The following is a 72,089-nucleotide window of genomic DNA, read 5'->3' on the forward strand; positions in this document are numbered from 1 at the left end:
TGAAAATCCTACTCGCGGATGACTAGATGTTAAATTCCATTCTATTGTCTGGTAATGCTAGGTTTTTATGTTTGTTCTTCAGGAGAAAGAATTAGGTTCAAAACTTCAGAAAGACTTGGAACAAAGCAACAAAAAATATCAGGTAAAACAGAATTTATACTTCACCTACTAATATGTTAGTCCTGAAATGACTTAGTTTGTTTTTAGTGGATATCAGACTCTCTCTCTCTCTCTGTGGTTCTGTCTGTAGCAATGCTGGCTCACTAACCAGGAGGTCCTGCGTTAAATATTGACAGAGAACCTGGCAAAGAACAGCATCTAGTCATTCGAATGAGAAAAAAAACAACTTAAAAGCATCCTTGGAAGTTAGAATTCGAAGAAGAATAACCAGAAACACTGATTTCGGGGCACTTGCCCTGGGTGCCAGATGAAGGATGCATAACTGATGGGTATTGGCAGTTAGACCATTGCCTCATGTAGTGCAATATATATTTGGTTAGTTAACAGTATAATAAAATTAACATTGTATTTTTGAGTTGATTTCATGGTGAAATTTGACTTGATTTTATGATGAAGTTTGAGCTGATTTCATGGTGAGGTTTGAGCTGATTTCATGGTGGGATTTCAGCTGATTTCATGGTGAAGTTTGAGCTGATTTCATGGTGAAGTTTGAGCTGATTTCATGATGAATTTTGAGCTGATTTCATGGTGAAGTTTGAGCTGATTTCATACTGAAATAGAACTGATTTCATGGTGAATTTTGAGCTGATTTCATGGTGAAGTTTGAGCAGATTTCATGGTGAAGTGTGAGCTGATTTCATGGTGAAGTTTGAGCTGATTTCATGGTGGGGTTTGAGCTGATTTCATGGTGAAGTTTAAGAAAATAGGTTGTCAATGTCATTGTCATCATTAGCCTGGTTGGTGCAGAAAAGTAGGACATATATTTCATTTCCATTAACTTTCTGCAATTGAGACTTTAAAGATTTTAAAACCTCTCATTTCTTCAAATGTTTATTTTTTTTACAGGAGTTATCAAAACTTTTACAAGAATCTCATGAACAAACGAGTAAACACCTAGCACATGCTAACAAACATCAAAATGAGGCTAAACAACTCAGGGACCAGTATGAAGAAGCCCAGGAAAATCTGACGAATCTGAGGTCAGAGTTCAAAAAGATGGAGAAAGAGCTGACTGAAGGAAAAAACAAACATGAAGTGGACTTAGCAGATTGGTCAGAAAAGGTAAGAAAACCTTCTAAAAGACATAGGATTAGGAGCCATGGTGGCTCAATGAGTAAAAGACATATAGGAATAGGATTACAGTTAGTTTTAATGGTTCAATTCCTTCATGTAATTTGCTTTTTTCTAATCCTCCAGGAGAAAGACTTTAACAAAGAAGTGTTGACATTGAGAGAAACACTTGCTGCTAAGGAATCAGCCATGTTGCAGTTGGAAGAAGTCAACAGTCAGTGGGCAAAGAAAAATATTGACTTAACTGTAGCACTGGAAACAGCTGAGGTAGGTGCATTTGTAGTTTTTAATAACAAGAGTTTTTGAAAGAAATGTCAAAATTCTAGAGTAGATGTTCAGATTTGAATGTTCATAATAACAAGTGTCCAGCTCACAAATTATTTTGTGAATCGTGAATCGGTTAATCTAGAGAATGGCTGTCATTTAACCAACCTGTGAAGTTATTGTTCAGGAAACAAGTACATAGTAATGGCAGTGGGACCACACCATACACAATTACACAATGCACATATCATGAGATCAAGTGTACATTATTATCCACAATTTCTTTTTTCTAGTGGATGGACCGATGGATGTTTCAGCCATGGATGTTTCGGTTACAGAGATTAAATATGTGCCAAATGTTGCTAATATAAGAGTTATCTGCTTATGGTTCTAAGACTATGTGGCTTAAGCACTGTCATTCTTTGGCAGAGGGGATAATGGCACCATGCCTCCAATTCACAGGGGCATCCAATCAAAGAGTCCAATTAAAATTGATTAATGTGGCTGATTATGGTTTCTATGGGGACATGCCATCCAGGAGTTCGCCACAGGTAATCACCAAATCTCTGCATGCCACTGAACTTTACTGGGACTTAAGAACATAATTTCTTAATAAATGTATAATTTCAGTCACGTTTGAATGTAGAAAAGTTTAACAAAGAGATCCAGATAGGTTCGTGTTACTCTAGTTTACAACCAGAGGGCACTCAGACTATAGTACCAGATAATCACATGGCTTCTCAAACATATTGTACACAAACCAGATCCACAACCACACAGTGTAGGCCTATCGTTCCAGCACTCGCAAACATCTGTACTCAAACACAGACTTTACAACCACCGACCAATCAAAATACACAGATGGATCCAATGGGTGAACAAAAACAACCAATCAGGGAATCTTTAACATCCACAACCAATATTGGCACACAGTTTGATTTAGTTAGAGTAATGTCCGTAAGCACACAAACCCAATCAACAAATGACGTCCAAGCAACACAGTTTGAATCTGGTTTAGCTTCAGGGCCGCAAAATGGAGCAGATGATGAACTATCCAATTGTTCGTTTCCAAGAAAACGAACCTCATTCCAATTAAATCCCATCCAAACTTCTGTTAGCACTAATGACAAAGAAAATTCGCAGAAGACATCAGAAAAAATGCAAGGGATGGAAAAGAAAAAAGTTTGGGGAGCTGAAGCAGCAGTTATTAATAGACAAGGTAACAGAGACTTAAATGCTTCAAGTGAAAAGACATTGAATTCCAAAGGACTTGATGATAATTCTTTTAGTGATATCCAGCATTCATCTCTACAAAAGTCTCCATCATCAATTTCTGATGATAATGTTCAAAATTCCTTCAATCAAGATTTGTCCAGATTACCCAGTCCCTCTAATACAAGTAAAAGAGGAATGACAAGATTAAGTTTGCCCTGTTCTTCCAGTCCTATAGACAACAAACCTGATATGAGCCTCCATCCCCTGCCAAAATATCCACGCTTAACGTACCTTGGACAAAGTACCCCAAAGACTGTGTCTTCACCTTATGGAAGAAAGAGTGGAACATCCAGTCCATTTCCTTCAATGGGTGTTAAAGCAGTTAATTCGAGAAAGGACAATTTATTCGGTAAGTCAGTTAATTAGGAATTTACAAAATCTCTTTTTTAACCTCAAACAAGGACACAAAAGATGTTCTGTTTGAAATTTTTGACATGGATTAAGCTTTCAGATATGTAAGAAATAAAAGAGCAAAAATAGCGAAAACAGTGGAACAAATTGTGAGAGATATAATTGTGCCGAACAAAGCCTGAATTGAGGTATGAAGTAGACATTGTCATTCGCACAAAACAACTCTTGTCTTTCAGAAATAAAAGAAGCTACTGCCCGGACAAAATTCTTCTACCTCACATGGCACACGTATTCCATAGAAATAGAAATTACCTTAAGTTTTTTCTCAAAATGACAGAAATATTGTGTTGATGAGGTGTTAAACCTTGTTCCATTCCATGTTTATTTTTTCTAATACTTCTGACAACACTTCTTACAAACATGTAGCTAACATGCTCTGTACTTTTTAAAAATACTTATCTCACCCAAGAATAGTAGGACATTAAACTCCCATTTCATTTAATTTGCTAATCTCATGCACTTCAATGATTTCTTTTCCACAGGAGGTCCTATTTTAGCAGATTTTTGTGGATCAGAGGATCTTGGTCAATCTCCAGAACTTAGTAATACCAGCGTTAGAAGAGGTAACTATATATAACCACCCAGATGAATAATTCAAACACAATTCAAACCTGTTTGGCAGGGAACAGTATCTAATCCTTAGGATGGGATGAAAAATCGAAGTCCCGTGCAGTACTCACTCGAAGTTCCATTTTTTTCTGCCAGATTTTCATTTAAGTTTTATACCATATAAATCGCCAGATTAACAATTGTATTTTTATTTTTATCAGAACTGGCGATCAGCAGCATGATCAAGCGTTGGTCCTGTGTACAACATTGAGTCTCAGGACCATTGATATTTGGAATTTGAAATAAGAGTAAGCTGTAACAACGCTGTTCTGACCTAACTTACCCTCTTAGCTCACTGCATTGCATATGCCCAAACTATGATGTTTAACCCCATTTCACTGCAAATCATTTTCTAAAACCAATTATATATTTTATACACCTGTTAAATAGAATTTGTTAAGAACAAATACAATTTTTTTGTAAAAGAACAAATAGAATACTGTTTTTAAATGATGCATAAATGATGCATTTTGACTGTGACATTGTTTTTCCCCCAAATCTTGAAATAACCCTTATATCTTTGATTTTGGAAAACAACTTAGGTCCAATTTGTCTGGAGTGAATTTCACTAAAAATTATGTCACCTAAATTCAAGGGAGATAAATCACTTATGAAACAGCTTTTAAACAAGAAGTATCCTTGTTGTTCTAGGGGCTAGACAAGTTACCTATACTTTATATCTTTTGGTGATTTGGGGTGATTAGAAAAACAAATTGTCCTGTGTACTTAGTGGTGTGCAAACTTTCCCACATTAATACTGCATGGCATCTGTTCCATCTTCATTAGCTCGGTTGGTGCAGAAAAGTAGGACGTTAAACATCATTTCATTTAATTTGGTTTCTCTAGAAAGAGAATAGGGGCAACTTTGTATGTGAATGAGGTAAATATTTAAACTAATACTAGTCAGAGTTAACCCTATATACTTTCCAGTGTATATAAATATAATTGGAGAGAGAGAGAGTGTTTAAAATGTTTAATGTTTGGAAGGACAAATGGTTAGCACGTGCGTGCGCTGGATCATAAGGTCTGTCATCGAGGCAACTGGGGTGGTTTCGATTTCCCGGTTGTACATAACAAGGAGTAGGGTCGCCTGTCCAACCTTGTGCGTTTTCTCTGGGTCCCCCGGTTTCCTCCCACTGCTAAAGACCCCTACGTGCAAGCAAATTATTGAAATAAAAATGAACTTTATGTTAGTACCGAAAAGACCTAGTTTGTGTCGAGAGGGCGTTAAACCCCATTTCTCTCTCTCTCTCTCTCTCTCTCTCTCTCTCTCAATTTCATTTCAATAGTTTGCTTCCACGTATGGGTCTTGAGCAGTGGGAGGAAACAGGAAGACCCAGATAAAACCCAAAAGGTTCACAGTCGACCCAACTCCTTGTCACGTCTTCGAGTGACTAAAATTATATACACATATGACACAATTCGATGGAATACAATTACTGTTTATTACAAATGCTAGCTTCCCACAATTTGCAGTACAATTGAAATTGTAACATGGACGGGGAATCGTTGAACAAGCAGATTGTTTTCTCTCTAGTAGACTGGCTAAAGCTTAACCGTGCAATAACTAGACATTTTCAATGTTATTGCCCACTTTTGCTGGTTTACACTTAGTTTTAGTAGAAATCATATAGATAAGTAGGGTGGTTTTTCTGTGCAATAACAACAAGCATGTTGAGCAGGGTGGTCAATGTTACAAGTCATTTATAGCACGCTTCATTCGTTAACAGGTTTAACAACTCCGCCTACGGCCTCTGTGGTTAAACCTGTTAACTCATGAAAGCCGTGCTATAAATATAACTTGTGGAGTAATTGTGGTGATTCTATCAGATCATATCATATATTGTGGTCAGTCCTAGCAATCGTGTTGATCATATCGAAACATATCCGAACATATCTGCACGTACCACATTGATGACTCAATAGGGACAATCCTATTGTAACGACAGTGGGAACCTAGTTTAAGCGATGTTTTGATAAGGCTTCTCTAGTCTTGATCATGCAATAATGAAATTTTGTGTTGACCAGAAGTTAAATCAAATTTCTTTCTTTTTAAAATTAAAAACAATTGGTGACATCTTTTTAATTATTCAGGAAGCCTTTTAAAACAACAAGCATCATCTAATTTACAATCTACTAAAGGTATATTAAAAGGTAAGTGAATATGTCACTGGGTCACAAACTAGAAGGCGTGGGGTTTGAATGTTGTGAGAACCAAGGTGGCTTAGAGAGCAAAACACTGGTCAACTAACCAAGAGGTTCGAGGTTCAATCCTTGGGATTTTTCAGCCTTGGTTCCCCTAGTTAGTACTGACGGAGGTCCTGGTGAGGAACAGATTCAAAGTCATTTGGACAGGATCAAAAAAATGAGGTGCCATGCACACATAGGTGGTGACTCATTATCCAGGAGGTCATGGGGTTCAATCCTGGTGCTGGCCGAGAAAGATCCTTTGGATTTTCCAGTGTGGTTTCTGACAAAGAACATTTAGTCGTTTGGATGGGACAGACCACCAAGGTCTCATACATGTCGTTGTGTACATAAAAGAACCCTTGACAGTTAAAATTTTATGAATAGTAAGTGTAAACGCTTCATTCCAGCCAAAAATTTCTCTCATAGCACAATATATGCATGTTTTCAGGTCCTTTGAATTTTAAAACCAAAAGTAATCGTAAGTCTGTTCAGTTCCTCGAGGGTCATGAAGAACAAGAATTTACAGTCATTTCACCAGAATTATCGTCAAGTAATGAAACCAGAGATGATTTTGAAACTTCAGCTGATTACGATTTCCATGTCTCTAGGACAGATTCTTCTCCAACCTCAACCCAAAACCAGAACCAGACCCAAAGCCCATCTTATTCTACTCCAGTATCAAGTAGTAAAACCGCATTGTCAGAAGATCAAGCTGAAGTGGAAGAGTTTAGGGATCACGTTAAGCGTGTCCACCAAGCTTTAAATTCCTTCAATGACAATTATGATTTTTAGTCTGTTGTTACTTCAGCATGGTCTGATTCTTCAGCCCTGCATAAAGTGAAAAGGTGTTCATCAAGCCATCAATTCCTTCAATGAAAATTATGATATTTAGCCATTTCTTGCTCCAACATGGACTGATTCTTCAGTCCTGCTGTGTTCATCAAGCCTCCAATTCATTCAATTAAAATTACAGTTATTGTCTTTTGTTGCTTCAGCATTGACTGATTCATGAGCCCTGCATGAGCTGCATTCAAGTAATGTGCTGACATTGGGTATTGGAAGATCTTGATAAAAAAATAATAATGGAAAAAGTCACATTTGTTTGTTATTATGAAAACTATTGTTATTACTTTATTTACATTATGTACAAATCAATGGAAACTAATTTCTTTTTTAAATGGCCATTATTTAATTTTGAAGTCATTAAGTTTAATCAATTTTAATGTATCTTTTTTAGTGATCATACTTTTAATTATGTTCATTTGATTTTTATCTTTGCTTCTTTCACCTTTAAGTGGAGGCACAGTGGGTTACTAATCAGCAGGTTCCGGGTAGGATCAAGGTTTTGTCGGAGAAAATTACTCAGAAGAATTTTCCAGTGTGGTTTCCCTTTGTCTGGTGCAGGATGAAGGGCCTGGCATGGAACACTGTCTAGTCATTTGGGGATACGAAAAACTGTTGGTATGCATGTTAAAAACTTTGGCAGTTTTGGAAATGTGGCTGTCTGGGCAAAATTCACCCATTGCACAATATTTGGGGTCTCCATTGGCCTGGTATGAGCAGAAAAATAAAACCCCATTTCATTTTAATCTGGAAGCTTTCAAAGAACAGAAGCATCATTTTGTATCCAACTGTTCATGGTCCCACTAATCTGAGGCTGTATTCGGGCTGCCTATTAAATCATTGTTCAAATTTGTTACTTTTAAATTGTTAGATTTTGTTAAAATATTGAATTATTGTTGTTTTTGTTATCAGAATTTATTATATTTAATGTTATGGTATTAGATAATATTTTTTTTAAATGAATATCTTGAAAATAAATTTTAAGAATTAAAATAAATTTTATTGTTATAGTTGCTGCAGTATTGTGCAGAAGTTGGTGCTGGGGGTGGGGGTGCAACTTCTTGATTATATGCTTCCAAGACTCGAGTTTATGGCCTATTGTACTCAGAAATATGGGGTTATATTGGTCAAACAGGACAATTTCAAATTTCAAAAAACGTTGATTGATTGGATAACCCCTAAAAGAAATGCACAGGGCCATCACCGCTTCTGCCTCTGTCTCTGTATGGCACTGCGTTTCTGTATTTTCGTTGTTTATAAATTATGCTTGTAATAATGTGGCCAAACCAACACAGCAGGTATTTAATTGACTAGAAGCTTAAGTCCGGAAATCATTAAATAGATAGTATTACTACACTGTTGGTAATTAAGCAAGCCCGCAGCCAGAGTCCGGACCTAGGGGGTAGGGGTTGGGGGGGGGGCAAAAACAAGGAAGTCGATGGGGGGGGGGGGGGCAACACCCTACACAATAGATAGCGGTATGGAAATAACACTGGAGAGAGGGAAGGGGCCTTGGGGTGCCCCTGCTTCAATATTTTGAAAAGTAGATAGCCTTCAATTTTTGGACTTTGAGAGAGACTAATCTAACATTACTACAAAATCTAACCACAGAATCATTTCTTCGAGTTGTGACGTGTACAAGTATGCCATCTGATTTCAAATGTATGGATTGTAGACAATATATGTGTAAAATGTGTAAACAAGTGCATGATAAGTTATCGGTGTGTAGGGACCATGTTGTAGTTGAAGCCGTTGATGCGAAGAGCAGATTGAAGGGAAATGGAAATGATTCAATAAAACAGAGATTTTCGCCGATTCCTAAAGACATGTCCAGACAATAAAGGAATATTGCAACGATTGGCTAATACCGATGTCCATGAGATTGTTCCTCTCCAATCATAACGGACATGCCTTTTTAGATTTACAAGATATCGGCGTGCATGTTGAAAGAAGATATTGGAAGGTATATGGAAAAACTTAAACATCATGCTGTTTCACTGAGGAAGAAATTATCAGAATTGACACAAATGACTAAATCTGCTTGAAATAACGTTGATCTGCAAGTTAGAAAGATTTGCCCCGAGGCACAGAAGCTTGGACGGATTATGAAAAACAAAATGTTGATTATCAATCAGGAAGAAAATCGGAAATTTTCAAAACTGATTGAAGACAACGAACAATTGATCGATGACCTTAAAGCAAGTGTGGAATTTTCAGCAAATGTTTTAGTTGATAGGTCCATTATTGTAACATTTTCACATGGCTATAACATTTTCATTTTTATTACATTTTCACATTGCTATAACATTTTCACGCTGTTATAAAATTTTACATTGTTATAATATTTTCACTCTGTTCTGGCATTTTAACATTGTTATAACATTTTCACACTGTTATAACACTGTTATAGCATTTTTACACTGTTATAACATTTTTACATTAGATTTTCACATTGTTATAACTTTTTTATTGATATAGCATTTTCACAATGTTATAACATTTTCACATTGTTATTGTATTTTAATATTTAATAATAACATTTTAACAATGTTATTACATTTTAACTGTTGTAACAATTTCATATTGCTGACTCATCAGTGTGTTAACAGTTTCGCATTGCTGTAATAGTTCCACTGTGCTATAATATTCAAAGGTGTTGGGACCCACAGTGGAGCATAGAGTAAGATACTGGCCGAAAACTTCCTCGTGATTTTTCATCATGGTTTCAGTGGTGCCGAACATAGAAGTGACAGGCAAGAGCATCTAATCGTCCGAATGAGACGACAGCCCATAGCCCTGTGTTGGCATGAAAGAACACTTAATATTTGGAATTCGATGAAGAGTAGACAGGAACCTCGCATAATTTCCCTCGTAGCACACTGCATGGCGTCTTCGTTACACTTTCACTCATAGCACACTGCATGGCGTCATCGGTACAATTTCACCCATAGCACACTGCATGACTTTATCGGTACAATTTCACTCATAGCACACTGCATGACGTTATCGGTACAATTTCACTCATAGCACACTGCATGGCGTTATCGGTACAATTTCACTCATAGCACACTGCATGACGTTATCGACACAATTTCACTCATAGCCTACAGCATGGCGTCATCGGTACAATTTCACTCGTAGTACATTGCATGATGTTTGGTACACGATAGGAAAATAATATCTAAATGATATCATATCATCTTTGACACGTGGCGGGATTAATTACACCCGTACCATGCCAGCTGTCACTTGTGACATGATAGTTGATTCATGTAATGTATGTTGTCTTATATAGCAATTTGTACAGAAAGCTAATCTAGCATTACGTAATACCCAGCGGTGTAGTCATATTGACATCTGACAAGGGTCAAGGGTATAAAGAAGAGATCGGGAAGTTAGTTAGTAAGTTAAGTTGGGACCATGCAGGTCCCAATTTAAGACCAGAACTCAATGTGAGTTAGTATGGAATAGCATAGTCCAGGCCAGAGCATCTAAGTTAGCACTCAAGGCCAGCTAGCAAAGAAGTCATTAAATAAGGAGTCTTTGTACATTATATGTTTAGATGAATAACAAAAGTATCATATGAAGTAAAACCAGTGTTGTCGTCATAAACCGGAAGAACCAAAACTGTATAACACGTTATCGGCACAATTTTATTCATAGCATTCCATGGCGTCATCGATACAATTTCACTCATAGCACGCTGCATGGCGTCATCGGTACAATTTCATTCATAGCACACTGCATGATGTCATCGGTACAATTTTACTCATAGTACACTGCATGGCGTCATCCGTACAATTTCACTCATTGCACACAGCATGGCGTTATCGACACAATTTCACTCATAGCACACAGCATGGCTTTCTCGGCGGATTACCCATGGCTCACGTGGGGTGCCCGAGGTTTAGGGGCTCCTTAGACAGTTAAAATACAGATTTACTGCAAAAATTATATAAATGTATTAGTTAAAAAGAGATTTAACTAAAATATATCCAACTATGTTTATTTTTCGTTTTATTTATATTATATTTTGATTTACATATTTCAATTATCGTATTTGCGCTTGTGTGGTATTATATCATTTTGAACCGAATGAGCCTAGTGAATCTACAATTTTGGCATTGTTGAACATTGAAGGGATTTTACTCAGGAATTGGATTTTCCGGACGGCACATACACAACTATACTTGAAGTTTACTCAAGAACAATTTGATATTTGACATTTTGCTAACCATGGAGCATTCGGTGATTAGAGATTGTACATTTTAGTTTAATCTGCATTATGCATTGACATCAACAAATACTGAATAATATGTATGTATTTATATAATTCAATTTTCATATAAACTTAACCGAATTTCTTTTTGGGGGCGGGGGGTGGCTAGGGTCCCCCTATTTACATGTTTGCGCCAGAGCTCCGTCCTAATCCGGCACTGCATGGTACAAGTTGGTGCAGAAAAATAGGATGATAAACCTCATTTCATTTTATTTCCATTTCCATAGAAAAAACATTTAACAGATGTGCATCTACATATAATTAACGACCGTATATTTATAGTTTTTGCATGATACAATAAACAAAGATTATATTAATATTTAAATTAGTTTGAGTATATGTGAATATAAGATTATATCGTTAGATACAGATGACCGTTTTCAATTTCAATGTCCGACAAAATGATGCATGAATATTATTCTTTCGTGGCTATCCTGCGCTTATTTCGGTACGGGTGGGGGCGGGGGAAGCTTCCGTCGTTTTTCTTCAAAGATCTGTGATTGGCGGGCTGTTGGGAAGAGTCTGGATTTCCTCATGGGTAATGGTCTGTTGCCATTCTGTCCTGTACTAGTTTCTGAGCGTTGACTTGGCCCTAGACGGAGATGAAAGGAAACTAAAGTTTGCATTAAGGTTTCTGTGTTTTCGATATCGTCGGCACTTGGTGTGGGTGGTGGTGGTGGGAGGCTTGCTCTCTTTATTGATAAATATCGCGATCTCCTCAAACTGGAAGCTCCCCCATCACCTGTTTTTTGAGTGGTCATCTGCTTTCTTAAACAAACCTGTTCCTTATGTGCACCGGACCCATCGTCAGTGTCCACTTCATTCCTTCGCTCTTCCGAAATCTGACAATTATCACCTGAGTTGGTCACATTAGTCTCTCTGAATTTTAAATCAGACCTCTGTGATGTTCTACGAGCGGATTTCCTGAGTACCACCTCAGGGTATTCATCAGCATCATCCATAATTGACGCAAAGAGATACTTCACTAGTTTGGTCTTAGGTTGTTAACAATAAATGTCTTATCTTGTAAACTGGAACAGCTGGATCAACTGGTGTTCATCTCATCTCAGCTTTTTTCTACTAAAATAGAAAAATAAAAACGATAGTAACATCCACAACTGAAGTCCTGCAGGTCGAAGTACCGTAAATAAGACATGATTTGCATATAATCAGGTTTAAACTCGTATTAAGGTAAATAAAGATCAATTGAGTACAATTCTCAGGTTTAAGCTGGCAATAACGTAATATACAAGTTTGCTGAGCAAAGTTTAAGCTCGTAATAACGTATATACATGATGAGTTGACTACGATACTTAAGTGTAACTCATAATAAAGTAAATACAAGATTGGCTGAGTGCTATACTCATGTTTAACCTCTTAATAACGTAAATACAAGATTATCTGAGTGCTTTACTCATGTTTAAGCGCTTGATAACGTAAATACAAGATTAGCTGTCATGAGTGCTATTACTCATGTTTGAGCTCTTAATAACGTAAATACAAGATGGTTTGAGTATTATACTCATGTTTAGGATCGCTAGAACGTAAATACAATATGAGTGAAGTTAAGGCTCGTAATAAGTACACGGGCCTAAAACATGTGTTGAGTTCGATACACACGATTACCGTGAATAAGGCACGATTCGAGTTGTATTTTGAAGTGAAGAGACCCTTTATTATCTCATTAAATAAGACATGACTCGAAGGCTGCGTAACCAACACCCATATTATATATAATGTAACACATGTAATATCAAAGGAAATGCCCTTACGCTTAGTGGAAATCCAAATAAATTTAAAAATCATAAAATATATCTCACCCTAAACAGTTCCAGCCATCTTCCTCTTTGCTAATGTCATTAGATTTGTCATTAGTAACAGTGAATATAGCTCAGTATTTTTGGCAATGTCTTCCTCCCTTTATATTATATTATCATAAATCGTGAATTTGGCAGTGGCCACCGGCTCATTTCATTGTTGTTCGCTAGAAAAGTTTGGAAACTAGTCATTACACAAGAATGTGTATTGTTGTGATATAAAGCATTGCATTTCTTTTTACGTTACTTTACTCGGAGAATATGTCTTGTCTAATATTGTGTCATGTTCCTACACCATTTGTTCTGTCTGTGTCATGATCTGCAGTTCTCCTGTCCAGGCAATATTTCACTCATAGAACACCCAATTTCATTTCACAATACGTCCGTCTTGTCTAATATACTGGTATTTTAAAACTATGATTTGACACAGGTGTGGTTTAAAACTCGTATCCAATGGGCTATAGAGTGTGTGTAGTTATGACTGTGTGATTGTGACTTTGCACGAAGGCCCTGCTCGGAGGGTGTCGTTGTTGTGTACTTGAAAGCGACATGCATCACTACCCGTCAGGCTGTGGGTGAGAGTTATAAATGGATGTGGGTTGGCTGGTCGGTACAGCCGGTCCAGCTAGAAAACGAATATACCTTCCACAGCATTGGAATTATATTGCGTTGAAACAAACTTAATTTTTTAACCCCCTTTTTTTATAATGTAAGGGAATGAGTTACGATTGCTGCTATTGAGACGCGTTCGTACATTTATATAAAGAGACTGTCCCCAAATAAAGTGTAAGTGATAAAGGGAAGTAATCATACTTTAACTGTATCTTTTAAACCAGGGTCAGGTCTAAATATTATGGCCACCTGCAGATTTCGTTATATGGTCACGAGATGTAAACAGGGTTAGGGCACGTGATTGTTGTCAAGGATTGTGGGTTTGGGCTACGGTTGGGGTTAGCGCTGACGAAATCTGCAAGTGGCTTTAATATTTAGAACTATTAACCTAAAAACCAGGGTATTCGTATTCTGAACACCTCGCCGCGGTTTGTTGAAATTGGTAATATCTATTTTCATCCCGGTTGGGGATATTAGATTGGTTCGGGAGTTCCGGCTGTTTTGGGATATTGGACCGACTGGGGAGTTCATTTCCATGGGGACCATTGATCGATCGGGAATGTCGGGTTTTGTTTCCACAAGCGGTCTTGTTCCTTATGCAAAATCAGTAATCACCACGCCCCTGACTCTAATGGCTTACCCTTACACGTGTTGTGTCAATTCGGCTTGTGGGAATTTCCGTCCTGTCAAAATAAACCCTTGGCGTATTAAAATGGATCCTTTTGTTATTCGTGTTTGTATTATGCAACGATATATTATAAATTCAATAGAAATACACAATACGTGGTATTTGAATCATTTCAAAATGTCTTTAGTTCAGCGGTAGAAGATATCATTGTTTACCGGACAGGTGGGGTTTCTGTGCACCAATTCAATTTTGAAATTAGTACACGTCGCCTAACACGCCACATGTGGTCCACCGTTTTTCTCTCAAATATTTGCTTATAATTGTCAAGCCATGTTTAAATTTTTCGTCACAGAACGCTGATTCAAAACACGGATCCTAGCTAGTTATTTCGTTTCGTTTTTTTTATAGTTCCAAATTTCGCTTTACTTGTCATTACTACACCAGATCGGTCTGTATTTGAATCAGATTGATTTGGACTGCAGCGAGTTGTATTTATTTTTCTTTTGAACTACCATAAATTTACAATTTTGGCGAAGGAAAAGTCGGACTTAAACTCTGTTTCATTTCATATTAATTTTTTATTAATCTCTTATTAATCAATACAAAATAAAAACGTATCAAAATATTCAATACAAAATCATTATCAAAAATATGTCTCTAAATAATTTGGACATTGTATAAGGCATTGATTCCCAAATTGGTGTGCACATCTCACAGGGCGCAATTTATATATAAAATGAGCAGTTTGAAAAAAGGGCGCTGTCACAAAATAATTACATCTGAATGAATTGGTGTTTGAAAAAAAAAATAAATGTCGCCTTGCATCAAGCTCAATCACCACGCGAACTGTAATATTACTATGTTGAGTTCTTTTTTTTATTTGTAGAATTTATATTTTATTTTTTATATTATAATTTTTAAAAGTATGATTGGTTGGATTGCCAAAGGTGGACATAAAACGTTTGTAGGTGTTGAAGGGGACATGACCCAGACAAAAGTTGGTAATCACTGTTCTTCCCCGATATAAATTCAATTTGTTTGTAAAATTATTATATAATTCTAAACAGGAAGATCTTTCTCCCCAGGATTAAAGCCTTGATCATTCGAGTATTGAGTCTAGTAACCTGCCATTACAACACAACAGGTTTACCCACAAATGAGAGTTTAGTTATCTCTTCGAATGCCTTTGTCATCCACACAAGAACAGAAGAACTATGGTCTATTGTTCAGTAACATGTCATTGCAACACGACAACTTTACTCAGAAATGAGATTTTAGTTATCTCTTTGAATGTCCGTGTCCTCTACATCGACGCAAGAGAGAGAGAGAGAAATGGGGTTTAACGTCCACTCGACACAAACTAGGTCATTTCGGGACTAACATATGGTTTAATTTTATTTCAATATTTCGCTTGCGCGTAGGGGTATTTAGCAGTGGGAGGAAACCGGAGGACCCGGAGAAAACCCACGAGGTTGGACAGGCGACCCTACTCCTTGCCACGTACAACCGGGGATTCGAAACCACGTCAGTCGACTCAATGACAGACTTTATGATACAGCGCGCGCGCTAACCATTCAGCCATCCAACCCCCCTCGACGCAAGAGACCGTAAGAACTATAGTTTAATGGTTGGGTAATCTGCAACACGACAGCTTTACCCACAAATGAGATTTTAGTTATCTCTTCGAATGCCTTTATCTCTTTCAACCTCACGAGAACCGAAGAACTATAGTCTGTTCAGTAACCTGTCATTGCAACACGACAGCTTTACTCACAAATGCCATTGATATTTATCTCATCGAACGCAACAAGAACAACTATAACCAGTTCATAGTCAAATTAGGATAAATCAAGAATGATTCTTGAATTAAGGCACACATAGCACAGTAAGAAATCCCTCTTCTGCCACCAAACCAAGATATGAATACCGAAGTTCAGCACTGTTATACTTATAATTAAACAGGGTTCGTTTTGGTTTATTCAATGTACAAGATGAGTAACGCCCCCCCCCCCCCACACACACACAAACAGGCACTAATTGTAATGGATCGACGCTCCTGCTTATAAATGATAGGATGAGGTTTATGAGTGATTGACTTTTCATATTAATAATTAAATAGTTTGTATATTGGCAGTTTCCACATCCATTAGGTTTTAATAGAACACTAAAAAATGGGCCTTCGTTTCTCAAGAACAAAACACAATTTTAATGTTACATCTCACTAGGCACAATCAATCAATATTATTGTCCACGTCCATTAATTTTAATCAATATTATTGTCCACGTCCATTAATTTTAATTAGAATACTAAAAATTTAGGCCTTCGTTTCATAAGATTGAATACTAAATTCTAATGTTACATCTCACTATGCATCTTAAGAATATAAAATTCTAAGGTAAAAGCTCACGAAATATGACTTTAAACAGGTTTTGGCTTAGGTGGTAGTTGAGGTTTTTCTTTCAGTGGCTTTTTGATATCTACTGAAGAGTATTTTGGGCGGACTGACGTGGGTGGTCCACGAGGCACCTGCTTGTCCTTGATAGCCGTCAAAGAGCTATCTACAGTCTTGCCGGGTTCAAACAGAGACAGTCGTTCTTTTACTGAAATGCCCCTCCTTGGATTCTTTTCGTCGTCGATTTTGTCATCTGTTGGTTCTTTATCACACAAATGGACATTGGCAGTATCATCCCCATTTTGATTTATAGGTTTAGGTAGTTTAGAATCTGAAGAGTTCTCCTGGTGATTCTGTCGCTGTTGTCGCTGTTTTCGCATCTTCGCAATAAACTCGGAGGTCAGTATTCGAGATCTCTGTTGTGTCTCGTTCACTTCTTGTCGAAGCTCTCCATCTGATAATTTAAGCGGGCTGGCGGAGGAATTGGCTGACGGCTCTTGGAGCTTGACTCTGTTTTGTTGAGCTTGAACCAAGTCGTCGATGAAGCCAGTGGGTAGTTTTGAGTTGATTTTCGGTGTCTGTGATGGTTCTATGTTATGTGAAGACTGTACTTCCAAAATTTCTTTTGGTACCGTGTTTTCTTGATCGTTAGTCACATCTTTATTTATTTGTAGCTCTTCCAATTGCCGGATAATATGGTACAATCGGCATGTCACGGGAGTAAAGTTGACGCCGCTGAACACATTCTTCACTGAGCGGCGGAAGGGAGAAAGCTCTGTAGTTTCAGAACCAGCAGTGTCGGGTAGATCACGAAATCCACAAGGACCGGCTTCTTGGCTTTCTGCAGTTCTTTCTGCATTATTTGTACTTTGTGTATTACCGATATTTGTTGCTTCTGGGGCTATGTTGCTTTGTGGGCTTGCTACATTCTGTGGATGGCTCTCTTCTAGGGATCCATGTTGAGTTGAATCAGTGTTGTCTACAGAACTATCTGTTGAGCTATCCGATGCTATATCCACAGCTTTTGTTCGACTCAAACGGCGCGATCTTGGAAACACTTCCGGAGGAGTAACAGATCGGATTTCATCGTTGCTTTGTACAAGTTTCTTCAATAATTCTCTGAGCACCCACGCTAAAATAGAAAAAAAAACAAATGAAGAGAAAGAGAAAGTATCAGTTTTAGATTTCTCCATTTTACATTTGAGTAATATATAGTTATATGTCAATTAATTAAATATGATTTTACGTCTTAGTAAATAGATCATGTTGATTAGTTCAAGAAAAGTGTTAATTAAAGAGGGATCACAGTGGCTAAGTGGATAAGACGCTGGCTCGCTAGCCGGGAGGTCGGGTGTTCTATCCCTGCATTGGCCGAGAAAGTTCATCCAGATTTTCCGGCGTGGTTCCCTCTTGTCAGTGATGCAGGATGGAGGGCTGGCAAGGGACAGCTGTTTAGTCGTTCGGATGGGACGAAAAACCCAGGTCCCATGTACACATTGACGTGCACGTAAACGATCCTTTGACAGTTGGAATTCGATATAAGAGTAGGCCGTAGTGCCGCTGTCCGGACAAAACTTCCCTCATAACACACTGTATGGCGTATGCCCGTCTTCATTAGCCCAGTTCGGAGCAGAACAGTAGGACATTTCAGTTAATTAAAGAAAAATTAACGTTTAAATCAGCAAATTGATAACATTGTAGTCATTTTTTATCATTGAGTTACTTTTCTATTTAACCAATTTAAAATTAGATTTCGATTTCGTTTTAAACATCCACTGTCGTATAACAGTGGCAACGGTGACTCTATGATTAAGGCGCTGGCTAACTAACCGGTGGTTTTCGGGTTCGATCCCGATGTTGACCGAGAAAGTCCCTTGAGATTTTCCAGCTTGGTTCCCCTTGTGACTGGTGCAGAGCGCATTGCACTACTTACCTATTGGTATATTGGGGAAATCAGATGCAACAATAGTTTCAACAGTCTGGACAATGGATGGCAAATCAGACTCCTCGCAATCTTCTATCAGAAAGTCTATTAGTTGATCAATGGTGTAGACTGGGTTCTCGGTAGGTGCTTCCGGAGAGTTGTGCTGAAAGTATAAACAAAATATCTCATGGATGAGGAACACAGCCGTTGGTATATATACTCTTCAAAAAAAAGTAGGGGATATTCAGAAACAATACAAAACTGCGGAAATGCACTGCTGTTTTTATTAGAAGTAACCAGTGTATGTTAATAACAGGCCAATTGCCTACACAAGAACATAAACAGTTCATATGGGTGGCTTATCTTACGGCCCCATTTCACTCGCAAAGAGATACAATGTCAAAAGTGAAAATGGGCGTTTTTGATTTTTGTCTTAATATGAGTAATTATTATTGCTCCACCAATCCTCAGAAATTCAGCAATTCGTCGTGGGATACTCCTAATCAACCGTCCAATCACGATTTGGAGCTATCTGACCAACTCCTCTTGCTGCCCCAGGGCCAATTCTTGTAGTGTTGTCGGTTGACATTGACGTCGACGAACACGTCTCCCGATCAAATTAAACGTAACGCACTAAAGCAAAGATACGCTAAACAGTAAATCTTATGCAAGAACCGATAGGAAAGCAAACATGGATAGGATAAACCAGTATGCAACAGTTTCCATCAACCCTTCCTTGAAGTGTCAAATTTGACAATGAACCGCTCCCACGTGTATGGCGTTATTGCGTGTCGCACATTCAGCTCAGTGGTTCCGTTTGGGCAATACGTTCTTCATCTGTGAACATACTCTCAAAGCATGACTATTTATCATATCACAACCTGCATAGGTATTTGCATTTCCTACTTTTTTTGAAGAGTATATAATTTGCATATTATCAATGTAGCAAAAACTGATGCAAGTAATCTAAAGGACTTGGCCTCAGATGGTGATATGTGGTCAAATGTAGACAGATTTTCATTTCTCAAAAAGAATCAATGCATCACATTATTGATATTGAATTTACTTTTTATTCATAACTATACCTATATCCAAGCTTGAAAGAAGCTAATATTTCCACTTTCTGGACGAAGCTAGGATGCCAAGATGCAATAATTTCTGGTCATTGTGTTCTTTATACAGTAGATAAATCAAATTTGAAAACTTACTGCCCCCCGCCCCCCCCCCCCCCCCAAACCTCAACACCTCCCCTATACTGGAAAATCCTGGCGTCATGAATTACCTGCAAATGGGTTTTGTATGCATCAACAATACTAGCAAGCTGAAAGTTCTTCTGTAAGCCATCCAAACCTTTGTCATCAAGCTCAATCCTTCGCCGACACTGGGGACATTCGAAAACATTCAGTGGTGGATTTGTTCCAATTATATCTTTAATACAGTCTCGACAGAACGAGTGTAAACATGATAGCTGTAGGGGATTTTCGTAAAACTCAAAACAAATTGGACAGGAGAGTTCCCTCTCCATCTTGGTCACCGAGTCTCTCTGCATCCTGGACATCCTGCCTGGCTATACGATTTACATTCCTCTCTGTTCAACTGTAAAAGAAGATAAGAGAAAGAGAATAACAAGCGTATACATGGCTCACTAATCGGTGGGACCCGGTTTCAATCCTATGTTGACTGAGAAATTTCCTTTTGATATTTCAGCGTTGTTTCCGGCGTCTAGTCGCTCGAATGGGACGTCATACCGAGGTCAAAGTTCGAATTAAAAATGAGATATTCATACGGATGTAATGTGAAGATCGAGATTGAAACCCAAAACAGGAAGGATCTTCTCGGTGCACATTGGGATTTAACCCCTAAACATTCTAGTCCCCTGTCGGCTCGACTACCTCTCTTCGGTGGTGAAACATAATTTTCAATCGACAAGAAAGCTTAAGGTGTGTAATCCTTTATTTGGACTATAATAAAATAACATACATATGAATGTCAAGTGGTGGACCTTCCTCACAGGATATGACAATTACCGTTCATAATTATGAGTTCCGGGTTGAGAAAGTTTAAAGGATGTATGGAGTTTAACGTTCTACTACTTTGGTCCGACTGGGCTAATGAACTAATGAAGACGGGAATACATCATACAGTGAGATATGAGGGACATCTTTCCAGGGCCGCGACGCTACGGCCTACTCTTATATCGAATTCCAACTGCCAAAGGGTATTTTACATGCACGCCAAAGTGTACACGGGAACTCAGTTTTTCGTTCAATCCGAAGGAATATACGTTGTCGCTTACCACGCCCTCTGACAAGTTGAAACCACGTCGTACAAATCCCGATGAACATTCTCGTCCAAAGTTGAGGAAGGAAACGATGTATTATTCGGCTAGTGCTTTCAATTCCATTGGGACATCATCTGCAGGACTTTATATTCTCCATTAAACAATAATAATTAGGAGATAAACACCGACTGTTTAGAATTTAGAGGACTGTTATTGTCTATTTGATACCGCTTAAATCATTAGAGGCCGAGATCGCGTTAAATGATTTTGAACTCCAGCAGTGACTAGGTTCGAAACAAATTGCATATCGTGTTTGATAAATGTCCATACACTCGTGTGACCGTGTAGATAGATGCTGTGTAGCGTACGCATGTGGTTGCTATGCTTGTTTACGTTGTCATTTCGACGCTGTGAATGTGATTGTTTTTCTTCAGAAAAAAAAAATGGCCTATGTATGAAAATTAGCCTCTGTCCTATTCATATCAGTATCAGCCCGACTTGTATATTTTTAAAAATATATTACGATCCATACGGAGTTCAATAAATTGTAGTATTTTTATTCACTTGTTGAAAATCTTCGATTTTGACCAGTCTGATTATGATAGAATGACCATTCCATAGCAACCGTTATTGTCAGACCAGCCTTGAAATTAAATTTACTTATTATGCTTCAAATACACTCACTTTGTTTTTTATGTGTTTCAGGTGAGTGTTTCAATAAGCCAATGGTTGAATTTCATTGTTGATGACATACAAGAAAAAATTCATGAAGATTTCCAAGAATAAAGTTTTGAGGTGTAGAATTTTTGGCCACTGCAAACAGAGTCTAGCACCCAGAAAATATTCATTCGCAGTGAGTTGCCCAGGAAATTTAGAGGACTGTTATACTCATTCGACGCCACTTTTCGACCAATCAGAATTCAAGAAATTTCCATTTTGGGCTACAACAACGTCATGATATTCTGTTTCTATTCTCAACATTTTAATTTTTAAACATATTAAGAACCAATCTGATTAAAATACAGATCTATATTTCGTTTCCTTTTTTATACTTTCGATGGCCTACACTATATGAAGATCTGACTGGTTGTAGTTAAAGGTTGTGTCAGAGGTCGTACGGACGGCTTTATTGACCCTATGACGCCAGACACTGATTGATCAATCAGCGTTGACTTTTCTAGTGGTTTACCCACAGTTCCGTGCATCGCACGGCAAGAAGTCGCCATAACAGATGGTTTCATGGCTAATCCCTCACAAATAAAACGAAATTTTGAACTATAAAAAACGAAACGAAATAGGATCTGTGTTTTAATCAGATTGTCAATTATATATATTTGTAGTCTGGCTGATCAAGCAGATATTCTAGAAGAATGTTGGGACCTAAATGCTCTTCGTGAGAATTTTCATGCAAACAATAACTGGTCCACTTCAAAAATTAAGTTTCTAATTATTCCTAGGATATATCTAAGCAAAAGGAAAGAAGTTCGACGGCTTAGCGAAAACAAATAAACCTCGATAACTCCCGCAACATCTAACGAGAGTTGATAATCGCAATTCAAAGTTGGGTTAAGATTATCCATCTTTGAAGCCCCCCACCCCCGTCTCTCTCTCTCTCTCTCTCTCTCTCTCTCTCTCTCATACGACATTTGACTGGCTACTACCAGCAACGATAGGAATATATCATCCATAATACGCCTGTAGCTGTGTGTATTGTGTACTGGTGTCCTGTGTACTGATGTACTGTACTTCCTAGTAGATGGGTTTTTAGTTGTTGTTTTTTTTTTTTTTATCAAAACAGCAATCAATGGCTATACGAATAAATGTGTGTAAAAACCCAATACAATGATTGAGAAACACATTTACAAAGCAGATTTATACTACGTATGTTTATTTATGTAGGTCATATGCTGATACACAAACCCTATTAGATTCAATCCTTTATGTGTTCTCTACAATTACACAATCTAACTCTTGTTTAAAGGGACAATAACACTCTTGCTGGCTTGAAAGCTCCAGAAACTAAACAATATCTCTATCTAAGTACTAGATGTTTAAGTGTCCTACCTGTTGTGTAAATTATCCATTACATCCTATTTTACTTGTCCAGAGGGTTCGAAGTTTCATTTGAAAAGGTTTACGTTAGACGTTTCAAACCATTATGTTGGATTTTTCAAATTTTTTAAATAAGGTGTGTTAAGATGAAATTTGTATCATCAATTAATTGAAATATTCTAAAATAGTACAATTTGTTGACCAGAATAAAGATTGGGACATATTATTCAGTTACAACAAGAGTGGTATTGAGCCTTTAACAGGTGCGCGTCTTTAGTAATTGTTCAAATACTGTTTTATGCATATTCAAGATTATAAGAAATGTATCTTAATTGTATTCCGCCTATCAACCATTACAAAACTATCATATAACACACACAGGCATACATACATAAATTCACACATATTATCAAAGGGGAGGGGGGGGGGATAACGTCCATTCGACGTAAACTATGTCATTTCGGGACTAACACAATATATGGTTCAATTTTATTTCAATAATTTGCTTGCGCTTAGGTATATTTAGCAGTGGAAGGAAACAGTGCGCTTTAGATAATTGGATCTGTCATTGGGTCAAGTTGTATGGTTTCGTTTCCCAGCTTGTGCGCGGCAAGAAATAGAGTCGCCTGACCCATTTTTATTTTTTATGGCGCCTATTCAGGGGCGGATCCAGAAGGGGGGGGGGTCGACCCCCCCCCCCCCCCAACCATGCTCAACACTTTTTATGAGAAAAGTTTCTCAGCCGTGTGCTTTATGCATTATCGTCAGATGTGGGACAGGATGGGCACTCAAAGCACGAGATAATGATATAGACATTATGTGATATCACAATTAATGATATGCATCCATGAAATTGAATCACAATGTCATTGTATAATAAATATTGACGTCAAACGAGGTGTTGAATTTCTCTGTTTAAAAAGCTCAATGTGTATGTACATACGCCAAAATGACGATAGAGACCCTGCGGGAGGGGGGGATACTGGCAAATCCCCTCCTGCAAAAATTCCTGGATCCACCCCTGCTATTTCTGTTAGCTTGTTAGGTTACTAGCCTTAATCCGGCACTGCATTCAGCGCCAATTTCTTTTAAACCCCCACTCTAAACCCACACACGTCTTTTTGGTAGCAGCTGACGATCAAAATGGCTTAAGAGAGTCAGACATTTCGTAATAATCAGATCGGATGAGATATTTAAAAACAGAGATCAGAATAGGTTCAATTATTTAACAAAATATAAAACTACTAGAGACTGAAAGATTTAGGACAGTTGATGTTCTACCCAATAAAAGCGCGACCACATTTCCTGCACAAAATTGAACGTACTACTGTGGGGACCACAGATCGTAGACCTTGTAAATCGTATTGGCAATTACTACTTGAGGTTTATATTGTAGGCCTATTAAAGTAAAGGTGTTTATTTGCACTAAACAAATAAATGCTGAATGGGGCTATACTGAATTTCTTGAAGAACCACGCCCATGAAGTTAAACCATACATATACTATAACGGTAATCTACAATTTTTTTTTAATCTCACATACCTTCATATTTATTAAATAAAGTGTTTGAAAACTCTAATTCTTAAATTAGTTGGTAACCAAAATAAAGTTTGTTTACAGTAAGCGACTTTATCGGCAGATAAATAATGGACAGTACGTACCGGGGCTTAAACCGTTATGCGAGGTTCCCACTGTACTGTCGTGCGATGCGTTACGATAGGATTGTCCACGATCTGGTACGTGCAGATACGTTCGGATACGTTTCAATACGATCACCACGACTGCTACGACTGACCTCAATATATGATAAATCCTGATAGAATCACCACGATTACTCACCGCTTAAAACCACGATTGATTTCAGTCGTAGCGCGAGTGTGATAGCGACCAGAAAATGCACAAGGTTAACGGCAAACGTGGACACAACGCGAGAAAATGTCCCCAAAAATTACAAACTTGAAAAAAATCGCGTTCTTACAGCTTTCCAGGTCAGATCGTAGAACCTTGGCGTTTGATTTGAACATGCTCAAAACAACTTATACTGTTCTACAATTACTTATACTCAATTATACAGCTTACCTTGCTACCAAATACTATAATATCACCATACTGCTCTACAATTACTTATACTCAATTATACAACTTACCTTGCTACTAAATACTATAATATCACCATACTGCTCTACAATTACTTATACTCAATTATACAACTTACCTTGCTACCATGCAATACTATAATATCACTATACTGCTCTACAATTACTTATACTCAATTATACAACTTACCTTGCTACTAAATACTATATAACCATACTGTTAACAGTTGGCTTTGATCTTTAGTTCTACAATTACTTATATTTAGTCATGGGTCTATTTATGGATAGCTTTACTATGATTTATTAATAGCACTTGATATACTGTCATTCACAACTTGATAGGCTACTTTATAACTTATATCTATGAATGCCTTTAGGTCATATTCAAGTACTTACACAATCCATGTGTTTATTTCGATGTGATAAAGCAGTAAACATTTACATAGTACGTAAATAGTAAATAGGCAGAACTATACTGTTCCCACATATCAAATAGTCCATGACGTCTAAATTCTTGTTATGATCGGCTTGTTTCTGGCTTAATAGTTGCATATCACCTATTTGTCTTTTGCCCCCCCCCCCCCCCCCAACACACACACACCGTGACAAGACGTCTTCTAAATACAGATACGCAGTAGTGTATTAATATGTTATCTAAATCTTAAGTGAACAGAAATTTAGAACAGTTACCCCATAGATCTAAATTTATGTTAAATGTTATGCTGAGCATCTCCTTAGCCCTGTTACATACGTCTTAATTTATGTATACATGTATTTATATATCAATAAATATATTTGAATATTCTAATATATTCTATTGGTATATATTCTAGTCATGTTTATTTTCTTTCTTTTTGTTGTGAGCGTACTTTATAAATTACATTATAAGATCGGATTCTATTGCATTAGGTATTTTCGATTTAGGCCTCTTTACGCATCGCCTTTGAATCAGTAGTGAACAGTGCAGCGTTTATTTATGTTTATGTATGTTTGTTCTAATGTGATTTTTTTTCTTTCATTTTATAATTGTATGCTGCTCCCCGTGAGCGCTTTTATGCAATACACTTACTAACTTACTTAATTAGTGTATTATATAATATGCTATCTATAATGCAGTACAGTAACCCTAGACTATTCTTCTTGTTATGATCAGTTTGTCCCTATTTTACTTTGTACACCGCGAAAAGATGTTTTATATATAGAGATACTTATAATCTATAATTTAGTAATATGTTATTCTATATTAAAAAAAAAATCAAAGACGTCTGTGCGTGGGTGGGTGTCCGCCAATCACGCTTCTCCGCCGCGATCCACCCCCACGTCCATGGGGGAAACAATTCAAAATATGAAATTAATTACGACGATCAACGATCACTTTCCTTACGGATGTATGGTTGTTATTTGTTATTGATTATTGTTTGATAAAGATACCTGTAAGAGTATTGAAACGTTGCATGTAATAAACTAAGAAGTAGTATATCCATAAAGTTGTGTTATTATGAATATTATACAATCTGATTAAAATACAGATCGATATTTCGTTTCGTTTTTTTTATACTTTCGATGGCCTACACAACATAAAGATATGACTGGAAGGTCGTGTCAGGGGGCGTACGGGCGGCTTTTGACCCTATGACTCAGACGTTGACGTTTCTAGTGGTTTACCTACAGTTCCGTGCATGGCACGCCAAGAAGTCACCGTTTCATTGGCTAATCCCTCACCTCAACCAAAACGCCGGTAATATAACAACTCTTCCAGTGTAGTAAAGACAAGTAAAACGAAATTTTGAACTACAAAAAACGAAACGAAATAGGATTTTAATCAGATTGAATAATATATCTCTACTTTTAAATGTCATTCAAGGATATTAGTAATATGTTGTCTAAATAGTAATTGAATAGAAATCTAGTACCTATCCTTAAAACGGTCAATCCATGAAGTGTTGATTTCTCGATATGTTCAGTTTGTATCTAGCTCAGGGGCCATGAGCTATGGGGGGGGGGGGGCGGTTTGGACACTTGTCCAGGGTCCCAGAGCATAGAGTGGCCCGTAGGTATGTCGAGTAATATATTTTTTTTTAATTGTTCGTATAAATTGATAAACAAATACACTGGTGGTGTTGGTAGAATTAGAACTGGATTTTTTTTAAGAAATTGGTGAATTAAAAGAATTAAATACTATTAGTCCCCTGTCAGGGTCTTCGCGCCACGGGACCCCGACCAGTCCTCGTTCCGCTTGAAACTCTCATCACTGTCAGGGTATCAGACCCCGCTTCCGTTTGAACCCAGTATTAAATGAATTTGGATATTGAAAAAAATTGGTTCATGAAAAAAAAATATATATTTTTGATATTTTTGGCGTCTAAAAAAATATATATATATATTTTTGATATTTTTGGCGTCTAATAGTCACGGTTTTTGTTTTTCCAATTGTTTGCTTGTTTAAAATTTCCTGCCAAAATCATGAACATCTGATTATTATATTACACCAGTAAAACTAAAACGTAGTACAAGTATTCGGTCAATCTGTTTCAGAGAGAGAGAGAGAGAGAGAGAGAGAGAGAGATGGGGTTTAACGTCCACTCGACACAAACTAGGTCATTTCGGGACTAACATACGGTTTTTTTTATTTATTTTTTTTATTTCTATATTTCGCTTGCGCGTAGGGGTCTTTAGTAGTGGGAGGAAACCGGAGGACCCGGAGAAAACCCACGAGGTTGGACAGGCGACCCTACTCATTGTCACGTACAACCGGGGATTCGAAACCACGCCAGTTGACTCAATGACAGGCTTTATGATACAGCACGCACGTGCTAACCATTCGGCCACCCCCACCCCCACCCCCCTGTTTCATAGAGGATTACGAAAGTCTTCTAATATCTCTGTAACAGATGCCTATTTCAACACGTGACGTCACATCACGCGGCGTCAATCATTGGCTCAATATATAGCGCGTGCATTGTTTACATATACGACGTTACTGATTCGGGCTGAAAAGTGAATTTTACTTATTTTAATACACTAAACAGGAAATGATTTTTACCTACAAACAATTCAAACGTCTTTATTTATTTTTCTAATACATGAAAAAATGTTTTAGAATTTAATTTGACGGGGAAAAAAAGTTAATATTTGGGACTCATTAAGTCGCATCGATGTCATCCTTATCAGCGATTGTAGCGGCCTAGCGAATATTCACTGCTGATCAGTGTGGTATTCGGTATGTCGTGTTAAAGTAGCTTACACGTTGAAAATACGAATTATTTGTCAATTCAAATCAACATTGATCTTGTGATCTTACCAGGAAAAAGTAGGCTTCTGCTATCCAATTTTGAAGACAAAATAAACATTTTACCATTGGTACACGAATCGTGTACCATAGTGCGTTTCAGCGTCATTTGTAACAAGTGACCAGAAAGAACGAGGCGCTAGACATATTCCACAACTCCTGTCAAACGGTGACGTCAAATCTTATCTGGAGAGCATGGGCAATAGACTGGAATAACCAGACGCTAGAAATTGCTATTCGGTTGAGACTCATGTCGTATTTCGCTGACTGATTTGAAATTAGAGTCGTAACGGAAACAATTGAATGTAAATCAGTTTATATACAATCAGATTACATTATTATATGCGTTGCGACCCATTTTGTTCAATTTCTAGGTCTCAAATATTAGCAATTTAGTTCCTTTAAATCTCAGTTTCTGTGTTTAGCAAAGTAACCTCCAGTTACCCCAGATAAACAATGACGCTAGAGACGATAGTCTATGTTTATACGTTTCTTTTAACAGATCTCGAGCCCGGGCGGACAGATTCCCTCCCCACCCCACCCCCACCACCCGACACGACCCATCCCTTTCGTCAAGTTGCTCAAGCCCTGTAGCGGGTCCTAGCCTACTTGTAACCGCGTGCAAAGACGTCTTGTACACAGACACGTCGTAGTGTATTTTAATATAATATGGTATCTAAATATTATGTGAACAGAAATCTAGTACCTTCCATTGAAACAACCAACCCATGAAGTCTAAATTTCCTGTTCTGTTCAGTTTAAACCTTAACTACACATGTAGATACGTCTTAGTGTATTTTAATATGCTATCTAAATATTATTGTTAACATAAATCTTTTACCCACCTTTGAAATAGTCAACCCATGAAGTCTAAATTTCTTATGTTCAGTACGTCTTAGTATATTTTAATATGCTATGTAAATATTACAGAAATTTAGAACCTACCTTTGAAACAGTCAACCCATGAAGTGTAAATTTCTTGTTATGTTCGGCTTTTCCGTAGTCTAATTGTTACATTTCACGAAGACGTCTTCTATTGGTGATGTTAAACTCGAGAATGTGTTTGTGTAAATAAATCCTTGAATTGAACGACGATGTCTAGTCATGCTTTACATCCGGGTGAATCTATATAATATATGTATATATAGGGATGAATTAAATGTGTAGTGACAAGTAGGTCGAGTCTATAGATATATCTATGCTTATCTTGCGTTTATTTATATATCTTTAGTTGTGGTGACGATTAACATTTGAGAGTGATGAAATACAGTGGTGTTTAACGATCTACTACACCATTGTGGCTAATGGAGACGGACATAAAGAGCATATTTCAACGTACCTCTGGATAAAAAAATCCGTCCTTTGAAATCTGAAATCCATGCTTTGTGAACATGCTATATGTAGTCTTGCGAAACTGGCAAGATTGTATGGGGATATTTAGCTATCATTATGATCATCGACCACTTTTTGATTTGATTTGTATTGTATTGTTTTGTATTGTTAACGTATTCCCACCGCCACCTACAGTGCGACAATTGCCTAGCAGAACATCATTAGGTGCAGGTGACAGTAAAGATTCGTTTACTGTTGGATCGACTTCGGATGTTTCGTTGGACTGTTAATGATACTGACACACGCTTATAAATATACATACGTTAATTCTCTTATATTTTGGTTATAAAAGTGTAAGCGTGATATCGTGTTATATGAAGTAAAATTCTGGAAATTTTCACGGAACCCCAAAACATCAAGATACAGAGGTGATATACATCTGTAATGTTTAGTGACGTAACATGCAAGATATGATCTAAACACACCTTCTAAGCAAATATGTAATCTGAAACAAAAATAGACCAACAAATAGTTTCTTTCCGTTTCTAAAAGAAGATATTATATTATAGTATATTTGCTAAGAGAATAAAGAACAAAAAACAGACAAACGTAACCGAATTTCCCCTATGTGCAATCCAGCCCTCGAAATTAACCACGACAAAAACTATTAACCACGACAAATCCGTGGATCGGACACACTAAAATACGACGAAAACATGTCAATATTTAACCAGGTGCAATATTATTATTGAAAAAACCGAAAGATTTAATTAGCTTGAAATATGTAGTTTGTTTTCTTTTCAAACATCTTATTTATTTATATATCACCTGAGAGCTGTTTCCAGAACTATTTATATATCACCTGAGAGCTGTTTCCAGAACTTTTTGTATATATATATATATCCAAAATTATTAGCACAACCGTAAAGCTGCACTACTTTGTTTCACTGTAAACGATGAAAAGATAAAAGGTATGCCGAGACAAACTGATTTCAACACTGGTTTAATAACATTTTAACATTTTCCAGTACTTTTCATCCGTCTTGGCACTATTCATAAATAATGTCATTGTATAAAGATGGACAGTATAGTATATTTATACATATTTACATATTAACACCGTGGTTTTAATTGGCTATAGTTACCATTGTCTATGGTTACATAGTATATCATTAACTAATAGAAAACATGTACACACGTGTGTTAATCTGTAGTATATGGGATCAATTTAGGAACAATGAGTGGAAGATAATCATGGGATAGATTTAATAAAATTAATGAAGCTAATGGCCAATTGTTACTTATTGACTATTAAGTCGAGGAACGTATTTTTAAATAAAATTGGTTTCCATTAATTTCCTTTTCGTTGTGTCATCGACTTTCATTTTATAAAAAAGGAAAATTTGGAATTTTACTTGTAGGTGTTGTGCACATTTAAAGATATGTCTATTTACAAATAAGGGCCCATTTTCAATATTACAATCCCGTCGATGGTTGCGTACTCTATCCCGTAGATGCGTAGAAATTTAGACAAACATTGCAAGTCAAGACATATATGAGATTGTTTGTGTCACAATTCATATTTTCGTTGACACTAAACGTAAACTTATGAAAATTATATTTGTTATTTGGCGTAATATGGTCAAACTATACCAGGAAGACTATGTAGATTTATGTCATGTTATGTATTATATACTTTTAAACATTTTGTTGTACGTTATCTAATATTATTTATAATCCATTGTCATGGAAATCTATTATTCTAAGAATGTATATATGTATCGTATTTGTAATATTTTGTATACATTATTAATATCTGAAGACGCCCATAGAAGGCAGACAGCTAGCTTATATGAATTAATGTATGTCAGAATGAAGTAAAGTGGAGAATTTTTATCTGGACAGATTTTTTTATTTATTTATGTATATATATGTATATATAATTTCCTTTTTGTCTATTCCTTTTTTCTTCTTTGTTTTTCAGTATATTGTAATATTATGTAATTTATTTGTAACCGGGAGAGGGTTTATATAGGCTTTGCCTGTTCCCCAATCCCCCCAGTTTCTGAATAAATATTGTTTATAAAAAAAAAACAGCGGCTGCCAGACAGGATACGCCCACATTTTCGAGAGATGGATAGAGAACAAGCTATAAAGAAAGTGATTTTTCCTACAATCAAGGGCCATAATTCAGAAAATTACAATTCGGTATGCACAAGTATCGAAAGGAACCGAGATCTTTGGGTTATAAACTTACATTTCAGGTTTCAACAAAATCAGATAAAAAATTATGACCTCTATAGGGTCCACAACCTTGATATACCATATTTTTACGCTATTTGAGAACGAAGGGTGGCCATTTTGTCTGTCAGTTTTGGGCCGATTTTCACGAAATTCGAACTCGGTCATCCTTAGGGTGTAACGGTGATACAATAATACGTTTTTTTAAATCGGATAAAAATTATGACCTCTATAGGGTCCACAAGCTAAAAACGCGATTTTTCGTACAATCAGGGGCCATAATTCAGGAAGTTACGTTCCGACATGCGCGAATATCGAAAGGAAAAGAGATCTTTGGGTTATAAACTTACATTTCAAGTTTCATCAAAATAGGATTAAAATTGTGACCTCTATAGGGTCCACAACCTTGATATATCATATTTTTACGCTATTTGAGAACGAAGGGCGGCCATTTCTTCTGTCAGTTTTGGGCAGATTTTCATGAAACAGTGATATGATAAAATGTTTTTTTAAATCGGATAAAAAAAATTATGACCTCTATAGGGTCCACAAGCTAAAAATGTGATTTTTCGTACACTCAGCTACCATAATTCAGGAAGTTACAGTCCGATATGCGCGAATATCGACAGGAACCAAGATCTTTGGGTTATAAACTTACATTTCAAGTTTCAACAAAATCGGATAAAAATTGTGACCTCTATAGGGTCCACAACCTTGATATACCATATTTTTACGCTATTTGAGAACAAAGGGCGGCCATTTTGTCTGTCAGTTTTGGGTCGATTTTCACGGAATCCGAACTCAACCATCCTTAGGGTGTAACGGTGATATAATAATACGTTTTTTTTAAAAATCGGATAACAATTATGACCTCTATAGGGTCCACAAGCTAAAAACGCGATTTTTCGTACAATCAGGGGCCATAATTCTGGAAGTTATGTTCCGATATGCGCGAATATCGAAAGGAACCGAGATCTGTGGGTTATAAACTTACATTTTCAGTTTCAACAAAATCGGATAAAAATTGTGACCTCTATAGGGTCCACTACCTTGATATACCATATTTTTACGCTATTTGAGAACGAAGAGCGGCCATTTTGTTTGTCAGTTTTGGGCCGATTTTCACGAAATTCGAACTCAGCCGTCGTTAGGGCGTAACGGTGATAAAATAATACGGCTGTGTTAATCGGATAAAAATTATGACCTCTATAGGGTCCACAAGCCAAAGAACGCAATTTTTAGTACAATCAGGGGTCATAATTCAGGAAGTTACGTTCCGATATGCACGAATATCGAAAGGAACCGAGATCTATGGGTTATAAGCATACATTTCAAGTTTCAACAAAATCGGATAAGAATTGTGACCTCTCAGTGTTCACAAGCTAAAAAGGTGTTCACAAACAATTGTGGACGGACGGTCGGACGGACAGGGGCGACGACAATATACGTCCACATGAAAATGTAGGCGTATAAAAACCGTGGTGAGGTTACGTCAAACAAAGCAATATTGGCGGCTACTGCAAAATTAAATTTTATTTTCAGTAGCAGGTCACAAAGATTGATCACAAGGAAATCGCTCCGGTGGTCCAGCCTACATAATGCCATTATACAGATCTTGTTCAGAATTATACTAGAACATTGAGATCTTTTCGTCTTTCAGAATCACACTACGGCATTCAGATCTTAACATCGTTATGAATTGCACTAGAACATTCAGATCTGAGTGTTCTAGTGCAATTCTATCTTTCCATCGTTAAGAAGTATCCTTCACGTCGTTCAGAACTACACTAGGACATTCAGATATTTACAGCGTACACAATCACTCTAGAACGGGTGGGGCGAAAAACCGAGGTCCCGTGTACACATTGGCGTGCACGTAAAAGATCCCTTAAGATGGAATTCGATGAAAAAAAAAAAGAGTAGGCGATAGTGCCGCTGTCTGGGCAAAATTTCCCTCATAGCACACTATATGGCGTATGCTCTCTTCATTAGCCCAGTCGGAGCAGAACAGTGGGACGTTAAACCATATACAGAATTACTCTGAAACAGCTTAAACGTACCCCTTTCGTGTTATTTCCGGGCTGTTCAAGTTGGTTTTCGGTAAGTGATAGCGCTTCAAGTTTGATTTGTAATTAATAGCGCTGTGAAATGACCAATTTAATTACATCGGAAGCTGAATAATGATCAAATAATGTCTCGTTGGCAATAAAAACGACGGGAAGTGTTAGAACTAGTGAGTATTGTGAGGTGATAGCAGAAGAAATGTCTTGAAGACGTGTAAACAAAGATGGCGTCTGAAATACCTTTTATATACTATAATATATAGTCAAGCAGTAGTAAGAAATTTTATTTTAATCCATTCAAGTGCCTGTGGTAAGGCTAAAGGGTAAATGTCGTACAGAATGGTCATAGATCACTCTCACCTGTGCCTAATGAAATAACATACCTCGTTAGTAGAATATGTATTCACACTCTTCATCAAATTAAAATTCAAATAAAAATAGTTTGCTCTGTAATATATGTAATGGAAAAACATAAATAGTATGAATATGATGGCTGATTGGTATCACATCGTGATGTCGTGGTGTTGCCCTTCATACGATATTTTTACGCGACATAACGACATTTTTAATGTTGTGGTGTCGGGTGAAAAGGTCATGTTGTCGGGTTAAAATGTCGTGATGTCGGATTGTCGTGGCGTCGGGTGAAAATGTCGTGTTGTCGAGTTCCTTATGAAGAGCGACACCACGACATCACATGGTACCAATCAGCCACCATAGTAAAGTGAACTATTATTATTTGAAGATACATCCCCACGAAAGCATTTATAGGGTAGTTTTTTTTCCGACAAGACTTATTACCCAGTACTACCAAATACTAAATAAATACTACCAAATATCATATCACATACTACATAATTGTGTTGAAAACGAACACAGTGGTTGAATTATACAAAAACAATGCGATAACTGAATTTATTAAAGATGCTTTCCCACAAAAGTATTTATCGGGTAGTTGTTTCCAATAAAAGTATGGCATATTTGTACAAACTAGGAAAATACTGGATTCCCTGCAAGCACATATAAGGATGACTCCAATCTACTCGAGTGACGTAAAGGGTGAGGGGTTCTTCTTATGTTGATCTAATGTGTGGAAACATCGAGAGACTTAAACGTCCTGTAGACTAGGAAAATATCGGATTCTCGGCAAGCACATGTAGGGTTGTCTCCGATCGACAGTTCGTCTACTCGAGTGACGTAATGGGTTCTTCTTATATGGTGAGCTAATGGCTAACTCTGCGATTAAACGACGGAAAAAGATGCTGGTAAAGGATAATCCAAGAATGTACTTAGACTTCGATATTTATGGTAATCCAGGAGGCTTAAATAGATTCTAGCCGCACCAGGTAGTTTTCTTCAGAATGGGGGGGGGGGCTGTATCATAAAGTCTGTCATTGAGTCGACTGGCGTGGTTTTGAATCCCCGGTTGTACGTGACAAGGAGTAGGGTCGCCTGTCCAACCTCGTGGGTTTTCTCCGGGTCCTCCTGTTTCCTCCCACTGCTAAAGACCCATACGCGCAAGCGAATTATGTAAATAAAATTGAACCATATGTTAGTCCCGAAATTACCTAGTTTGTGTCGAGTGGACGTTAAACCCCATTTCTCTCTCTCTCTTCTTCAGAATAAATGTTTTGAGAGAGATTTGAAAAATACTTTTGATAGACAAATTAGTTTGAATATGCTTTTAGTCCAAATCCTCTATCTCTATAAATAAAATCAAAGATGTCTATATGTGTGTGTTCACCCATCATGAATCGTCGCCGAGATCCATATATGTGGTATCAAATTAACCAGCATGTTTTAGGCCATCCAATTTGGGCCCCGGGCGAATTGGGCCTAGACCTGGGGCGAATTGGGCACGGGCTCCCGGTGAATCACACCGCTTCGCCGCCTTCTGTCATATCAAATTAACCAGCATGACCTCGTGAATGTTTTAGGCCATCGAATTTGGGTCCCTGGCAAATTGGTCTCCTAACGAATTTGTACTCCGGGCGATGCCGGTTATCCTCCTAGTATATCAGATGCGAAGACATCTGTAATATGATTAAGAGAGAGAGAAATGGGGTTTAACGTGCACTCGACACAAACTATGTCATTTCGGGACTAACAAAATGGTTCAATTTTATTTAAATACTTCGTTTGCGCGTAGGGAAAACCCACGAGGTTGGACAGGCTATCTACCCCTTGTCACGTGTTAGTCCGAAAGTGGCCTAGTTTGTGTCGAGTGGACGTTAAACCCAATTTCTCTCTCTCTCTCAGCACTGCATGGCGTATGATATCAGTAGAAAAGTAGGACATTATACCCCACTTCATTTTAATTTTCCTGTTTCGTGCGGTTAGCCCATATCAAATCGCTACGCAACAGCAGATATTCAAAGGTCAAGGTCAAGACAGTTGGTGTTTATTATCCATAATGCAATTTCCATGACTGCATTGACGTCACAGTTTTAAAAATAAGATATGTTTGAGGAATAAATAATAATACTTGGTTCCGCTTCATTGTAAAATACAAAAGATAAAATTGGGGATAGACGCTCCTTTTACGTTAGCTCACAAAGGGTTCTGTTTGACGGTCGACCAGGATGTGAAATGGGATACAGATTAATATGGAAATGACACACAAAGCCCCTGACGTCAGCGTCATAAAAAATCGAAGTCCAAAACTTACTGTTAAATGTGATGCAACCCCACCTCCACCCAATCACTCGCTGATAATTCCTTCGAATACCAAAAGTTGTCACTAGATAAGAGAAAACCCCCCCCAAAAAAAACAAAAATAGAAAAAGTCAGTGCATTACTATGTTTTTTTTAAGAGTATAAAATAAATTAAAACAAGGGAATGTACTGGCTATTTCTATTCGTCTCGTTTCCTCTTATCTATTCAATACTTTTTATAAGTTGTCAGATATCCTCTCACGGTCTCTATGTTAAATTATATGTGGAATGGGTTTAACCAGTTCTATCACATATTGGATAATGGCTGACATCAATAATGTCCTTTAAATGGAATACAAATGGGGGTGGACGATTTACCGAAAGTCCATCGGGGTTTTCCAGCGGGGATTCCCCTTGTCAGTGGTGCAGAACGGGGGCCTCACAAGGACATCTGTCAAGTCGTTCGGATGGGACAAAAAATGAGGTCCCGTGTACATATTGGAGTGTACGTAAAAGATCCCTTGGTAGTTGAAATTCGATATAAGAGTAGGCCATAGTACCTCTGCCCGGGCAATATTTTCCCTATAGCACACTGCACGGCGTATGCCCAGTTTACTAGCCCAGATATAAGAGTAGGTCATAGTACCTCTGCCCGGGCAAATTTTCCCTATAGCACACTACACGGCGTATGCCCAGTTTACTAGCCCAGATGGAACAGGCAAGTGGCACGTTAAAAAAACCAACAACTCTATCAATGATTCTTTTATGCCCCCGGCAGACCGGGGTGGGGTCCTTACTGCGCTGTCCCCAAAAATTACAAACTTGAAAAAAGTCGAGTTCTCAGTTTTCCAGGCCAGATCGCAGAACCTTGGCGTTTGCTTTGAACATGCCCAAAACAAACATCGTGATTCGGTGATCATTGACGATCATGGAAACCACAGCACGATATTTGGCGTTTCCACCACGCTGTTATGACGCATGGCGATGTTGAAGAGCTCTGAGACCATTTTCCGTCGCCTTAGCAGCGTAGTAAGGACACCACGCAGGTCTGACGGGGTATTACGTGCAATCCAATGTCTACATGGGACCTCGGTTTTTCATATACGTATGTAATGGCTGACTAATATCATATAAAATAATAGGTGCTTTAAAAAATACAAATGGTTTATTAAAACTTCTATCAAAAATAATTAACAAAATTCAACAATTAAAAATTACAAGGTATTTATCATAATAATGCTTAACTGGGAACCACCCTGGTGACAGTTCTGGCGCTCTGGATTGTTCCAGAGTCTTTACGTCGACACATCTTATCAATCTTACTCACATTGGTTCAATATTAATTTAAATCCGAATACAATTATTTAATAAATAAGACAACAAAACAACTGCGTAAAAAATAATCTTCAGTTTTGTACGACCGAATTGTCTCGTTGGGAATCGAACCCGCGACCCCAGTAAATAACACAACAATATAATACATACAAACGTATATCAGACCCAGAGTTCACAAAGCATTCTCAGACTTAAGTTGAGAATTTACTCTAACTTGTTCACCTTATTTTAACTAAAGTATAGCCCTTTATATTAATTTTGTTGTTTGAATGTATCAAATACTAGTACATCAATAAGAAACTATGTGCAACGTTTTGTGTTTCTGCATCAAGGAAATTTCTCATAAACAGTGATTGAAAGTTGAGCCAATTCTCAACTTAAGTCTGAGAATGCTTTGTGAACTCGGGCCCAGACGTTTTTCAGCCACATGGTTTCAGGAATTATAGAAATACGAAATCGGAGGCCTCAGATTAAATAGGAGACATGAAAGAGGGTCTCCCCACCCCCCACCCCCCTCCAATACGCCAATCTGGTCAGCTAGCAAAATAAGTCGATAGAGTTCATTTATGAACATATGACTTTTATAATTAGTTACACACCAGGGGCCTGCTTCACGAAATTTTAACTAAGATAAAATCCAAATTTTAGTAATTTGATTGGATAATATTAGATTGATTTTAGTGCTTAGCCAATCAAAATTGAAGTATCTACTAAAATTGGATTTTATCTTTAGTTAAAATTTCGAGAAACAGGGTCCTGTTGATTAATGGCGAGTGTATTATTTGTAACCACTTTCTATGCATACTAAACACTAGTTTACATTAATGATCACTAATTAAATGATTAAATGAGAAAATGACCTCGCTTCATAATGCGAGCGGTATCTGTTTCACAGGGCCATTTATACGTAATACTAGAAAAGTCACGTGGAATGACTCATGAAAAAAAAAATTATATACATGTATATATCTTTTAAAAACCAGCAGCTCGTTTTGCTGAATAATACTTTACAATATTTACAGTACATTAAACATAAAAAAAATAATATGCGTCATTCTATATGACTTTCATAGTTTAAAGAGCCATCATGCAAGAGTTAAATATGCCTATTGCAGGTCTCTCTTTACGCCTTAAATGTTATATAAATCATTAATTAGACATTTATTAACATGACAAGACTATAATTAACTCTCGATGCCATCGGTTGGCTCCGATTTTAAGTAGATTAGAACGGTTTGGCTATTTAAATATTTAATTCAAAAATGGAGATGCGATGCCAAGTCTCGAATAACCAGCATCGTTGTTACGATAATAACAATCAATGCACTCATCTTGCCAAAACAACAAACATTAATAACTTAGCTCAGAATAAAGTAATCTGAATAAAATTTTCAATATATTCATTTTGCATTATCTATTTTTGAACTATTATAGCAATAACGGCCAGCCCTTTATTTAAATCTTACATAAAGCCTCTTTAAGGACCACGGGTTATATTGTGACGACACACCAGCTTTTCATTTATCATGTAACATGAACATATTCTAAACAGTAAATTTGTGATCTTTTCCTTTGAAATGTTATTTATTTTTTCTTTGTATTATGGGTCGATCTAGGTAATTTAAGACCCCTTTAAATATGCATAATTTGAGGTTTGCAGTTTTTGTAAAATAAATTATATACGGTCTACTGCACGTGGTCCTTTTGCAAAATACACAATAATAATCATGTCAACATTAAAGGTACATTATGTAAGAGCTAAATCTGTCAATTGCAGGTCAAATGTTATAATTACAAATTATTATTAGACATTTATTCACATGACAAGCCCAATATTCAACTCTCTCGATCATCGTATGTTGAATGGATTAGAACATAGGTACGTGCCATTTAATAATTTAACGTTAAACTGGATATTCGAGACTTTATTATCTTAGCAATATTACTTGCTAATCGAGACTATCTCGTCATAACCTCTAGCTAATATAATATACAATTGACTAAAGTAGAACACATGCCTAAATCCTCTTACAGAAAGCACTCGACAATACCAACGAATTGATAGCATCGTCGCTTTCGCCCAGAGACTCAACTTTGAACACATCATTGAAAGGGGTGCGTATTGCGTTCCATTAATGGCCTTTATGAAAGCAAACTAACCGATAGGAGTGTTACTCTCATCGATTACAGGAAAATTGTTTGCAGCTTAGAACTAAGGGCACTTTTATCTGTAACTGTCTGTTATCACTCTTACTCAGCCAGTAACAATACCTGCTTTCCTTTATTTGCGTCACTTCCCAATTCTTCACATCTATGTTACGGATCCGGTAACAAAGATCTCTGTGTTAAAATTGTAATTAGAATGAGTTTAACTAGTTCTATTACCTATGTAGTATTGGTGGACACCAATATTATCCTTTAGATATATATTTAATTCCTTTTAAAGGAAAGCAAACTAATTAATTTCACCGATCACACCATACTTTGACAGAGCGCGTCTTGCGTTATCTTAAACTCCTTTATGAAAGGAGCAAACACAAGTACTGCTGTCCGAGTTTCTAATCATTCACATTCGGCTATCACTCAGCATGCCACAAAACATGATGGTGGTTTAATTTAGTTCTACCACGAATCATAACACCAGATCACCCATGTCTTATTTTATAAAAATTGTTCCTCCGCACTATGACATCTGATTACAAAATTACAAAAATTGTTCCGTTATTTTCAAATCGTTGATAAATTTACTAACTTTCTAATGTGTATCCCTCGGCATCAGTTTTGGTTTAGGTGCAACTCTAGGTGCAACTTTAGGTAGGAGATGGGTAAGTTCAGGCCCTGGATCAGACGGGCGTACTTGTGGTTTAGGTCGTGGTGGGGGAGGGGCTGGTCGTACTGGTTTGGTAGGTGTGATTATACTCAAGGTATTCTCAACTGGATTAGAAAGAGGACATTCAGGAAGGGAAACTTGGCGTTTTGGTGGCAAATTCCATACCTCTTTATTCCGCAGATTTGCTCCTGATAGAGTCTGGTTTGTGTTGCTATCTGCACCTGGCTGGTCTGTAGATATTTGTTGTCCACTGATCATATTGTTTGTTGGTATTTGTTTTAAACATTGGGTGTGCACTAATTTTGGATGATTGTCTTCTCTGTCACCATTAAAATGGCGATAGCTTTCATACTGAGCAACGATTCGATGTTGAAGTTCTATTATTCGTTGGTTTATGTTCTGGGCTTTCGTTACAGACGGCTGTATTTGGTCTCCACTTTGAAATTCCTTAGTTGAATTGGATAAAGCCATCAGAGTGGCCCCGGTGTCACTGCAAGCTACTGTTGACGATGCGTTTGTGGATTCTGGTTCCTCCAATGCTGTTACCGGGGTCATTGGTGATTCCGAGGTTACAGCCTGTTCACCCGATGCATCAGTAGACGTTTCGTCGTTTGTTGGCATATTTTCATATCCACTCGTTACGGAATCGTCGGATGAAAACTGGGGGAGGTTTCCTGAAAGGGGATCAGCCTCAGCAAAAAATGTACCCGAAGACGCACTTGTCGAACTCTCTTCCGAGACCGCTGAAAGATTTCCGAGTCTAACATGTAGAGGTAGTCGACCTTTAATCGATGGTAATGGTGGAGGTTTTTGTTCATTAACTTGTGATGGTTCTGGACATGCATCGGCTGGAAAATAAACAGTTTCAAAGATTAACTTAGGAGTTCGTTTACAGAGTATATGTGTGTGAGAGTAAACATCTATAAATATATTAGTTTCTCACTATATATTATGGCCAAAACTAAATACTACTTAATGGAGGTGGCAATTGTAATATAGGACTGCTGCCCGCATACAATATCCCCCATAGCACACCTTATGGCGTTAGTCCGTCTTCATTAGTCCAATCAGTGTAGAAAAGTTGGACTTGAAACCCCATTTAATTTCCTTGTATTTCATTATGAAAATCAAAATTAAAATCTCTACTCTTCATCTTTAAAGTGTATCCCTCTCTCATTGGCTTTTACTGTTTCATCATTCGATTCACGCTCTTGTTGATCGAGTTTTTATTTATATATATCGGTCATTATGCCAGTGACGTATATATCTACGTCATAGGCTATGCGTGGCTAAGATTGGTCCCTGACGACCAAATCACCTACTTGGAACTAACCGGGAGCAGTTTTAAAGTATGCTCAACTTCTTTATACTGGTCGCAGATTGTAGTTGGGAGGACCAAGTCACGTTAGAAATTCTCGCAGTCGTCGACGCTTAATTCCAGTCCCAAGCGAGGTGTCCACAAGAAACGATGAACAGACAAGAGAGTGTCGAACTAAAAATGGTAATACCTTGTGTTTCAGTTGTGTTGGTACCTCGTACGACTTCATCATTATGCATCCCGGATAAACCCGTAACACCAGAATTCTCTGAAATGTTTTCTGATTCGTTAGTTTCTGCGTAATATGTTGGAACTATCTCTTCCACAGACGTACCTGGTACGGGTTGTGCTGGTCGGTCAGCTCTTGGTGGTAAGCCTGGTGGATTGTCTGTCATATCCCTCGGTTCCTGCACTGCAGTTGCGTTTACTGCAATTAAAAAAAAACGATTTGTATTTCACAGTTAATAATGAGCTCGCTGAATCGTTGTTGTTGTTAATCTGGACGTGTAGCGATACGGGTTTTCCAGTGGCCGACCGACATCTCGTATATAAAAATACATTGAAATTAAAACTAAAAGCTAAATACAGAATGCTGTCCGAATGCGGTCCTAAATCGATCATCATCTAATTTACAATCGACTAACGGTATGTAAAAAGGTAAGTGTCCTGTTGATAGGAAAGTTGTGGGCGATATTACTTCGGTGGAAGCGGACGTTATATAAAGATATTTCACACACTCTGAAATGTTTTCTGATTCGTTAGTTTCTGCGTAATATGTTGGAACTATCTCTTCCACAGACGTACCTGGTACGGGTTGTGCTGGTCGGTCAGCTCTTGGTGGTAAGCCTGGTGGATTGTCTGTCATATCCCTCGGTTCCTGCACTGCAGTTGCGTTTACTACAATTAAAAGAAAACGATTTGTATTTCACAGTTAATAATGAGCTCGCTGAATCGTTGTTGTTGTTAATCTGGACGTGTAGCGATACGGGTTTTCCAGTGGCCGACCGACATCTCGTATATAAAAATACATTGAAATTAAAACTAAAAGCTAAATACAGAATGCTGTCCGAATGCGGTCCTAAATCGATCATCATCTAATTTACAATCGACTAACGGTATATAAAAAAGTAAGTGTCCTGTTGATAGGAAAGTTGTGGGCGATATTACTTCGGTGGAAGCGGACGTTATATAAAGATATTTCACACACTTGACAGAAAATCACGGCGACTCAGTACGTAAGATGCTGACTACTAACCAGGAGGTTCAAAGTGTGATCGGTGTTGGCTAATAAAATTCATCGGGATTTTCCAGTCTGGTTTTATCTCCCCTTGTCAGTGGAAAGAGATAGAGAAATGGGGTTTAACGTCCACTCGACACAAACTAGGTCATTTCCAAACTAACATATAGTTCATTTTTCTTTCAATAATTCACTTGCGCGTAGGGTTCTTTAGCAGTGGGAGGAAACCGAAGGATCCCGAGAAAACCCACGAGGTTGGACAGGCGACCCTACTCCTTGTCACGTACAACCGGAGAATCGAAACCACACCATTTGACTCAATGACACACCTTATGATACAATGCGCACGCGCTACCCACTCCCCGCCGCGTCAGTGGAGTATAACAGAGTTCCTTGCAAGAAACCGCGTCTAGTCGTTCGGATGCCAAAAACCTAGGTCCCGTGAACACGTTGGCGTTCTCGTCAAAGAAATCTTGCCGGTGTGAATTCAAAAAAGTAGACGGAAGCGCTTTTGTCCGGGTACAATGTCCCACAAATCCCGACTGGTGGGGAATAGTAGGACGTTAAACCCCATTGCATTACATTACATAAACACTATATTAATACAAACCTGCGGCTTGGTTTAAAGTATTGGATACCATAATTTCCTCTACCAAGTTAAACAGACGCTCAATGTCTGAATCATCACAACCCTCGCTTAGGATATTCCATAACTCCTGGAACGACGGCATTGGTGTTTGATTTACAGGTCGTGGCACAGGCAGTGGGGGAGCAGTGGCACCCTGTACGGGATCTGGATCAGGAATTAATTCTGTATACGTAGCGTCTGTTGAAGGTTCTGCTATTGGTGTTGTTGGTGTATAATTAGTTGCTGGATTTTCCTGTAATGTTTGTGAGAAAATTTTTATTAATGACATCTAATTAAGATGATATTTAATATTTATATGTAAAACCAATACATGTAAGTAATACCCGTAATGCATACAGTTGGCTGAGAGAGGGAACGAGAAATGTTGCTATGGAGGTGGGCTTTGTGATAAAGGGAGAGAGAGATGGTGTGGCAGATGCCTGTCGAGTGTGCCTTATGGTTTAGCCGGGTAGTTATGCTCCGTACAGGTATTATATGATTATATATTTACGTGTAGAAATGTTATTGTTCCTGATGTAAATAAAGTCGATATGGAAATGAAATGAAATGGGGTTTAACGTCCTACTGTTCTGCTTCGATTTGGCTAATAAAGACGGACATACGCCATACAGTGTGCTATTAGGGAAATTTTACCCGGACAGCGGCGCTACGTCCTACTGTTGGCAAGGTAACGTCGCACTCACTGAGCTACCGTGACTCCCAAGTCAATATGGTCGTCTGTTTAAATAGTAAGTGTAGGAGGGCCACACCGCACGCAAAACAAAACCGACAAGACAAACCTGCGGACAAAACAAAACATAGACGTTGCAAGAAAAATCAAATCAAGTGAATGGATATAGTGTTATATTAATAGTATGTGAGCTTTATTACTGGAACGTATCATGTCGACGGATAATAGCGAACTCATGTCAGCTGTTTCAGAATGCACATATCCTGCTTCGTACACGGCATCCGTCATAATGATCAAAACAGGACACATGTACTAGTCTAGTATAATTTATAAGTGATCACCGTCCATGAGCCTTGGATCATAAGGTTCGTCACTGAGTCAAGTGACAGGATTTCGACCCCAAGTCTCAAAGTAATCAAGTAGTAGGGTTGCCAGCCCAATATCGTTGCCTTTCTCCTGGTCCTCCAGTTTCCATCCTCTGTCAAAAACTCTGCGGAAACAAATTATTGAGTTTGTTTTGAGGGGGCCTTAAACCCCAAAAGTGGAATATTAATAGCTAAATCTTACCCGTATCTGTCTCGCTCGATTTTTCTTGTAAATTTCCACAATCTGGGCAAGTTGTATGTTCTTCTTTAAACCACTGAGACCACGAACACCAAGAACAATTCTTCCTCGACATAAGGGGCAGTTGAAAACACTACTTCCTGTTTTAGGGGCAATGTTCTGCAGGCAGCCTCGACAGAACGAGTGGGGACAAGGTAGTTGAAGGGGATGTTTGTATAGTTCTAAACACACCGCACACGTTAGAGCCTCCTCCATGTTCATTGCTTCCAGAATAGTGAAGTCCTTTGAAGGACTTGAAGTATTGTTACCCATTCTGGCAGAGCTGGAAAATAAAAAAAAAATAACATTTATAGTTGATAGGCCAACGAAAGTATAAAAAACGAAACGAAATATAGATCTGTATTTTGATCGGACTGGACACCAACGGCATTAGATTGTCCCAGGTGTGTTTATGCTGGAAACCACCGCCATTTTGAATAATTTTATAGTTTAATCAAAACGAGGCATACTAAGTTAAAGGTAAGCCCAGTCGTTTTTAACAGTTTCTCCAAATACAAGCCTAGTGAACGATAACATTTCAGGCCTTAAGATGGACCTGCAATAGGCAGATTTAGCTCTTGCATAATATACATGTATGTTTAAGTGAGTAAGACGCTGGTGCGCTAGCCTGGGGTTCGCTGGTTCGCTCCCGGTGTTGGCCGCGAAAGTTAATCGAGATTTTCCGGCGTGGTTTCCCCTTGCCGTTGAGTGGTACAGGACGGACGGCCTGACAAGGACAGCTGTCTAGTTGATATCATATAAAATTTAACGCATCGATGCATCGGGAGCAAACATCGATGCTCGCGTCAATGTATCGCTAAATTAGACCGTCACCGAAACTCACTATTCGAACGAAAATTCTTTAATTTAAAGGGCGAATAGCCGTATCATTTGGAACCTTAAAAAAGACGAAAATGGTTTCACATTAATGTAATAATGAGTGTATGTCCATTTTAAAAAAAAAACAAATTGTAATTTCTTATCAATTATGTTCGGTGAAATACACGAACAGTTATTTGCGCCTGCTTAATCTATTCTACATTAGACATATTCGTAAATCAGCCATTTTTAATTACCTCGACATTGTCTTGTATGTTTTTCTTTGGTCATTACAAATGGTGCTCGAATACACGAGTCGTATAGTAACTTAAAAATGTTCATTGTGTCTTAAATATTGGATATAAGTATCCGGTAATATCACAGTAAGATAACAGCATCAATATTCATTGAAATGGGAGAGAGAGAGAGAGAAATGGGGTTTAACGTCCACTCGACACAAACAAGGTCATTTCGGGACTAACACATGGTTCAACCTTATTTCAATAATTCGCTTGCGCGTAGGGGTCTTTAGCAGTGGGAGGAAACCGGAGGACCCGGAGAAAACCCACGAGGTTGGACAGGCGACCCTACTCCTTGTCACGTACAACCGGGGAATCGAAACCACGCCAGTTGACTCAATGACAGACCGTATGATACAGCGCGCGCGTGCTAACCATTTGGCCATCCAACCCCCCTCATTGAAATGGACCAATATTGAATTCATTCTAATTCGTGTTTTTAATTTCCAATATTATTGATAATATTGAGTTTGAGGTTTAGTTTTTTAAAACCAATGATATAAATTTTGTCAACGTGTCTTTTAGTACCAACTATAATACATACTACTGCCTACCTTTGTTATGGAATTCGATAATATATATATATATATATATATATATATATATCCCTTTTTGTGAAGACAACACATTTTTATTTGATCAAAAAAGCACAAGAATGCGATAATTCATCTATGGTGCGCCTAAAAATGAAATTCAAGATCAACAAATATAACCAATCCATTTATACCAACATAATCTGATATATTTATACCTAACGTCATGTATTATAAATATTCACATATAACCATTCATAAGGTTAACCGTTGTGGGCACAGTGAGGGGTTTAAACGTACAACAGACTCTGCGATTAAACAGCGGAATGAAGAGATTGACAGAAGATAATGCAAGAATTCACTAAGGCTTCGATATGTATGGTAAATGGACAACAAGTAACGAAAAATACAATCTGTGAATGGGTCCTCCCCCAATCAAGTTACATGACAAACAAGTCTGTACGGTGAAGACTAGGAGGTTCTGGGTGACCGAGACTACGGCATGAGGTAGTTTTTTCCGATTTAAAAGTTTTTAGAGTAATATGAACTAAACATTTGATAGATAAAAGTAGTTTGAATATTTTTTAGTTTCGATTCCCAGCCTGTAAGAGCCAAGGAGTGGAGTTGCCTGAGATTTTCTCCGGGTCCTCCGGTTTCCTTCCACTGGAGTTAACAGGGCATAATAAATCTAATAAAGATTTGGGGAAATCACCTTTTGAGATATCACGTCCAATGATATTTGACAGATATTTAAAGGCTCAATACCACTCTTGTTGTAACTGAATAATATGTCCTAATCTTTATTCTGGTCAACAAATTGTACTATTTTAGAATATTTCAATTAATTGATGATACAAATTTCATCTTAACACACCTTATTTAAATTTTTTGAAATATTCAACATAACGGTTTGAAACGTCTAACGTAAACCTTTTCAAATGAAACTTCGATTTAAAAATATTTTCGAACCCTCTGGACAAGTAAAATAGGATGTAATGGATAATTTACACAACAGATAGGACACTTAAACATCTAGTACTTAGATAGAGATATTATTTATTTTCTGGAGCTTTCAAGCCAGCAAGAGTGTTATTGTCCCTTTAAATGAAGCACAGGGTCTCTAACTAAACACGACGTTATTCTCTTTCAGAACTAAGGGGGTAAAGTGGTCTAATGCAGCTGCTTTAGATTATAGGGCCTGCCATTGAGTCAGGTGGCATGGATCGATCCCAAGCTTGTACGTAACAATGAGTAGGGTCATATGTGTGTAGTCGTGTGTCGTGATGACCCACGTTACTTCCTAGTAGAAGGGTGTGTCAAAATATAAACCAATGGCTAAAGTTCTATACGAATGAATGCGTGTAAAAAACTGTGTCTTGGCTTGTGTACAATTACTATGGGTCCGTTAATAAACCCAAAACCCCACAAATTAGGGAACCGCGGTCGCTCAGAGAGTAAGATGCTGTCTCTCTACCCGGTATGAATCGTTCGGGTTCACTTCAGGTGTTGGCCCAGGAAGTTCCTCGTGATTTTCAGGCGTGCTTTACCTTTGTCAGTGGTGAAAGATGGAATGTCTTGTCGTTTATTATATAGGACGGAAACCCGAGAACCGTTTCAAATATTGGCGTGCAAGTAAGAGAAACCTTGACACGTAAGAGTAGAACGTAGCACCGCTGCCCGGGAAAAATGTCCCTCATGGCACACTTTATGCCGTATGCCCAATCGGGGCAGAACAGTAGGACGTTAAATCCCATTTCATTTCATTTCAGTATTTATAAAGATAAGATGAATTGAAAATTTGTCAACATTCGGCATCTACTGTAGTCATCTATGTTTGCCCAAAACCTTTTGAAGGGCTTCTTTTTTAAATCCAAGCCGGGAAATTATCTACCCTGGATATTTTGCTTCTGTTTTCGTAATAAAATACCAAACAATGAATTTAAGTAAATCTTAGGGTGGATTAAGCGTGGAAAATTTTATATTTTCAGAAAAAATGCTAATGACGTCTATATTGATCATTCTATTGCATTAGGGCTTTCAATCTAGAATACTATTTTTGTTATCGATGTGTTAAGGGTGTGACGCGGTTCATTTGACCTTTGTACTCACCATTATGCAGTTAATCCGCGGACAAAAGACGTCGCCATTATAAAATAATGACATTATGTATTGTTTAATGGTCGAGAGCGAGACATTAAGTAATATATTGTAACAACAATATATTACAATATATTACAATATATTACGCAATGTCTCAGCTCGAGACCATTAAACATCTTAAAATACAGACACTCCGCACGTGCGTTTACAGTGAAATACGTCACCCGAGTCTAATATTTGACAAGGTACGATTGGCAAGTTGCCCGTACGATTATTTGAAATAATGGTGCGCCAACATCAAAGGGTGACGTCACATCTGTATTTTAAGGTTTGTTAACAAGCCAAGGTTGTAGATGGCTAGCTAATATCGAACAGTTTATACTTTTAGAGTTAAAAATTTTAGAGCTATGTTGAGTTCAATGTAAAATTTAAGGAGCAATAGTAATTCCTTATTTTCTGTCGAACTGAGACTTTTAATCTATAACGTTATTTTCAACCAAGGTTGGGTTCAATAAACTGAAATGAAATGAAATGGGGTTTAACCTCCTACTGTTCTGCTCCTACTGGGCTAATGCTAATGAAGACAGGCATACGCCATACAGTGTGCTATGAGGGAAATTTTGCCCGGACAGCGGCATAACGGCCTACTCTTATATCGAATTCAAACTACCAGGGGATCTTTAACTTGCACTCCAATGTGTACTTCGGACCTTGGTTGTTAGTCTCATCCTAACGACTACACATACGTAGGTCCTTGCCAGGCGGGAACCACGCCGGAAAACCGGAAAACTTTCTCGGCCAACGCAGAGATCGGTTCCATAAACTAGATAATCTGCCCAAAAAGCTTAAGGCTCCAGAATTTCGGGTGCGATTGACATGAAACTTAGTGTGCTAGTTCTTTGTTCAATAGCCTATCGATTGACGGACTTCGTTTTCCAAGATGACCATAATGGTCGGTTCACAACACAGTTGTACTTATTTTATCGGTGTTATAGGAGTGGTGTGATTCCACTGTACTGAATAATACAATAACATACATTTAATAAATCATGGATAAAAAACATCGTCATTATAACAAAATGACATGGCTTGTCAACAAGTCAAGGTTGTAAATGACTAATATCGAACAGTTGATTGAACACAATATAAACAAACTTTCACAGCGTTTGGAGGCCACGGTGAATCAGTGAGTAAATCCGTGGTCACATCTTACGGTCACGCACGTAGTAGTTGACCGTAGTTCATTTAAACATCGGCCACCGTCGTGCCATTTTGGTCAACTAGGTCGATGTAGGTTCAAAATTACCAAAAAAAACCCTACAGTGTTCGTAGTTTAAAGTTACAATTTCATATTTTCTAAGAAAGTCAAAACATAATTATTTGTATGTCTTTTGCTCAATAGGTTGTCAACTCACTATTATACGATCTTTCTCGCACTTAAAAATCTTCACACCGGAAATAATAACACAATTACCTCCTTTGTTTTCCTATTCCCCACCATGGAATAGCTAACTTAAAACGTTTAAATTTGAAGTTGAAAATGATATTTTTGCCAATTTCTTAACTGGCAATAGTGTATTATAGGATTAATAGGATTATTCTTTAACAAGGTAGGACTGTTTATAGATACCATCTATTTTAGGGCTTTATTTTAATACATTTTAAAAATATAACTTAAAAATATGAAATTGTAACTTTAAACGTAGTTGACCGTTAATGGTACCTAACAATCCTGCAGTCCTGTGAACGTACTTCAGACTTAGTCCAACCCCAGAGAGAGAGAGAGAGAGAGAGAGAGAGAGAGAGAGTTATTTCGGGACTAACAACTGGTTCAATTTATTTTATTTCAGTAATTCGCTTGCACGTAGGGTCTTGAGTTGTGGGAGGATCCGGAGAAAAACCCACGAGGTTGGACAGGGGACCCTGTCCTGTCACGTACAAGTTGGGATTCGAAACCACGCCACCGGACTCGATTTAGATCTAAAGCGCAGGCACGCCTTAGACCATTTAGCAACCAACAACACCCCCACCTGTCCAATACGACAAAATCAACCCCACAACACCCTCTGGGCTAATGAAGAAGGGCACACGCCATACACTGTGCTGTGAACGAGTCAACTTGCCCGTTTCCCGAGATAAACAAGAAATATTATGTAACGGGACATAATTTGACATAATTTGTTAATATGTATTAATTAGTATGACAAAAGGTTTGTTGTGTCGTTATAATAGTACCCTGTCACAGATGGACGAGTTGTAATAGTTTACACCTGTCCATCCTCGTGGGTTTTCTCCACGTCCTCCGTTTTCCTCCCACAGTTACGTGTAAAGATCCTTACACGCAAGCCAATTTTTGAAATAAAATGGAACCATATGTTAGTCCCAAAATGACCTAGTTTGTGTCGTGTGGACGTTAAAGGCCACTTTTTCTCTCTGGGGTTGTTCGAGTGTGACGGAAAACTAAGGTCACGTGAAGCTTACATTTCGAGAACTGTTAGGGAGATTAAATTACACACATATACGTCAGAAAACAGAAATTGAAATATTCATTGTTCAATCCTTAACCAATCAGATTCCAAGAAAATTTCTATTTTAGGCTACTTATGTTCAGATTTTTCTTTTCTTAATGTTTTTCAGTGTTTATAAAAAGTAAATAATATTTCACGGGCGATTGCAATAAACTGCGACATTGTCTAGACATTTATGTTATTAAATGAAGTGAAACGGGGTTTAACGTGCTTTATCACTCAATAACACATTCTACAGTAGATGGCTTGTGCAATCTGATTAAACACAATTCCTATTTCGTTTTAGTTTTTTATTGTTCAAAATTTTGTTTTTACTTGTCTTCACTACAGTAGTGTAGGTCATCGAAGGTATTAAAAAAACGAAACGAAATATAGATCTGTATTTTAATCAGTTTGTTCCTTGTGTGATAACTTTCATAATCTACTGAAATAAAATCTATACTAAAGAATTAGATTTATTTATTTGTGCGTGTGAGAAAGGGTTGCGAGATAAATAAAATCTCCTACTCGTCTTTTTTGATATCAAAAAATATCAACACTCGTCGATAAATTTAAAAAAAAAAACAAAAAAAAAACAAAAAAAAACTCGGCACATCGACCTGTGTAGATATTTTTAATATCAATAAAGACGAGTAGGAGATTCTCCATACATGAATAATGTGACAATGAAGATGGAAATTTTATACTTAATTCGAAATACAATTGTCAAGAGCCTATTTACCTGCACGCCAACGTGTACACGGGAAATGGGTTTTCGTCGACATCCCGTACAGCACTGACCAAAATCCCGCGGAACCTTTTCGGCATTTCGGCCCGCAACAGGAGCGAACCAGAGAGAGAGAGAGAGAGAGAGAGAGAGGGGGGGGAGGTGTTCGCTCCGGGTAATAACGGAAAAGTTCCTCGGGATTTTGTTCAGTGCCTTTCCCCCTTCTCAGTGGTGCATGCCACAGGACCAGAGACCAGAGAGTGGTTGTGGTTTAACGTCCACTTGACACAGACTAGGTCATATGGTTCAATTTTATTTCAATAATGCGCTTGCGCGTAGGGGTCTTTAGCTGTGGTAGGAATCCGGAGGCAGGACAGAAGACCTTAGTCCTTGAATAATCGAAACCACCTCACTTAACTCGATGGCAAACCCTATGCCCCAAATTAATATGCCACCTATACGCCAATAGGGTATTGGATGGACGAATGGTTAGCGCGTGCGCGTTGTATTATAAGGTCTGTCATTGAGTCAACTGCACCGTAGTTTCGATTCTCCAGTTGAACGTGACAAGCAGTAGGGTCGCCTGTCCAACCTCGTGGGCTTTCTCCAGACCCACCGGTTTCCTCCCACGGCTAAAGACCCCTACGCGCAAGCGAATTATTAAAATAAAAATGAAACATATGTTAGTCCCGAAATGATCTAGTATATGTCGAGTGGACGTTAAACTCTCGTAAATTGAAATCTGAGTGATTTTAATAAGGTTCAGTTTGTGCGTACTGGGTCTTCCTTATGCATTTATTATATTACTCATTTTAAACTGAAATGAAATGAAATGAAATGGGGTTTAACGTCCTACTGTTCTGCTCCTAACCTGGGCTAATGAAGACGGGCATACGCCATACAGTGTGCTATGAGGGAAATTTTGCCCGGACAGCGGCACTACGGCCTACTCTTATATCGAATTCCAACTGCCAAGGGATCTTTTACGTGCACGCCAATGTGTACACGGGACCTCGGTTTTTCGTCCCATCCGAACGACTAGACAGCTTTCCTTGTCAGCCCCTCCGTCCTGCATCACTGACAAGGGAGAACCACGCCGGAAAATCTGGATGAACTTTCTCGGCCAATGCAGGGATCGAACACCCGACCTCCAGGCTAGCGAGCTAGCGTCTTACCCACTTAGCCACGTGATCCCCTCATTTTAAACTGAACTTTGAGATAAGATTGTATCATCCGTGTTCAACTGGGTTATCTATCACTCTTTTTGAACATGTAGTTTACACAATCAAACTTAAAAAAAATGTATCTTATGATTTTCATACTTACAAAATGAAATAAAAAGTGCACAATCCGGGATAACTAAGAGGGGCATACACTATATAGTGGGCTATGTTGGAGATTTTGCTCTGGCAGTGGCACTAGTGCTACGGCCTAATGTTATTTCGAAGTGTCAATGGACCTCGTGGGTTTTTTTTCAACCCATCCGTCCTGCACCACTGACAAGGGTGAACCAGTGCGGAATAGCCCGTCCAACACCGGGCCCCAAGTTCACAAAGCATTCTCAGACTCAAGTTAAGAATTTACTCATCTTTCAATCACTGTTTATGAGAAATATCTTTGATCCAGAAACTCAAAACTTTGCACATAGTTTCTTATTGATGTATTTGATACATTAAAACAACAAAAGTTTTCTAGAGGGCTATATTTTAGTTAAAATAGAACGAATAATTTTGAGTAAATTCTTATCTTAAGTCCGAGTTAGTGAGCCAGCGCCTTACTCACTGCGCTACCGCGACTAGCTATTTTACTTACAAAAATCTAATTCAGAAAATCTTGTTTTGAGAAATACTGTGTAACGATCATATATAAAATTATCCATATGATTGCATTTTATGTGTTGAATTTTTTTAGATTTGGTCCGTAGATACAGTCAATGGTGGCATGTTTACTATTATATCCGATTGACAGTGCAACTAAAATTCGTAAGCTTCCCCTCAATCTTCCGAAACGGAAATTTAACTGAAAAAAGCTTGCAACATCACTAACTTAAATCATCGGATCAAACACTACTATTTCAAACAAAATATCATATCAAACCACTTCATAACTTTATTCTGTCTTAAATATAAGAGATTCTGCTCTTCGAAGGATTGACGTGTCAGACAACTATTGCATGCTTCAAATGGCTATAAATTATGCAAGAACAAAATCACCTGAATATAGTTGTGAACCAATATTGTTTGTGGTTATACTGGTTATTTGTGGACTGTATTATTTTAATTTATACTGATAAACTTGCTAAATGTATTTACATCGTGGGGACCACGCTTAATCAATGAGAAAGGGGGCTGAATCCCTAACCTGGATGCCTTTTGGTTCGCTTCCGTAGTTTCTCGAGTTTTCCGGTGTGGTTTCCCCTTGTCATTTGTTCAGGGCACAGAGGCTGGCCAGGAACGTCGTCTAGTCGTTTAGGTAGGTGTGTACCCTTGGCAGTTGCAATTCGAAATAACAGTAGACACCCTGTTTGAAGTATGCCCGTCTTTATTAGCCCGTTCTGTGCAGCAGAGTAGGGCGTTAAATCATATTTCAATGGGGTTTAGCGTTATACATCACAACGAATCACAAACGAATTCCAGTCCGAATTTCAAAAAGGTCATCTATTACTCCAGTACCTTGACTAACGATTATCAACACCATGGCTTGTGGGGTGGGGGCGAATGGTTAGCGCGTGCGCGCTGTATGATAAGGTCTGTGATTGAGTCAACTGGCGTGGACGTTAAACCTCGTTTTCTCGAGAAAACCCACGAGGTTGGACAGGCGACCCTACTCCTTGTCACGTACAATCGGGGATTCGAAACCACGCCAGTTGACTCAATGACAGGCCTTGTGATGCAGCACGCACGTGCTAACTAGGCGACCCTAATCCTTGTCACGTACAACGGGCAATCGAAACCACGCCTCTTGACTTAATGACAGACCTTATGATACAACGCGTACATGCTAACCATTCGACCATTCAACCCCCTTCATTTCATTACAAAATCCCTTTAATGTCATCCACTTTAAAATTGACGTCATCACGAAATGATAAGACAGATAATTTGTAATTTATTCAAGTTCACGTAAAATGCTAGACGATGGTCGTCACAACATTATAAATAAACAATGACAGTCTCTGTTCAACCTGTTTAAACATACAGATCTATACATGTATTTCGTTTCGTTTTTCTATACTTCCTATTTCCTCCGCTACATTCAGGTCTGACCGGTTGTAGTCGGGGTCATACGAGCGGTTTTTGACCCTGTGCCGTTAATTAACCAATCAGCGTTGATGTTTTAAGTGGGTATTTGGAGATACAACTTTTGCTTTGTCTTTGCTACGAATGTCTACCCACAGTTCCGCGCACCAAGAACTGGCCCCAACAGACCATTTGATTGGCTAATCCCTGACATCACCCAGGACGCGGATTCTATAACAACCCTTCCAGATCCTAATGTAGTGAAGACAAGTCAAACGAAATTTTGTAATATAAAAAAACCGAAACGAAATAGGATCCGATTTTTAATCAGATTGGTCTCTGTTAGTCTGTACGTCACTTGTCAGGATTTCCAGGCCTTAATCCACACTCAAATTAATTATTTAACATTTAATTAAGAAATCAAAATCAAAATATCAAGTAGACAATCTCTTGACTTGGATTCAAGCGGATTAAATAGGGGTCAACATTTGAATGTACTTTTTAAAAAAAAAAAAATCCTTTAGTGGCATGTAGCTATTGGAAACATAACAGAACTAACACAAGCATTGTGCTTAATAACGATAAGGGGATAGTTATCGAAACGTCGTCCTTGTGTATAATAAACAAATGATTGTTGTCCTTTATAAATTGTTAGTTCTGTACTTTTTTTAATCTTTGGTAGGTGCACGTAGTCCAAATTATCCAGTATAATTTTGATTATGCAAATGACTCACAAGTTTGTTTGACATTATAAAAGATTGCATTGGTTTATGGTTTCAAATATAACTGAGTGTGGACCTTTAAATAAGATCGGAGATAATTTATGCACAAGTCGTACAGAATAGACGCCCGAAAAAGTATATAATTTATGGTTATAATTTTAAACAATGTATTCATATTCCTGTAGACAATTTCTTACGGGAGATTAATTTATACAAGCTCCGACTTGGTTTTTTCCGGCTTGTAATTTATAATATGTAAATATTCATTGAATAAATAGTGTTTGGAATTTTTAAAAAAAAATGGGACGATTGTGGAGAGAGATGTACCAGTACATAGTAAATCTAATGAAGATTTGGGGAAATGTAAACTTGCCAGAAATCAAACTGACTAAACCCGACTTTTTTCTCCTACTGAACTAATGGTTGTTGGGTCGAGTTCGAGTGGTCTAACACTCGTGGGTTTCCTCTCCGCGTCCTCTGGTTTCACCCTAGTACCCCCCCCCCCCTCTCTCGCGCTCTATCGGGGGGGGGGGGGGCGAATGGTTAGCACGTGTGCGCTGTATCATATGGCCTGTCATTGAGTCAACTGGCATGGTTTCGAATCCCCGGTTGTACGTGACAATGAGTAGGGTCGTCTGTCCAACCTTGTGGGTTTTCTTCGGGTCCTCCGGTTTCCTCCAACTGCTAAAAACCCCTACGCGCAAGCGAATTATTGAAATAAAATTAAACCATAAGTTAGCTCCGAAATGAACTAGTTTGTTTCTAATGGACGTTAAACCCCCCTCTCTCTCTCTCTCTCTGTCTCTCTCTCTTTCTATCTACCCCCCCCCCCCCCTACCCTTCAGGCATTGTTTAATTTTAATATATATTATGATATATGATTTATGCACAAAAATACAACCAGTAGGGCCTACATTATGTTATTTCTTTCAAAAATAGTTGGACTTTGTCACGGTTGGTTTCAAATTTCCTAAATCGTGATCGTGAAATATTACTCAGCGTTCTTTATTACGTTAAAGCGGAAATATATTGTACGATTTCAGTTTAGATTTACAACTGAACAATTCGTAAATTTGGTGTTGTATTTCTTCTTAACACTATGTATTCAATAAATGTTTACGTATTAAGCACAACATATAATAATGGGATTTGAAAATCTGAGGTCCCGTGTACACATTGGCGTGCACGTAAAAAATCCCTTGGCAGTTGGAATTCGATATAAGAGTTCCGGGAAAAAATTCCCTCATAGCACACTGTATGGCGAATGCCTTTCTTCATTAGCCCAACCGCAGCAGAACAATGGGACGTTAAACCCCATTTCATTTCATTATCCAAAAAATCAATATATAAGTTATTTCTTCACATTTTGTCCTTGAGAGACCCTCCGTTCTGCACCACTGACAAGGGGAAACCACGTCGGAAAAACCCGATGAACTTTCTCAGCCAAGAAGGGGTCGGTACATTTGCACACTTCAAAGAAAGTTGCTGATCAGAGAGAGAGGGAGAGAGAGGGGGGTTAACGTCCACTAGGTCATTTAGGGACTAACACGTGGGTCAATTTTTTTCAATAATTCGCTTGCGCGTAGGGGCCTGTAGCAGTAGGAGGAAACCCCCAAGTTGCGGATCATTATTACAGATTAATCTCCGCCAAAATGAACTCAAATTTATTATGTAACATTTGATTAAGAAATCAAAATATCGTAGATTGGTAATCATGGATTAGATTAAATCGGGTTACAAAGAGGCCCGATTATTGTAATGAAGATATAAAGCGGCTCTGATTTGTTTCTATTATCTATAGAGGATGCTGATTGTTGACAAATTGTCAATGCATTAAATATCTTTGTAAATACTGAACTGTATAGTTCAAGTTCTTTATCCCTTAAAGCTACGTTCCCACTATCCACTATCACGATTCGCGCTACGATTAAAATCGTGGTTTTAATCGTGGAGTAATCGGGTTGATCCTATCAGGTCTTGTCATAATATTGAGGTCAATTGTAACACTCGTGTTGACCGTATCGAAACTTATCCGAAGACATCTGCACGTAGCAGATTGTGGACAATCCTGTCTTAACGCATCGCACGATAGTGGGAAGCTGGCATTATGTAAGATTTAGATAAAGAGCTGGCCATTCTGGCTATAAAATGCAAAATGAATATATTGAAAATTGCATTCAAATTATTTTAGCCAAGTTATCACTGGTTGTAGTTTTGACAAGATGTGTGCATTGATCGTAACTGTACTGGTCATTCTAGTCGTAGCCTCGATTCTCCATTTTTGAATTAAATCATTAAATGGTTTTCGTCCCATCCGAGTGACTAGACAGCTGTCCTTGTCAGGCCCTACGTCCTGCACCACTGACAAGGGGAAACCGCGCCAGAAAGTCCCGATGAACTTAAATGGCTTTCGTGACGATCGCCATAAAGATCTATAGGGGTTGCGCCCCCCCCCCCTTTTTTAGATGAAAAAGGTACCCTCCCCACCCTAGTTTACCTTTAATTGTCCGGGTTGATTAGCTGGAAATGACCACCACGGGTGTAGCCGTGTTGTATAAAATTTAGGAGAGGGGGGAGGGTGGGGGGGGGGGAAACACATAAAAAGGCGCCAAAACACGCAACGAATAATTTTAAATTCACCATACCATCTATTTTTGTTTTTGTTTCTAAAATCAAAACACATTTAGGAAGGCGGGATAGTGTAACGGATTTTTCCATGGACATGCCAACAGAAAAAAGACAAGCAATAATTTGCAAAAATCTGTTCCGCACTATTTCACCTATAACGTAGTAAATTACCTACCGTCGTCGTTCAATAATGGAAATTAACTACAGTCACAGTACGTTGGTTATTAATTAATTAACAGCTAATCGCTCTTATATCTATTCTAATAACTATAAGTGTGTCCAGTTTAATATCTATCTATTGCGTAAAAATCACAGCGTGACACAACAGGCTGTTGACAAATAAAACTTTACGATCTATCTCTACGCGCCGAGCTCTAGAATAGTGTAGAAAATACTCTTACCTTATTAGACCCAGCTATCCGTATTTACATTGAAATATTTTTGAATCTTATAAATTATATCGCCTTGTTTTATCACAGACGGTCAGCAACTAACGGCAAATCAAACGAGACACTGGAAATTGTTTAAGCATTCGGTACACATGTGTACTTCCTCAATAGACGATGTGACCGCTGTCTATTTGCATTCTGGGTATACACACGTATTACGAATAGGTAATACGAAGTAGGTTCTCCGCTTCAGTGGATATAGAGGGTGAGTCACGTGGCCCGATGTGTGTTTTATTTGATATGTTACCACATTTACCTTGGATCACTTGGATATAAAGACCCCGCGGGATGTTTTGTTGGTGACTGGCGGTTCAAGGAAAACGATTAATGGGTGATCTCTAGGGGAATTCCCTAATAAATAAGTGACCCGTTTTAGAAGCACACGCAGAGTAAGGCTTGGTTAGCGACATTTATATGAAATCAATGGACCGTATTTGATTTTACTCGTCTTCATTAGCTCAGTCAGAATAGAAAAGTAGGACGTTAAACCCCATTTAATTTATGTGTTTTTTACGTACATACCTTAGTTTAATGAAGTGAAACCCAAACATTGTCTTTTGGGAACGGTTATCCAGCATCACAACCAATAGTATTTATTATAAAATTGGATTTTGGTTCCCAGAGAGGCGACGAGGTTCAATGCCATCCATTTCGGTGGAGGGGGAGGGGGGACTAACATGGTACAATTTTATTTCAATAATTCGCTTGCGCGTAGAGATGTTTAGCAGTGAGAGGAAACCTTAGAACCCGGAGAAAACCCACGAGGTTGGACAAACTACCCTACTCCTTGTCACTAGGTCATTTAGGGACTAACACATGATTTAATTTTATTTCATAATTCGCTAGCATTTTGGGATATATATGAACAACCTGGTCTGTTTTGCTTGTAAATGCGTAATTGCGAACCCCCAGGCTGGGGCGAAGGGGGGGGGGGCTCGGGTTCACTGCCGGTTTGGCCGAGTAAGTTCCTCATGATCTCCCGGTGTGATTTCACCTTGTCAGTGGTGCATGACGGGGGGGGGGGGTACTGACAGCGTACCGAGGTCCCGCGTACACTAAGGTCAAAATGCCCCTCACAGCACACTGCATAGCGCATGGTCGTCTTCATTTTCCGACCAGTCGGTGCCATTTCATTCTACATGTATTTGTTATCTCGCTAATATTTCTAAACTTACTGCAACGGTCAATATTGTTAATCCGCATTCTTGCCATCTGGCCAGCTTATTTATTCAATGATGTGTTTACATTCTAATTTAATTTCTTATCAAATATTATATTAAACATAGGCCTACATTATGCAAGAGCTAAATCTGCCTTTTGCAGTTCTTTCTTTAGGCCTGAAATGTTATCTAAATTATTAATTAGACATTAATTAACTTATCCAGACCATAAGAAATTCTCGACGTCATCGCTAGCCTGCAATATTTACTGGATTAGGATCCGATCTTCTGCTCTACGGTCATTCATGTTTAAATCAAAAAATGAATGTACCGACTTTAGTAATGATGATTTATGATTAAATCAAAAATAGGTGGATAATCGAGACTATGTTTTTTTTTATCGTACCGACTTTAGTAATGATGATCGAGGCTAGGCCTTAAATTCAATCGCTAAATTCTCGGTTCAGTGTGGATCAATTTTACTGAAATTCTTAGCATATCCCCTTTACATTATCTAGTTTTTACATTATCTAGTTTTTAACTATTATAGTGCGAACTGCCAGCTCTTTATCTAATCTTCCATAATGTATCGTTAATAATTGTCTGTTATGAAGTATTATATTAATAATTGTCTGTTATGTAAACACAACATACCACGTTTATACAAAGAAAAAATAAACCGCAAAAAACCCAAAACCAGCTGTTTATCTAACGTTACACGGAAAGGTTTGAAACCAGAAGTACCATCTCCGAAGTCAGGAGTAGAAGCGCAAGACCGTGTCACGTCCGGGCCATTCTAGTGCAAAGCTCAACCCTCGAGTAGCCACCAACCCCGAACAGACAAACAAACAAACAGACAAACGACATTCACAAATACATATAGAAGATAAAAATATATATCCGTTATGTAGTAACCAAACAATGCGATTAGATAACGACACTTTATTCTCAGAAACATACTTGTCGTTTTCTAGAACGATACATGATATATATATATAAAAAATAAATTAAAGAGCTAATCCCCTATCTTGATATTTTCAATAATATTCGAAATGAAATGAACAAAGATTAACATATTCTACAAGACAATGCGGAAGTAATTAATAATGGCTGATTTACAAACGACAAAAATAATTAAAAATAACCGTGTAGAATGGACTAATTATAAATAAACGATAACTTGTTTTAAAAATTGAATATAAATCACTTTATATACATTCATATTACATTAATACGTACAATTAGACCCATTTTAATCTAATTGAGGGTATCAAATAATAGAGCCACGCATCCTTTAATATGTAAAATATACACTCCTTTGACTAGGCCGAAACATTTATTCCTCTTTGTCGACCCCTCTGTAAGATCATTAACGGATTCTGTGAAAAAACTGGAAACTACCTAAAACGTGACGTATTTTACGTATTCGTCATTATAATCCCCTTAAGGTATAACATTCGGGTATGTTCGTAATAATGTATGTACAATCTACATGACTATATGTGTGATAAAGCAAGAATAGTTATGTTTAATTAAGAGATGATAAATCACATTGACCGATAATGTAAATATTACACAGTAGAGATAACTGTTTAACCATCACGTAGACAAATAAAATCAAATGAAATCGGTTTAACGTCCTACTCTTCTGCTCCGAACTGGGCTAATGAAGACGGGCATACGCCATACAGTGTGCTATGAGGGAAATTATGCCCGGACAGCGGCACTACGGCCTACTCTTATATCGAATTCCAACTGTCAAGGGATCTTGTACGCACACGCCAATGTGTACACAGGACCTCGGTTTTTCGTCCAATCCGAACGACTAGACAGCTGTCCTTGTCAAGCCCTCCGTCCTGCATCACTGACAAGGGGCAACCACGCCGGAAAATCTGGATGAACTTTCTCCGCCAATGTAGGATCGAACACCCGACCTCCAGGCTAGCTATCCAGCGTCTTACTCACTTTGCAACCGTGACCCCCATCACGTAGACAAATTGTATGATATGTCTACCGAAATCGAACAGGTAACTTGGATTATATATTTTGGCCATTTATATAAGATCCCTAAAATCATAGAAGGTACAGAGGGAAGCTAATTGATCAGCAGTAAATACCATCATCGCCGATCGGGATGACACCAGCCCGAGTTAATTAGCTTTCAATAATAACTTTTCTTTTCTTCTGCAAATTAGATTTAAATTTTTTGTTGTTCTATTGTTCAGGAAACAAATAAAGGATGCCTGAATATATATTAAATTAATAGTGATTTGATGAAATTCGCTTTTGATCATTTGGGTATGGCTCAGGGTCGTAAGTACGGTAGCTCTAAACTTTGCCCCCCCCCCCCCAGTTACGGGTCTGGTATGGCTTTAACATATATATTTTAATCTACTTTCGAGGTTTATCGCCCGATCGTGTGCACGAGTAAACGCTTGGTTAATAATATGTTTTATTTTATGATCAGTAGTGGAATACCGCGTTTTATCAGTGAAATAAAAGTGTTATTCCACTGGCTAAAGTAGTCCATGCTGTTTTTACCTAAAATAATTGTAAAATCATAAAATAAATAGAACATTTGTCGTTTTGTCGTGAATAACATATTTTATTTCATCTCTAAGCAAGAAAACGTTTATATTTTCACTCATCCTACGCATTCGTGAAAATATAAGTTTTCTTGCTTCTCGATGAAATAAAATATGTTATTCACTCCAAAACGACAAATATCCTCTATACATTTGGAGTTTCCAGTTTCGCTTGAGTGATTTTGCATTGCCCCCAACTCTATGACGTCAATGCGACCTTGAACAAACAAAGGAAGATAGTAAGTTCACTACTGTCACCAATCTTTCAAATTGTTTACTGTTATGTTGTCTGAGTAATGTACTATTTATAGCAATGACGAATCAAAAACATACCGTGCTGATTATCAGTTGCTTAAGTCTCCATGAATAATATTGAGTGTATTAACCCCCGATTATCACGTCACACACATCCATACTAGAAATAAAATGAAATCGGATTTAATGTCCTACTTCTCTACACCAAGCGGCAGAATCCAGACATACTCCGTACATTGTACTAAAGGGTTAATTCCAACTGTCAAGGATTTTCAACTGAAAATGTTGACAAGTAGACCTATTATGGACGAACACATCTCAGCTCCCGTGCATGCAATTAACGATATTTTTGTGTCTACGGATTGGGTTTTTGTCACAATTTTATCTGACTTAGAGGAAAAGGCGCTTCAATTGTGTAATATAACCCCAATCTGCTGGTCTAGAATATTGTTGTTGTTGTTGTTGTTTGTTGTTTATTATAAATTTAACGCTCAATACATTATGATAGTGGTTCTCAACCAAGAAAAAAACCCAAGGCTACATCAAGTTGCACTAATGCGCGTCGGTAATGGGCATGAGTGTATACGCCGCCGATTCCACAAGATGCCATCATTGATGTCTGTCTATAGTAACTGTGTAGGATTAGGGCACCGTCAGCTAAACAACAAGAATTCGTTTGAAAGTGGAAACATTAATTAGACCTGACTGGTGTGTTTGAGTCGATGGTTTGAGTAAAAAGGGGCACTGTCGAAAATTAGGGGGGGGGGCCTCGCCCCTCCCCCCCTTGGATCCGCCTATGTACATTGTGATAATATGGACAGGTTCATTTAATTAAGTTATTCACATATCAAGGCGTAATTTAAAGAAAGGAAAATGGGTAAAAACATGGAAAAAAATAAGTTCTTGTATATCAAAATGTCACTTTAAAACACGGTGTTAAAAGTTCGGACCCGAGAAGGGAGGGTGGGTCATCTTCTCTTTTTGTCATAATAAAAACAATTTAAAACAGGAGGTCCAGCTGACTGATGTTTGGTAGTTATCTCGGTAAACTCCATATAGCAGAACCCGCGTATTATTTACATATAAAAACTGTCCGTGTGATTATTTCCAGTTCGTTAAAAAATTCCAAGTCTTTTAAAACAATTCGCCTTTTCAACGTTAAATATCATAGTCTGTGTTTATTAAAGTTTGTAGATGACTCTTCCCAAATAACAAAAATACCTGAAAAGGGACAGAAGGGCCAGCAGCAACACAGAACAATTTAAACATTCATAAGAATAACAGTCGATTAAACACATACGATACAGGTTTAAGACTATCGGTATTAATGAATGGTTGTGGAGGTCCCAATTTCTTTAGTCTGTATTTTCCCTGATATATTATTATGTTAAATTATTCAGCAGGCTGAAGCGCCATACAGTCCTACAACAATAGTTCATTCCTGTGTAACAAGATGTGTAGTTCCCTACGTTAATGCTATTCTACACAACCGATTATTTGTCCATGACGAGTCATATATTGCTCTATTTTGCTAAATTAACTTAACAGTTAATTCCCGATTCTTTTATGAATCTTGAAATAGCTTCGTGAATATTATATGACATATTTCTAGGGGGGGGGGGGGTACATATTGCAGGGTACATTGAAGTTTAGCCTTTTCTATAAAGATCTTACAGGGGGTCTTTTCTTTTCCAATCTATTGCACCTAGTGACGACATGATCAACGGTTAAAATGTGGCAGCATTCGCACTTCACCGGTTTATAGTTATGGTCGGTTATTAAGTCCTTAGTTCTTAGTCTTGTGATTAACCCGCAAATTTTGCGCGATGGGTGATTGACCTCCAGCTTTACAAGTAGATCGTTATTTAATTTGAATCTAAAAGTATTTTCTCTGGCCAATTTATTTTCCACTCTGATTTAATTTTATTTTAACGATGTTATTAAATTCCTGGACGCTATATTTAAGTCTTCGGTCTCGCAGAGGATGAGCCCGCTGTGAGCAAGATTGTCTGCAGACTCAATTCCTACTATGTCATGTAAATTCTACGGTTTTGGTTTTGGGCTGATTCAGAAAAGTAGATGACACCATTAATGATTCTGAAATGTTGTTGCAACACCTTAACAGCCAAGGCTCAGGGATAATTTTTCACCATGGAAACTGAAAGCAGCAACCGGCTGCCCTTCCTTGGGGATTGAACAGAGAAATAGCCGTGTGCTTAATTAACACCTGATAGCTCTCCCATCTGATTGTTGACCAATGTAAACATTGTATGTTACTGTGTTTAATTATTAATTATATAGAACAATAATTAGATTATGATGTTCAGTTTGAGCAGTTTGAGTTTTGATCTCACTCGAACTCAGTAGTTAGATTTGTTGGAGGCAGATACATGGAAACGGTTGCTTAGGGGTGGGCCTATGATCTGGCCTTTAGCTATACAGTGTACATATATATGTATAATTATGTATTTAAAAATATGTTCTTGTTCCTGATGGTGGTCATTTTCCAACGAGGTCTCGTTTTGTTAGTCGTGCAGGATGGAAGGCCTGAGAAAGAACAGTGTCTAGTCTTTCGGATGGGACAAACAACCGGGGTTCTGTACAAGTTACCGTGCAGTGCAATTAAAAGAACCCCTGTCAATTTTAAATCGACATAAGAGTAGGATGTAGCCCCGCTGTCCGACCAATATTGCCCTAATAGCACATTGTGTGACGTATGCCCCACTTCATGACCCCGGCTCGTATAATACAGGCCAATTGGACGTTAAACCCCATTTCATTTCATTTCACTTTTATTTCATAATCATTAATTAAAGATACATTATGGGAAATTCGATAACGAGTTGGCAGTTCTGTCTATATAATAGTTAAAAACTAGATAATGTAAAGGCAATTTGCTGAAAATTTCATTCAAATTGACCCACTATGAACCGAAAACTAAGCGGTTGAAATTTCCGGCTAGCCTTGATCATGGATTACTAAAGTCAGTACGATAAACACCATAGTCTCGATTATCCATTTAATCCTTAAATCGTGATGGAAAGTTATGCAGTAAATCGGCTCATAATCCACTAAAGATCGCAGGCTAGCGATGCCATCTAGAGTTGATTATGGTCTGGACAGGTTAATTAATGTCTAATTAATAATTTAGATAACATTTCAGGCCTAAAGAAATACCTGCAATAGACAGATTTAGCTCTTGCATAATGTATGTTTAATAAAATGAATTGAAAAAGAACGCTGATCTATGGATTTTTAACCAGGTTACCTGGTTTCACGCAATGTGGATTATGGGTCCTAGCTAGACTGACACCTTTCCGAACATCTTGAATTGTTGACGAAAATTGTAGACGCACTCAACACTCAGGCGACGCGATTCACAACAATATACAGTGACATTAATATTATAAGTAATGGTGCTAACATAAACTAAAAGAGTAATACGTTGTCGTAGTTAGTCAGCATTTAATCAAACTAATTGGAAAATATGCAAATTTATTTTCAAATGTTAACACCCCGGATCTTGCAAGAATTTAATATATAGCGTATTTTATCAGGGCCCGTGAGAAGGGGCGGGGTGGGGGCAGCTGGGACACTTGTTCAGGAGCCCGAAGCCTGAGGGGCCGGAGGTACATGCCGATCGAGTAGGCTAATGTTTTTTTTGTTTTGTTTTTTAAATTGTTGGTATAAATTAATATATATATATAAAAATACACTGTTAGGCTACTTGATCGTAAAGTAGAAAAAAAACCCGGTGACTTTTCTGAATATATGGTCACCTAGTCGCGTTCGGCGTAGGCTTAGAATCGGATTCTATCTAGGCTATCCAATTTTTTGGAAGAATGGGTAAATTAAAAACTATAATTTTAAGCCACCTCTGGGCCTTCGCCGAAGACCTCTGCAACCGCCATATCCTTATAATTACATCTCGTGACCGGTATGACGAAATCTGCAATGGTTCTCAGATTTTAGACCTAACAAACCGCGTCACTTTGACCCTGCTACCAAGACACCCGTGGGTTTTCTCGGGGACATCGGGCTTCCTAAGTTCCTGTTCCTGTTTCTGTTTCTGTATTAATACCCAAACGCACTCAAAGCTGAGTATTATTCCCCCTATTCCTAAAGATCTCGAGACGTAGCGAATTATTGAAATAAAATTGTACCTAATTTTAGTCCCGAAATGACCTAGTTTATGGACTTTAATCCCACCCCACCCCCTCTCTCTCTATTGGAAGACAGATCAAGGTTAATAATGCAAATTAACTTTTCAATTCTTATTTCGTTTCGTAAGAATGTTTGGCCAAAATTTTACAGTAACCAAGAGAAGTAACTCTAACGACTTTTTGTTGACAACGGAATGAGAAACTGAAGATTTTATTGAAAATTCGTGAAATATCGCTCAAATATAACATACGTCTACTCGCGATCGTATTTGATTTACGCTTTCAACTATAAGACATGTTTGTAGTGAAATGATTAACCAAGCTGTTACGAACGATAGTGAAAAAATCGAAGAAATGCCTGGGGCAAAGCGCGACTATGTTGGGTCGGGTTTTTCTACGATTCAGATTGTTTCACGAATTGTTTTAGCTGTCATGCTAGAGTTTTGGAAAATATGCACAAGTGCTCTTCTAATGGTTTTGTTAATCTTTTGGTTTCAAGGAGGATTTTTAGCATCTTTAGTGTTAGTTGTTGCTGTTTTTGGTAAGATTAAAGTGTTGAGCTAATGCCCTAATCCTCTATTCTTTGCTAGCTTAAAATGGAGGGAGAAAAATTAAATGAAATGGGTTTAACTTTAACATCCTAATCCTACTGTTCTGCGGCACTCTGACTGGGCTAATGAAGATGGCCAGGAGCCATACAATGTGCTATGAAGGAAATTTTGCCCGGGCAGCGGCGCTATGGCATACTCTTACATGTATATCGAATTCCAACTACCAAGGGATCTTTTACGTACGGTACATACCAATGTATACACAGGACCTCGGTTTTTCATGCCACCCGAACAACTAGACAGGTGTCCTTGTCAGGCCCTCCATCCGGCACCACTGACAAGGAGAAACCCCGTCTGAAAATCCTGATGAACTTTGTCGACCAATTCCTAGGGATCGATCACTCAACCTCTACAGTCTAGCGTGCCAGCGTCTTACCCACATAGCCACCATGGCTCCTAAAATGATTGTAAATGGGTCTAAAAGCACATATTAATGTAATATGGATGTATATAAATCCCTTTATATATACATTCATATTACATGAATACCGGTATATACTTTTCGACCCATTTATTCCTTTTCAGATAAGTATATTTTGATCATAAGCGATCGTTCAGTAGCCTATTGGCAGTATTGCTGGTCGATTATATTACAGTGAATGGGAACCTAATTACCCTAGCTCCTACGGTGAACTCATTTGGCCCAAGATTAAGAACTCTGATCTATATGTGTACATAAATAACGATCAATTAGATGACATAATATATAGGCCTATACATTAATTTTGCAAACAAAACAAATGATAGGCCTATATAGCTCATGAATGGTTTAAAGCATACGAGTTGGATCATAAGTTCTGTCATTGAGTCAGATAGCGTGGTTTCGAGTCCTCGCTTGTACTTGACAAGGAGAAGGGTCGTCTGTCGAACCTCATGTTTTTTGCGGTTTCATGAAAAGACCCTTACACACGCAAGCGAAGTATTGAAATAAAGTTGAACCATATGCTAGCCCTGAAATGACCTAGTTTGTGTCGATTGAATGTTAAACCCTTTTCTCTATATACATGTACAGTAGCCTACATTTAGTAACGAGACAAATAGTAATTGATCCACTCTGAACCGAGATATTAGCTTTTGAATTTTAAGTCTAGCCTCGATCATCATTACTAAATCCATTTTTGGATTTAATCATCAGTGAGCATTGAGCAGCAGATCGGATTCAAATCAGTGAAAATCAGACACATAAGATGACATTGAGATTTGATTATGGTTTGGATAAGTTAATTAATGTCTAATTAATAATTTAGATAACATTTCAGGTCTAAAGAAAAACCTGCAATATGCAGATTTAGTTCTTGCATAATGTATGTTTAATGTATCTTATTTCAATTTCAGGTATATTTTATAACGCACAAGATTTGTTACTATATCATCCAAACCAGCCTCCCCAATCCCGTCTTTATGTAGAACTTCCGTCCATAGTTAATCTTCCGTATGAAAATCACTTTATCAAATCCCAAGATGGAACTGTTATAAACATGGTTTTGATCCCGCAGAAGAAAGCAGATTCTCCAACTCTTATATTTTTTCATGGAAATGCAGGAAATATTGGAAACAGGTTAGTTTTTTTTATTGACCCCACCTTTCGAAGAAAGCAGGGGACTATTAAAATGGGTTCTTCCGTCTGTCTGTCCGTCACACTTTTTGGGACACAATAACTCTCTTTCTAATTGAGCTAGAATGTTCAATCTTGATGTAGGTGTTTATTAGGTCAATACCTTGATGGAGTTCGAAGATGAGCATTTTCCGCTTAGGGTAAGTGGAGATAAGCAATTTGATTGGTTGATGCTTTGGGACACGATAACTTTAGTTCTAATTAAGTGAGAGTGATGAAACTTGTTGTATAGTTTCGTTACATCAATACCTTGACTAAGTTCGATAATGAACATTTTCTGCTCAGGGTAAGCAATTTGATTGGCCAAGATTTGGGAACACAATAACTCTCCTTCTAATTGAGCTAGAATGTTCAAACTTGGTGTAGGTGTTTATTGGGTCAATGCCTTGATGGAGTGCGAAGATGAGCATTTTCTGCTTAGGGTAAGCAGAGATAAGCAATTTGATTGGTTGATGCTTTGGGACACGATAACTTTAGTTCTAATTAAGTGAGAGTGAGGAAATTTGGTGTACAGCTTTATTACATCAATATCTTGACTAAGTTCGATAATGAACATTTTCTGCTGAGTGTAAGCAGAGCAATAAGCAATTTGATTGGTTGAGACTTTGGAACACAATAATTCTCTTTCTAATTGAGGTAGAAAGTTCAAACTTGGTGTAGGCATTCATTAGGTGAATCACTTGATGGAGTTTGATGATGAACATTGTCTGCTTACGGTAGGCAGAGATAAGCAATCTGATTGGTTGATGCTTTAGGGGGACGATAACTTTGGTTATAATGAAGTGAGAGCGACAAAACCCTGAATATAGATTCATTATAGCATTACCTTGACTAGGTTCGATTGTGCGAATTTTCTGCCTGGGCTAAGGAGCGATAAGCCATTTGATTGGTCAAGACTTTGGAACATAAAAACTCTGCTTTTAATCGAGGTAGAATGTTTAAACCTGATGTAGATGTTCATTAGGTGAATGACTTGACTGATTTCAATGATTAACATTTCAAGCTAAAGCTAAGCAGAGCTAATCAATTTCATTGGTCGATGCTTTGGGACGAGATAATCTTGATTCTATCTGATAGAGAGTGATGAAACTTATTGTGTTTTTTGATTGCTCGATACTTTTGAAAAAAATAAATGTGCGATTAATTAATATGTGTCATCTATTTATTTTGGGATTTCGGCAAGGGACATCAGCCTCACTGTTCGCTTGTTTGATCCATTTTTAAAAAGAAAACGTAATTCTTACAGCAGAGATAACAAGAAAGGAGAGAAAGAGAATTTAACGTCCGTTTGACACAAACTATGACATTTTGGGACTAACATATGGTTCGGTTTTATTTCAATAATTCGCTTGCGCGTACATGTAGTGGTCTTTAGCAGTGGGAGGAAACTGGGGGACCCAGAGAAAACCCATGAAGTTGGACAGGTGACCCTACTCCTTGTCATGTACAAGCAGGGAATCGAGATCATGCCAGTTGACGAGCTAACATGGACAGTGTTGTCTAGTTATTTAGATCATGGTGAAAGCAACAGTGGCTCAGTGGTTAATGTGCTCGATCACTATCCAGGAGGTCCCTGGTTTAATCCCTGTGTTTTTCGAGAAAGGTGGGTGGGTGGCCGAATGGTTAATGAGTGCGTGCTGAATCAGAAAGTCTGTCATTCAGTCAAGTAGTGTAATTTCCATTCTCCCACTTGTACGTTTCAAGAAGTAGGGTCGCCTGTTAGTTTACTCCGGTTTCGTCCCCCTGTTAAAGACTCATTATTGAAAAAAAAATTGAACCATACATGTATGTTAGTCCCGAAACGACATAGTTTGTGTCAAGTGGGCATTAAACCCCATTTCTCTTTCTCTCTATTCGAGAAAGTACCTATAGATTTTCCAGCTTGATTTTCCCTTGTCAGTTGTGCAGGACAGATGGGCTGGTAAGGGACAGTGTCTAATCATTTAGATGGGACGAAAACCAGAGGTCCCTTGTCCATGTGGTTCTATAAATCATTGCATCTCACATTGAAATGTGAGAGAGAGAGAAATGTGGTTTAACATCCACTCGACAAAAAATAGGTCGTTTCGGGACTAACATATGGTTTAATTTTTTTATTTCAATAATTCGCTTGCGCATAGGGGTCTTTAGCAGTGGGAGGAAACCGGAGGACCTGGAGAAAACCCACGAGGTTGGACAGGCAACCCTACTCCTTGTCACGTACAACCGGGGATTCGAAACCACGCCAGTTGACTCAATGAGAGACCTTATGATACAGCACGAACATGCTAACCATTCGGCCATCCAACCCCCCACATTGAAATGTAGTCGTACATGTATATTAACATACCTATGTTAATGTTATGTTGCATTTCCTTGAAAACTCTCTTTTTTCTTGCCATTCCCCATGACACAATCTGTTCCACATTGATAGTAGCGGCCAATCGAATATCTACTTCTACCCATGAAAGTTGACACTGTTGGGAGAAAATTCTGCAGCTAAAGTTATGAGAAAGGGGAGATAAGAACGTCAAATTCGATTTTTGTTGTTGTT

General features: G+C 38.0%; 3 protein-coding genes and 1 long non-coding RNA gene across 4 annotated transcripts in view; 1 reads left to right on the top strand and 3 right to left on the bottom strand.

Moving 5' to 3' along the window:
• Positions 1-11,315: 11,315 nt before the first annotated feature.
• Positions 11,316-13,408, bottom strand: LOC126825077 (uncharacterized). Its single transcript, XR_007681782.2, has 2 exons — positions 12,943-13,408; positions 11,316-12,202 (listed from the first exon to the last, which is right to left on the bottom strand). It is a non-coding gene; the product is annotated as an uncharacterized LOC126825077 (long non-coding RNA).
• A 1,329-nt stretch (positions 13,409-14,737) lies between these two features.
• On the bottom strand, positions 14,738-29,320 carry LOC126824525 (uncharacterized). Its single transcript, XM_050553767.2, has 4 exons — positions 29,160-29,320; positions 19,779-20,092; positions 18,506-18,659; positions 14,738-17,704 (listed from the first exon to the last, which is right to left on the bottom strand). Exons 2-4 carry the CDS (start codon positions 20,052-20,054, stop codon positions 16,599-16,601), a joined length of 1,536 nt encoding a protein of 511 aa, XP_050409724.1. The 5' UTR covers positions 20,055-20,092; positions 29,160-29,320; the 3' UTR covers positions 14,738-16,598.
• Positions 29,321-37,648: 8,328 nt separating this feature from the next.
• Positions 37,649-59,303, bottom strand: LOC126824323 (uncharacterized). The gene is made up of 6 exons (XM_050553527.1): positions 59,120-59,303; positions 45,109-45,427; positions 43,833-44,103; positions 42,790-42,882; positions 42,176-42,412; positions 37,649-41,515 (listed from the first exon to the last, which is right to left on the bottom strand). The coding sequence occupies exons 2-6, from the start codon at positions 45,415-45,417 to the stop codon at positions 40,593-40,595; spliced, it is 1,833 nt and encodes a 610-aa protein (XP_050409484.1). The 5' UTR covers positions 45,418-45,427; positions 59,120-59,303; the 3' UTR covers positions 37,649-40,592.
• Positions 59,304-67,512: 8,209 nt separating this feature from the next.
• LOC126824704 (protein ABHD13) overlaps positions 67,513-72,089 on the top strand; it is a 10,260-nt gene continuing 5,683 nt past the window's right edge. Inside the window, exons 1-2 of the mRNA XM_050554035.2 lie at positions 67,513-67,871; positions 69,277-69,499. Of these exons, the coding sequence (XP_050409992.1) occupies positions 67,640-67,871; positions 69,277-69,499 (455 nt within the window). The 5' untranslated portion in view covers positions 67,513-67,639. The remainder of the gene's footprint in view (positions 67,872-69,276; positions 69,500-72,089) is intronic.

This window comes from Patella vulgata, chromosome 1 (genome assembly GCF_932274485.2).
Source record: "Patella vulgata chromosome 1, xgPatVulg1.2, whole genome shotgun sequence".
In the NCBI taxonomy this organism is placed as follows: domain Eukaryota; kingdom Metazoa; phylum Mollusca; class Gastropoda; family Patellidae; genus Patella; species Patella vulgata.

Excerpts from the sequence above, each read along its gene's own strand:
- LOC126824323 (XM_050553527.1), bottom strand. The coding sequence starts at position 45,417 with ATGGGTAACAATACTTCAAGTCCTTCAAAGGACTTCACTATTCTGGAA. Across the intron at positions 42,413-42,789 it reads ACCAGCACAACCCGTACCAG|TAAACGCAACTGCAGTGCAG; the intron begins GTACGTCTGTGG and ends TTTTAATTGCAG. Across the intron at positions 41,516-42,175 it reads CAACACAACTGAAACACAAG|CCGATGCATGTCCAGAACCA; the intron begins GTATTACCATTT and ends TTTATTTTCCAG.
- LOC126824525 (XM_050553767.2), bottom strand. The coding sequence starts at position 20,054 with ATGTCCAGGATGCAGAGAGACTCGGTGACCAAGATGGAGAGGGAACTC. Across the intron at positions 18,660-19,778 it reads CATACAAAACCCATTTGCAG|CACAACTCTCCGGAAGCACC; the intron begins GTAATTCATGAC and ends TTATACTTTCAG. Across the intron at positions 17,705-18,505 it reads TTTCCCCAATATACCAATAG|CGTGGGTGCTCAGAGAATTA; the intron begins GTAAGTAGTGCA and ends TTTCTATTTTAG.